The 71,436-nt window shown below is 35.3% G+C and overlaps 5 protein-coding genes across 10 annotated transcripts in view; 3 read left to right on the top strand and 2 right to left on the bottom strand.

Annotated features, from left to right (window-relative positions):
• LOC132056202 (uncharacterized) overlaps positions 1-6,479 on the top strand; it is a 7,490-nt gene extending 1,011 nt beyond the window's left edge. For 2 of the 3 annotated variants that reach the window (XM_059448294.1, XM_059448293.1), the window contains exons 2-6: positions 1-1,443; positions 1,633-1,875; positions 3,039-3,119; positions 5,305-5,640; positions 6,235-6,479. The exon at positions 1-1,443 is cut by the window's left edge and continues 139 nt beyond it. In XM_059448294.1, the coding sequence (XP_059304277.1) occupies positions 217-1,443; positions 1,633-1,875; positions 3,039-3,119; positions 5,305-5,640; positions 6,235-6,291 (1,944 nt within the window). In that variant the 5' untranslated portion in view covers positions 1-216 and the 3' untranslated portion in view covers positions 6,292-6,479. Of the gene's footprint in view, positions 1,444-1,632; positions 1,876-3,038; positions 3,120-4,993; positions 5,186-5,304; positions 5,641-6,234 lie in introns of those variants that run through there. The other variant, XM_059448295.1, reaches the window with a different exon arrangement.
• A 14,715-nt stretch (positions 6,480-21,194) lies between these two features.
• On the bottom strand, positions 21,195-37,507 carry LOC132056201 (MAP3K epsilon protein kinase 1-like). Of its 3 annotated transcripts, none has more exons than XM_059448290.1 (24): positions 37,415-37,507; positions 35,358-35,492; positions 34,574-34,594; positions 34,345-34,418; positions 34,158-34,248; positions 33,994-34,077; positions 33,337-33,438; positions 32,749-32,880; positions 32,488-32,559; positions 31,620-31,723; positions 31,221-31,311; positions 30,757-31,146; positions 29,598-29,924; positions 29,449-29,493; positions 28,524-28,703; positions 28,331-28,414; positions 27,904-27,995; positions 27,740-27,823; positions 24,821-25,656; positions 24,223-24,611; positions 23,987-24,121; positions 22,769-23,175; positions 22,082-22,196; positions 21,195-21,723 (listed from the first exon to the last, which is right to left on the bottom strand). In XM_059448290.1, exons 1-24 carry the CDS (start codon positions 37,472-37,474, stop codon positions 21,547-21,549), a joined length of 4,227 nt encoding a protein of 1,408 aa, XP_059304273.1. In that variant the 5' UTR covers positions 37,475-37,507; the 3' UTR covers positions 21,195-21,546. The 3 variants fall into 3 exon arrangements, with proteins under 3 accessions (XP_059304273.1, XP_059304274.1, XP_059304275.1); XM_059448291.1 differs by having other exon boundaries at positions 29,598-29,915; positions 37,415-37,500; XM_059448292.1 differs by lacking the exon at positions 37,415-37,507 and adding an exon at positions 37,049-37,065.
• Positions 37,508-44,004: 6,497 nt separating this feature from the next.
• Positions 44,005-45,279, top strand: LOC132056200 (small ribosomal subunit protein eS21-like). Its single transcript, XM_059448289.1, has 3 exons — positions 44,005-44,165; positions 44,281-44,413; positions 45,045-45,279. Exons 1-3 carry the CDS (start codon positions 44,116-44,118, stop codon positions 45,108-45,110), a joined length of 249 nt encoding a protein of 82 aa, XP_059304272.1. The 5' UTR covers positions 44,005-44,115; the 3' UTR covers positions 45,111-45,279.
• A 1,304-nt stretch (positions 45,280-46,583) lies between these two features.
• Positions 46,584-58,335, top strand: LOC132056199 (pseudouridine-5'-phosphate glycosidase-like). 2 transcript variants are annotated; one of them, XM_059448287.1, is made up of 13 exons: positions 46,584-46,938; positions 47,204-47,306; positions 48,377-48,487; positions 53,151-53,233; positions 53,992-54,051; positions 54,150-54,210; positions 55,222-55,328; positions 55,425-55,502; positions 57,286-57,331; positions 57,421-57,541; positions 57,657-57,742; positions 57,913-57,997; positions 58,138-58,335. In XM_059448287.1, exons 1-13 carry the CDS (start codon positions 46,867-46,869, stop codon positions 58,142-58,144), a joined length of 1,020 nt encoding a protein of 339 aa, XP_059304270.1. In that variant the 5' UTR covers positions 46,584-46,866; the 3' UTR covers positions 58,145-58,335. The 2 variants fall into 2 exon arrangements, with proteins under 2 accessions (XP_059304270.1, XP_059304271.1); XM_059448288.1 differs by lacking the exons at positions 46,584-46,938; positions 47,204-47,306 and adding an exon at positions 47,852-48,041.
• Positions 58,336-60,269: 1,934 nt separating this feature from the next.
• Positions 60,270-60,933, bottom strand: LOC132058244 (lignin-forming anionic peroxidase-like). The gene is made up of 2 exons (XM_059450797.1): positions 60,913-60,933; positions 60,270-60,820 (listed from the first exon to the last, which is right to left on the bottom strand). The coding sequence occupies exons 1-2, from the start codon at positions 60,926-60,928 to the stop codon at positions 60,432-60,434; spliced, it is 405 nt and encodes a 134-aa protein (XP_059306780.1). The 5' UTR covers positions 60,929-60,933; the 3' UTR covers positions 60,270-60,431.
• Between the last annotated feature and the right edge of the window lie 10,503 nt (positions 60,934-71,436).

The following is a 71,436-nucleotide window of genomic DNA, read 5'->3' as shown; positions in this document are numbered from 1 at the left end:
TTAGGAATCCCATTGATAGATAGGTAGTGTTTTCCAGTTTGATGATGATAGTAATGTTGTAGCGTTAACGTAGTTCTACGGTTTGTTCTGATGGTATGAGAATGAACTGCTGGGAATTTCATTAGACAGGTGATAGAGTTTAGGTAGTGTTAGTAGATTAGATAGATTTGACGTTTTGACGAGAAGTTTGTGGAGGTAACGAATTTAAGTTGGGATATGGGGTTGCCTCAGGTGCCCTCCAGCAATATTGCTGAAGAAGTGGCTACATCATTGAGTACATTTGTTCAAAGTCCTGTTAGATTTGCTGGTATGAGCAGCTGTGATATGAGTGGAATGCACATAAGTTCCTTTAGCAATCGGACATCAGCGGATTTTTCATTCGTCTCGTTGAGGGATGTTTCGAGGGATGCTGATATTCTTAGTATTCATAAAGACGGTATGACAAGCATGCATAAATTGAGGATTGATTCTGCGGAGAATCATGGATTCTTCACTCATAATGGTGGAAGGACTACTACCCAGAGTCCTGCATCAAGGATTGTTGGGTTCGAATCAAAAAGTGAAATAAATAGCCATGCTAATTTGTTCGAAGCAAATCCATCGGATAGTGTCAACTCATCTACAGGTTCATTAGTTAGGAAACGCTTGTTGTCACCTTTGAATGGCATGGTTCTTCCAGATAAATTTGCAGGTGAATCTTTGGATATTGGTGGTAGTACTGTTAGAAGTAACTCCAACTTCACGCTTGATAAATATGGTGCTCCCTCTCAAGAACATAAAAAGGCTCATATAGGCAACACAAACAACTTCAGTAATAAAAATTGGTTCATGCCATCTTTCCCTAGGGGGAACTGTTGTTCGCCGAATGAAACATGTGGAGAAGTCTCCCCTTTTGTGACAGATGGTCCTTTGTTCAATGACGAGGTTCCTGAATCTGAGATTCCTTTTACTCCTCCATCCCCTGGGTTAAATTTTTGTGCACATATGATAAAAACACAGTTGAAAGATGGGATAATGGACATACCCGTAGAAAGTAGGTTCTCGCCACCATTATCTCTTTCTCCTCTTGGACCAAAATCTCATATGAGGGTGGGACGTGCCGAAAGGTTTAGGAATTCCTGGGAGGATCATGATGACAACTACTTAACTTTGAAGGATGTGGAACACTCACTTGATCGAAGATTTTCAGACATTTTATCTCCCCGGAAGGAAGAGGTTCACAAAACAGGAAGTGAACTTTTCCAAGATGTTGAAGTTTTTGAGATGAACTTAGAACGTTTCACACCTGAAATTAGACGGTCCAAGGCACAAAATTCAGTTCCTACAAATCAATGTGCAAGATTTGGTAGAAGTCTTAGTGGACTGTCTGTCAAAAGGTCCTTAGTTGGTTCATTCGAGGAGTCACTCTTATCTGGTCGTTTGGCATCCGGTGTAGTGAGCCAGGTGGTTCTTAGTGCCCCAATTATCTCGAATGATGCTCTTTATATTCTTTCAGATGTCATCCATTTTATCCTTGGTCTTCATTTTGAGCATTAGTTTTCCTTGATCTCTTTGTTTAAGCATTCATGCCTTGATCTTAGAAATGGTTTGACAAATTGCTTTTTGTTGACAAATTATAATATACTTATGCAGAGAATTGATGGTTTTCTTGCGGTCCTTAGTATCACTGGTGGAAATTTCTCGCCACATCCTCAGAAACTTCCATTTGCTGTAACTAGTGTAGATGCTGATAACTTATTGCTGTACTACTCATCAATAGATCTTGGAAGACCAAGCAGTGGCAGTAAAGGCTCACGAATCGGGAATTCTAGCACTAATGGTTCACAAACAAACAAGGGCCGCCTACGTATACCGATGAAAGGGCGCATACAACTGGTATTCTGCTCCTTATGTCTTAAGATGCTTTACTCTAATGAGTGTAATTTTCATATAAAAGGAGATAGCCATAAAACATATCTCTGCTCTCAGGCAAAAGGAACCCATCCTTGGATTGCTAATTTGATATTGAAAAAATTGTCTGATAAACTGGTTTCAGTATGAGAGAGATTGGATTTTGGATATACTAGGTGATCAAATTGCACCAACTTGTCCATAAAAAGGAAATCAAATCTTTTTGAGGACAACTCTTAATTTGGTTGTTCATATTTCCTAAGCTAAGTAATTTTTTATGATCATCGAAAGCTTTTTATGATGTGAAGCTCATGATATGAAGCCTTTTGCAGTAGAACATGCTGGACTGATATCTCTAAAAGTAGGTTTTACAATTAACATCATTGTATAAGAAAAACCGAACTTTAGGGTTGATTGATTGACACCATACCGTAAGATGAAGAAACTTAGAAATTGGACGATACCTGAATCTATCATTGGTCTAAATCTCTTAGCATGTCATTCTCATGGGGAGAATAAAGAGACTGCGTGAATAGGTCTTTCCGCCTCGTTAATCACTTTGGTATGAGATACCTTCATAGTTGTTGCTTACTGTTGGAGAGTAGCTTGTTCGCTGCAAATCTGTTCTACTTTGTCTCTCTCTTGCTCTCGTTCATATAAGTACTCTCATCTTTCTGGTTTTCACTTGGCTTAAAGCAGGGGGTTAGATGACTGAGATTATTCAATAGCCATATCGTTTTGCCAGAGATCCTAAAGAATAATGATAGCTTATTTGTTTCAGAGAATAACAAATAGCTTTGGAGATCGATCATGAAATTGCAAGTTCGAGTCGGTCATCTAGTATTTCTCTTTGGTCATTACTTCCAGAGAAAATGAATATGATCGCAGTTCTAGAATTAACTATAGGCTATAAGTCTGAGATATGATATTTAAATGTAGAAATTTTCCTTTTGCGCTCAAGTTGGTCTGGACCATTATAAAAGAATATATATGTAGAAATTTTCCTTCTTTCTGAATGCTACAGCTCTTTGTGACATCTAGTTGTAGGAAATATACATTTTTTGGTAATTTGCTCTGATTTGAACATAAATGTAATCTTTGCAGAATTCATAATATAAAGTACAATTTTTTTTAATTGCAATTGGCAGGTTCTCAGCAATCCAGAGAGGACACCTATCCACACATTCCTTTGTAGCTATGATTTGACTGACATGCCAGCTGGTACGAAGGTAGGTTCAAGCTGTATTACTACTTTAAGGACATTTTTATTTTATTTTTAGGGTAACCTTGAGGTGGGGAAACTATGCAAATATAATTTGGTGAGCTTCTATTTGTTTGTCATAATGATGCACAATCTTTTCCTTATCGGAGAATATCTAGCATAGTCATCATTTTTATTCATTCAATTTTGTGATTGGAAAATGGTTCAAGAGGCAGTGAATCCCTGAAGCACCTGTGTATGCTGAATAAGTAATCCGTTCACGAGCTTTAAATTAAGTACGGAACCATTGGGCTTTGCACTGATTTTGTGCATGTTTGATGATGGATAATGGGAAACTGATTGGTTTATATAGTAGATAGGAGGTTGTTGAGTCAGACTCTTCTTTCATGGCTTTAAACTCTGCGACTGGCAGATAATCTGATATTCTGATGTTTGCCTAATTCTATGATTGTTTAATGATGAGGTGTCAAAGAAAAGAGTACTGCATCTCATGTTATATGCAGCGAAGGAATACTATGGCTCAGTGTTTTATGCAGTTAACTACGATTTGAACGTGGATGGTTAGCCATGGACAAACTTCGGTGATGACTGGGGAGGAAAAGCAAGTAATTGTAGTTTTAGGAATGTCAGCTAGAATTTCAAGGAATATTCATAAGGCTGCATTAAGAGTTAAAAGGCAGCCGAAATTCACAGTAAAACATAAAATCAACTTATGATTCTTTATTACCATGACTTTATCAGGACAAGCAACCTTCTTTGTTTTTTTGCGAAGAAGTCAGTGGATTCTGTCAAGATTTTTTTGGGTGGAGCTTTTTAATCTTTTGTCGGAGTGAAAGCTAGGCCTTAAAGGTCCTACGTATTCAGAAGATGAGTGTTATAAAAATGCAAATGTTAAGATTGACTGTGCTGTCACACTAGATTTTATGATTGATCACAGTAATGAAGGTGTAAGCAGCAACATAGAGAGTAAAAGGAGAGAATAGATAGTTTGACCATATCCTACATAAGCCTCCAAATGCACCAGTCTTTAAGTGTGCCACTACGATGATTGAAGGTGTGTTAAAGAGGACGAGGTAGACCTAAAAGCACAGGGATGAAAAGTTGTTTCAAAAGTTTTACGATCTCTCAAAATCCATGCCAAATTAGCGAGAATGGAAGTAAAATCCATATAAAGTTATAAACTATATCAACTAGTTGTACCTTTACATTAGGATTGGTGTTTGACAGGAGTTTTTATTATTACAGATTTGTATGACAGTGTTGGGGTAAGTGTGAGATTTTGTATATTTCTAATTTTAGTGAATTCTAATTTGTTTTAAAGTACAAATTATTGAGCATTGAAGTGAATGGAGTCACTATAGAGTTGAATGGATACAGAGGATTCATATAGCAAACCACGAGTAGTTTGGGATTGTTGGTGTGGTGGTGGTTGTTATTTTGATGCAAATTACTTGGCAGGGTCATGCTTTTGAAGAGTAAGGAGTAGGAAAGAATATGAGTTTCCCCTGAGTCTTGAAAATCCTTAATTTATGAGATCCATAATATCCTTCAAATGTTTTAAGCTTCCATGCCTTTTCTTTCTTTGACTCAAGGAAAGAAAAGACATGGAAGTTGAAACAAAATAATCGAGGATACGTAATCACACTCTTTTGGCTTAGTTTTATAGAAGAATGGATAGGTTATTACGGATCCTCGTTTCAGTATAGAGGCTCTTGTGAAACAGGAAGTTGAAAGAAAATAATTCTCTAAATATTATGCAGTTTTGCATAGCCTCATACATCTTTGTTTTCATCACTATTTGAGCTCCATTACATGAAGCATTGTTCTTCAAGCAAACTACTGCAAGATGGCATCACTAGCCTTGCAGTTGTTTGTCTGCAGTCCGATTGTAGCCTGTCGATTTCTTCGCTGGTCTGAATGATTAGATCGGCTGAACAATCTTTGCAAGCGGTGTTTCTGTTCACTGGACTTGAATATTTATTTTGCTGGGATTGGTATTGGATGATCTCTGCATATACATGTGTAACAGGAAAGTAGGTCCAATTATGTGCAGCTAACACGCTTTCATATATAATCTTAACACGCTTTCATATATAATCTTAGTGATTACATGGGGCATTATTAAAGTGATACTGGCATTTATGTAAATCCGCATCTGCAATGGTGATCTCACGCAAGTTATCTGATTGCAGACATTTTTACGTCAAAAGATAAATTTGTCTATGGATAAAGCTGGAAGCAAGAGTTTAGATAGAAAAATGGATAGCGGACCAGCTTCGGTTACTAATGTTGAGGATGACAGTTCAATCCTATATTCTACCAAACCTGCAAATAGCACTTCAAAGGTGAATGAGAGTAGTGCTAATTCTAGTGTTCTTCGTTATGCTCTACATCTCTGGTTCTTGTGCCCCTACCCTAAGAAGAGTGCAAGAAATGGCATGGACGTTGAAGAGGGGAGACGATTCTACTTGTATAATGATATGAGAGTAGTTTTCCCTCAGCGACATTCAGATTCTGATGAAGGCAAGGTATGTCTAATACTGTGTTATCTATCCTACTGCCTACTAAAGCATTTATATTTCTCTAAAAAAGTTCAGTGATGTTGGACTATATTGATCTGATTTGCACACTGTTCAGCCTGTTGCCTCAGTATGTCGAATGGATGTTATGCAAATGGGTTGAAATTTATTAATATGAAGAAAACTATGTTGTGATTACTAGATGAAACTTGTCCAACCATCCAACCTCTGGTTTCTTTCTCCGAAATGGAGAAGAAATCTGTGTTTTCTCCACTGGATTAAGTGGAGTTAAATCCTATGTCTTTGTGGGGTGACATGCTTATGGTCATTAATATGTGAACCAGAAATTTTTATCATTTGCTCGACTTCAATCATAGTACTACCCACAACTTAATAGTCGTGTTGTTCATCATTCATAAACACATGCGTATTCATCAAATCTGTTTTCTCTCGTGTTGTTTGCCAACTGTGAAGGAGATATTGTCCTTAGGATGCAGAGCTACATATTGTTTGGCACTGTAGAGGGCTGCCTTCATTTGTCATATCAGAGATGCTCAGTTAGTTCAATATGACTAATTAGAATCCATGTTTTTGAAACTGCAGTTGCATGTGGAACATCATTATCCCAGAGATCCCAAGTATTTTGACGTCAGCGACTGAGATGGTGAACTTATTCGATGTCTCACCGTCTTATTTCCTTTGTGCATAACCCCTACTTCACCTGTAAATTCTTTCCAATAAATAGTTCTATCATTGACCTGTACAGAATTGTACATAAGAATTTTCTACCATCAATGGAAAAAATAACATGGAAAGAAAAACTGATTTCTTTTCCCTTTCTACTGCTCTGAAGTGATTATGTAAATCCACTTGCGACATTGGACCTGGAAAAAATGGAAAAAATTCATTTTATAATCATTTTTCAAAACTAATCAAAATCCAGCCACTTTATAATCATTTTTTTTGTGCGGATTGCCCTGCAAATGCACTGGTCTTTAATTTTTGGCCCTCAAATTTGTGGTCTTTAATTTTTATCATTTGCTTAATACCATGAGGTTTGGGGTTCGAATCCCAGTTCAGTAAAAAAAAAAAAATTGCTAGACAGTTTCGTAGCAAAGTGAGGCCTGTTCGGGCAAAAGTTAGGTTTTAAAGTAGAGTTTTGTAAAATTTTAATTGAGTAAAAAAAAAAAAATTGTCTTAATTCAAACCTCTACCTTAAGGTAATGCAAACCTCTACCTTAAGGTAGAGTTTAGCCTTATGCCTAAAGCCAAAGCTTTGTTAAAACTCTGTCTAAAGATAGAGTTTGGCTTATGTCTGAAGGTAAAATTCTGTCTTAAGTAGAGTTTGTAGTCAAATTCTACCTGATCAGGCAGAATTTGAGTCAAAACTCTGCATTACGTATTCAAATTTTACCTTGCGATTTTTTTTAAAATTTTTGACTGAGCGGGGGTTCAAACTCAGAACCAAGAGGTTGTAATGAAAGGGCAAAAATTTAAAGAGCACTAATTTGAGGGACGAAAATTAAAGACCACCCCCGAATAGGCAATCGTGCAAATTGCCCATTATAATCAAGGGCCCTTCTTTTGGGGTGGTCTTTAAATTTTGCCCCTCATATTTGTAATCTTTAAATTTTTATGCCCTTGCTTAAACTAAGGTTGGTTGAACCCCCCCATTTCCGATCAAAAATTTTAAAAAAATTCACAATTGCGAGAGTTTAATTTTTATTTGCCCACGTAAAATTTTAGTTATGTTTAACCAAAGTCTCATGGGGGAGACTTGCCTAATGAGGCATATATTTTTTTTTTTTTACTTTTCAAGGTAAACTTTTAGTTATGCCTTAACTAAAAGTGTACCTCATAAGACATAACTAAAAGTATACCCCATAAAGCGAAATTTTTCCTTAAGAAATAACTAAAGTTATCTTGGGACTCGGCATCACTATAAGTTCCGCCTTATAAGGCAAAGTTTATGCCTTAAGGAAAAGTTCGCCTTAGGGCATCTTTTAGTTACGCTCATAAAAGTTCTTGCCCACAAGCGTAACTGTAAGTATCTTATAAGGCGTAACTTTTCCTTAAGGCACAACTAAAAGTTTTCCTTATAAGGCAAAGTCTATGTCTTAAGGAAAAGTTATGCCTTATGGGGCATACTTTCAGTGGATACTTTTAGAAACCTTGCATTTTCATTCCGGTTAATTTGAAGTATCTTATAGCCTTCAATACTTGTGTCGTATCCCAATCCGAAAACAGAATCCATTAGCCTCAATTTTGGACCGGGAAGTACTATTGATTCTCTTCTGGAGGGGTTCCACAGCAAAAGCCGTTCATCAGATCGATTAACAACTCCGATAAGCACCAACCCATTGCAAGAACAAAGCAGTCGGCAACGATACGGTTTGCACTTTGTAGGGCAATTCAGTTTTTCTACAACCTCAGCAGATGATAATAAAGAAAAACAAGAGAAGTTAAACATATCATCCTTGCCCCATAAGAGATGAAAAACAAAAAAAAATTGGGAATAAAGTCATTCTTGGCATGACTTGCATGCTTCATCTTAAAAAAGTAGGGGTTGGAGGTTAGGTCCCAAAATTTTGAAACACATTTGAATCGAAGAAGAGACGGCACGGGTAAAGCTGAGGATGTCCATCATTATTTCCTCTTGGAAGTGAACTCCCATGGCCTAGATCGATAGGACAAAGGCAGGGGCTTTAGTTAGTAGTTAACTGGATGAAGATGTTCTTTCACGATCACATATATGAAAATCAAGAACAAATATTAAAGAAGAAAGCTACAACAACTAGAGTAGTATTTGAACAAATTTTTTAGCCAGGGCAAATACATCTAGATATAAAAATAAATTAAAAATACTGTGATAAACTAATAAGAAGGCAAAGAGAACTGACATGAGGATCAACAATATCCATGTGCTCTGTAGTATTATTTGAGAGCTCCACAAGTCTCTTCCCTGCAATTTAATTTAAAAAAATTGTGGATAGGCTCATCCGTATTAGATCATAAAAAGCACAAGCAAAATAGAGGCCTTGGTCGGCAGAGTTTAGAATCCCGTTTTTGCATCAGCTTAATTATTAGCCTACGATTGAAGGCTGCACGTCACACCAGACAGTTAGCATTGAAATAGTGTAAATACTTGTATTAAAACTACTAGTATTCGTACCCGCGCGATGCGCAGCGCCTATCAAAAAGAAATAAGTAAAAAATTATTACATTATTTGTTTGATATAATAAGAAAAATCAATAAATTTGTGAAATATTAAAAATAACTATTCATAATATACTAAATTAAACGTCATAAATTACGTAAATATAGATAAAAAATATATCTTGAAAATCTAAATTTACACTTAATATCCTATCACAATTCAATTACTTTATACGTTCTGATATGAACACAAAATAATTTTTTATATTATATTCGATTGAGATGTTTTAAGAAAATAAAATTTTGATACTAAAAAATAATTATCTATATTGTAGCTGACTTATAAATTTATTTGTTTAATTTGTTGACATGGGAAATAGTTTTTTTTTATCTTTCAATTCAAGTTCAAAATAATTTTTCAATTCAAATTCCCAAATATAAAATATATTTTAAAAACTTAATCTTTCATCTACATTTCAAAAACTAACCATACTCAATCTTATTATATTGCCTATTAAGATTTTCAAAAAATTGTCATATGCATTTTCTCATTAGCTCGTAACTTGGCTAATATTCTTATTATACTCCACTTTTGATATTGGGAATGAGTCGTACTCTCCAATTTTACCTTCTTAATGCTAACCTCCTTTGTAGTTTGCGATATATTTATCTACCTTATTTTAAATTTTTTTTTATGACACTGGCCTTCTTGTTAGTATTTAAAGTTTTATATTAATTATTTGAATAATTTTAAATTTGTTTAGATAATAAGATAATATGTTTGGTTGAAACCTGGATTTATCTAATGAATGTATCTACATAGAGATTTAATATTTTAATATTATATGTCATCCAATAGATAAACAAACATAACTAAATTTGATAGGATTTAGGCTTTACCTATATTTCTATGGTAATATTTTGAACCTGATTTTGTATGATATTTTTAATTTTAAAACTTAATCTTTCATCTACAATTCAAAATTACCATACTCAATCTTATTATATTGCCTATTAAGATTGTCAAAAAATCATCATATCGCATTTTATTATTAGCTCGTAACTTGGCTAATATCCTTATAATACTCCACTTTTGATATTGCGAATGAGTTGTACTTTCCAATTTCACCTTCATAGTACTAACCTCCTTTGTAGTTTGCGATATGTTTATCTACCTTATTCTAATTGTTTTTATTACACTGATCTCCTTTTTAGTAGTCAAAGTTTTATATTAATTTTTGAATAATTTTAAAGTTGTTTAGATAATAAGATAATAAATTTGGTTGAAACCTGAATATATCTAATGAATGTATCTACATTGAGATTTAAAATTTGAATATTACATGTGATCCAATAGACAAACATAACAAAATTTGATAGAATTTAGGCTTTACCTATATTTCTATGTAATATTTTGAACCTGATTTTGTATGATATTTCTAATTTTAAAACTTAATCATTCATCTGCAATTCAAACTTACCATACTCAATCTTATTATATTGCCTATTAAGATTGTCAATTTTTTTTTTTTTTAATCATATCGCATTTTATCATTAGCTCGTAACTTGACATAATATCCTCATTATACGCCCCCCCCCCCCCGCCCCTTTTGATATTGGGAATAAGTCGTACTCTCTAATTTTACCTTTTCAAAATCTCCTTTGTCGTTTGAGTTATATTTATCTCACGTTTTTTTTTATGACACTGACCTCCTTTTTAGTATTGAAAGTTTTAAATAATTATTTGAATAATTTAAAATAGTTTAGATGACAAGATAATAAATTTGGTTAAAACCTGGATTTTTCTAATGAATTTATCTACATTGAGATTTAATAGTTGAATATTATATGTCATCCAATGGATAAACAAACATAGCTAAATTTGATAGAATTTAGGCTTTACGTATATTTCTATGGTAATTTGTTGAACCTGATTTGTATGATATCTTTCCTTTCATGTTCTCAAAATTAAAAAACTTTATTTTTTAAAAACAAAATATATATTTCTAATATCATAAAAATTATCTTTCAGTTCAAATTGAATATTGGTACATAATCTTAAAGTGCCACGTGAGAATTGCCATTCTAATATTATATGCGATAGACGATAAGCAATTAAATATTTCTTCTGTCTTATTTTCAATTGAATCTGATCTTATTTTTATTATTTTTCTTGGTAATTCGAAAATTTCCACATCCCTTCACACAATATACATGTTGGATTGACTTCTACACCCCACTTTATTAGTCCATTCTGTGTGTATAATCTGCATTGTGTCAAGTAAAGGACGAACGAAGATCCACATGAGATACCTTTATGAGAATTTTAATGTTATATTTTAAATACGTTTCTTAAACACTTTCATTGTTTAATCTTTTTTTCTTTTTGGATTTTATATATATATATATATATAAAGACTGTCATTTCATTTTTATCTGGTACTCAAATAATGACTTCATGTTTTTTTCCCCAGTTTTAATATTTGATATTTATCAATATGTGCATAAATCTCTCTTGTTTTAATTTAAAATATAAGATAAAAATGCTTTAGGTGATAGGAATCATCTATAATTTAAACTCAATGGGTTTAATTTTAAGATTATTAGTATTGAACCCATTATAGTTTCTAAGTTATGGATTTATATCTACTATTTGTTGCAATATTAGTAATTTTTTACAAATTAATTTTTGTTTAGCGTCGAAAGTTTGGGGTTCAATTGAGCCCATAACTAATATGCTACATACGCCTTGAAAAAATAACTTGATAATCACTTAAGAAATTATTATGGAATGTGTTATGTTGTTCAAAAGATGGAATCTTACATATTTTGCGCTTCATCATTGAAAATAGCTAGCAATGTCAACTTGCTGCAATTGTTTCTTGGATCAAGATTTATCTAGCATCTCCTACCACAAAGGTGAAACTTGTAACTAATTACGCAAATAGCAGTTGTAGTTTAGTTTTTTTTTTATTTTTATTTTTTTTATTTTTTTTTAAATCATTTATCATGAACGTGACTTTCTTTTGTTTGTACCAAAAGATTGGCCGAGCTAGTTTGAGCTTTATAACTTTGCATCAAGCAGTACTTTCAGTTACACGAAATATTGGTTCCGCACAATTGCTACTCATTCTGATGAAGATATCTTCCGTTGACATTCTGCAACTTACGAAAAATAAAAATTAACATAGACATTATGACTCTAGAATATAAGTATACAAAACACAACAAAATACAAAAATGTAAATAGAAGAAAGATAAAGAAAATGCTTGATAATGAGACCAGTCATGAGAAGAGGTTTCATCATTTTATAGAAGGTATTGGTAGAGCCGTATAGCAAGCTTAATAAACATGAGAAAGCTAACGAACTTTGTGTCGTAATTTTAGGAGATTTGTAACTAACTTATTATAGGTTATAGATATACAATCAAATATAAGTTGAATGTGGTGTTAGATTTCAAAATGGTCTATATCTGATATGATTTTTTAGGAATTCAAATCCAAATACAAATTTACCACATATCTCAAAACAGTTTGATCAATGTTATCCTCATCATCACTTATTTGGTTGATATCTTACGGGAGATTCAAATATAAATTCAGATATTTATCTTAATAGTTTAATGCAAATCCAAAAGACGTCATCTCTGTATTCATTATTTGTGTAATGTTTAGATTATTAATTGATTATTTTTAAATAAAGTTGTATATTTTTTTAAAAAAATAAAAAGTTTGTATATTTGTTGTTATACATTCGTATTTCTATTTTATTTTTTGTCTTTTCACAGGTTGATTATTGTCATAATATCTCAAAAGTTATTAGTTTGTGCTTTTACTGTAAGTGAATATTAGCCAAGTTCATATTTTCCTCATTATTTAATATTCATTAGTTAATATTTATTTTGAAATTCAATATCTAATGGGATAGGTTAGACAACAATAAGAGTTCAACTGGGACTCTTTAGCCGTGGACCATGGTAAATATTTTCCTAATTTAGCCTAATCATATCATTCCAAATCTTTTAAATACCTTTATATCTTCCAATTCAAATTTAAGAATTCAAAAAGTTTATTACAAAGCATATTTAACATTATCTTAAAATTGCCAAGTGGCTTATTATTAGTTTGTCACTTGGCTTAATCACGTTGCTTGTACCTCTCCTAATTTATATATATAGATTATTTAATATTCATTAGTTAATATTTATTTTTTATTTATATAGATATAGACTCTTTAGCCGTGGACCATGGTAAATATTTTCATATCATCATTCCAAATCTTTTAAATACCTTTATATCTTCCAATTCAAATTTAAGAATTCAAAAAGTTTATTACAAAGCATATTTAACATTATCTTAAAATTGCCAAGTGGCTTGCTTAATCACGTTGCTTGTACCTCTCCTATTTTATTTATATAGATATAGATTTAGCCTAATCATATCATTCCAAATCTTTTAAATACCTTTATATCTTCCAATTCAAATTTAAGAATTCAAAAAGTTTATTACAAAGCATATTTAACATTATCTTAAAATTGCCAAGTGGCTTGTTATTAATTTGCCACTTGGCTTAACCACGTTGCTTGTACCTCTCCTATTTTATATATATAGATACTAAGGCTTTTTTTTTTTTTTTCATACGAGAAATTAAGACTCTCAACTTGAAAGTAAAGGGGGGGGGGGGTATGCGGGGGAGGGCGGGGCGATGGTGGAACCAGAAATTTCGTTAAGGGTGTTCAAGATTTAATATATACATGAGAAAAGTAATTCTTAACCCATATTCTTTATATAATTTTCTATGCATACAATATAATTTTTCGAAGAAGGATGTTCATTTGACCACCCTTCATTGTACGTGGCTACGCCCCTGGGCGGGGCAGGTTTAAATCTCTGTGGGCTGCCATGCCTAGCAGAGTTAGGAGGTAGCATGTATCTGGTGGATAGTCGAGGTGAGTATAGCACCTTTAGAAACAGGGGGATGGATACCTTTGCATATCTGTACTGACTTCTTCTTCTTCTTCTCCTTCTTCTTCTCTTGGCATGTGGAAAGATTAAATTCTCTATTGCGATCGAAAAGATTTGCATTTTTCATAAATAGATGATTTTTTTTTTATATAAAATACAAAAGTTTGGGGTAGTGTTTAAAAGTTTGAAAAGGCTAAAATATAGATTTTGGCCCAAATTAAAATAGGTTTAAGCCAGAATTTGGCAATTTGAAGATTTGTTTTCAAAATCTGTCAAAATTTTATGGCCAAACAAAGACTTGAAAATAAATCTTCAAAATATGCTCCCAAAATCTATGGCCAAATGGGAGCAAAGAAAAGGATGAAAATTTGGGAGACGTTTTTTCTAGAACAATTCTTCTACTCATATTTAAAATAAATATTGATAACATCACCGATGAAAGAGAATGAACTTTGTTATTTTTGTCGAAAAAAGGTGCAATATTTACCGAAGAACTTCCATTTTTTTTAAAATAGTGGATCTAAGATGTTATTTTTGATTAGTTAGACAATATTGAGGTGTGTAGAAAAAAGCACAATTTTTTTATAGAAATAAAGACAAGAAAGACAGTCTTGTCTTAAAAGTAGAAGTATTTTAAGACCTTGAATTAAACTATTCAAATCTTCATATTAGTAAATAATTTTGTTCACAGTAATATCTAAGGTATGTATCGCTAACACATAGATATCATCTTATTAACTTGATTTTAACCTTACTAATATAAAAATAATTGTGAAGTTTCGAGAACAAATTTTGTCCCCTGTGGCATCTGCTTTTGCCAATTGAATCGCCCACGGAAACAGAGTCTGATAACCAGGAAAGAGCCGATGGGTAGAATCCAGAAACCGTAAGAGTTTTGGCTCCAACATCATTGAAGAGTCTTTCCTGATGCCCGTGAGTGCGTAATATGTGTAACAATCTAGAATGCATGGCAAGTTTATATTACTTAACGTAAAATATTATTAGAACATTACCTAAAAAAGAACCCGATGATTATTAGTTGCCAGAATATCAAGCCAATTGCCAACCTTAGCCAAAGAACAATAATAAATTCTGATTAATATATATTTAGATGACACAAGGTTTTTTTTTTTTTGGGAGAAAGGTTTTAGACGACAAAAAACGCAATATCATAAGTAAAGACTTACTTGTATTGGTGTTTATACCAACCCAATGAATACTACACATATTTATCACTTAACCATGACTACTTAATGTATATTTTGTACCCCCGAGGGGAGGGCTCAGCCTTACCATCCATAACATCGGTGGTGGTGGGAGTGGTATTTACCTGAAAAGCTGTGACGGTATTGTACATCACATGGAAGAAGAAGCGGTTATGGAGTCAAAAGTGTTATTGCTCTTCCAAACATCACTGGACCAATCTTGTCGACGATTCTTGAATTTTGTGACAAAAAGCAGAATTTTGAAGTAGAACGCCTTGAACCACACATCCTTTTCTTGCTCATCCCGGCTGCGGACCACCTAGAAATTGGTGGTCTTTTAACTCTCTGCATCGAGAGAGTTGCAGGCCTGATAAAAGGCAAGACCCGTGAGAGGTTTGTGCACATATTGGATATGCCTTCTTCCTTTTGTAAGGCCTCTTCTGCTATCATTAATTTGGAAGGCATTAGTGATGTGCCAGATTAACCACGAGCGAATAAAAAAGATAATCATCTCTACAAAATTATGCAGTGGGGAAACAAAGCATATCGTGACAACAGATGGGACGAGGCTTTCAGTTATTACACAAGAGCTAGCAACATTAAGCCGGATGATCCTATCATTCTTAGTAACAGATGTGCTTCATACCTCAGGTATAGCCAATTTCTGACAGAATGTAGGTCATTGAATAGGTTGGATCCTACAATATATGTTGCGCTTGCATTAATGAATGCTGAGAAGGTGATGCATCTGTAGAAAAAATCAGTTACCTCACATATTCTGAAGGCAAACTTGCTCATTTTGTTGGAAAACTATGAGCTCGACCAAGAGGTAATCCGTCAGGATCTCAAATGAATCCTCTGAGTGTGACATTGAACAACCTAATGCAAAAAACTTTTCCTGGGGAATATGCTGAAAGGGCTGAGAATGACAGTTTGATAAACGCCGAACATTTAAAAAAAAAAAAAAAAAACTAGGGATTGAAAGGGAAGATTGAAGTGTTAGGCGTGTGGACTATTTTGAAGGTTGTTTTTATGATTTTTTGGGCTCAAAATGATATGGATCTCTACTCCACTTACTTTTACGATTCTAATGTAAAGCTCACAATTTGTATATTGAGCTTTTATCAGATTTCAAAAAAAAAAAAATTAATGTATATTTTCATTTTCATTTTGGCTATTAATATTAATTTTTTTGATTTAGTGTAAACACCATGTGCGAATAAATATTTACCCATATGATGTGTATAACTTTGCAAAAAAATTATGAAATGCAAGCTCATGCATGTATATTAATGCACCAGAAAAGTTACCTTAAGTAAAATAATTTATTTATCACGTGACCATATGAAAACCATGCTCGAAGAACATGAAAATCACAATCCCATATGATGTATATATACATCTCACAGATCAACAAAACGAGGATATCACTATCAAATCATACCATAAAAAAAAAAAATTAAAAAATACAAAAAACAAACGGGAAAGACACAGAATATGAATGATATTAAAGTTATTAGTATTTAGTAAGATATTAAGAATTAACAGAAAAAATAATAGAAAGGAAATAGTGTGGATCACAAATAGTTTAAAGATTAGACGGCGCATATTATATGAATTTCTCGAAACTTCCCTTTATCACTTGATTTTGTCCATAAACTTTTATACGAAATCATAACAAGGTAATGTATCGTTAATTATAACTATAGTATTGTTCTAAAGCAAGTTCAGAGGCTTTTGGATGATAATGAGTCAAAGAGAGGTTCGTTGTCACACTTCCTTATACCTTCAAACCCCCTTGTTCTGGTTGATAGCAAATTTGTGGCTATTTTGGATACCAACAAGTGGTTTCTCGACGTTGGTCTTTGGTAAATTTGGCTTTTGTAGCGATGGGAAACTTTAAATTATATCATGAGTTGTCGTAAAAAGTAAAATTGGTAGGTGGAGGAGCAACTGAATTGTGTACCTGTGGTTTACAAAAGCTATTACATGCTTACATTTTCATATCCTCCATCTTATTGTGTTGTGGCTTTTTACCTATTAAGTTTTCATGTGAATGGTTAGTAGTAAGTCTAGATTAGTGAGATTTTGTAGTTTATTGGATTTTCTGTCTCTCTTCAGTTCTTTTGAGGAAGGAGTAAAAATTTTTCTGAAAAGGTTCGAAGTAATTTCGCCTCATTGGCTTGGCTAGAACTATTCTCGCAGTAAATCTTGGCCCCTAAAAAAGAAGCAAGTAAATGTATTAAATCATTATTGTGGTAAATTTGTTAGATGTTTCAAGCGTTGAGAAACTTCCAAGCATGAACAAGAGTACTAGATGTGCCGAATCCCTAAATATTGGCCATATGAGGAACCTGATTCTTTAGGTATGGGTTGCTAGTTTGAACTCAAGTTAAGAGGATTCTGGGTATGTATTTTGTGTCTGGAGAGTGAAAGTATATATAGTTTGATGTCCAGTCTTGCCTGCAGAACAGGCATTCTACCAAGATATATTCTTAATATGAAGTACTTTTCTGCTTCTCATGTGTGTAGTTACATGATTATTTCCTTTCGATGTAGTCAACAGTTGGATGCACTGTATTTTAAGGTTAACTTATCTGCTGTTTTTCTTTTTAGAAAGAAGGGCTCCCTTTTCCGCTTCTTTGAACTTCTGTCATTAGCTTCTTCTTTGTTCTTTTTTGCTTCCTTACTAGCTTAAAGCTTGCGAACTCCTGTAATAATTCTGTGAGCTAAATGTGATCGTGTTTTCCTGTTGAATGTAGTGGGACAAAAAGAGGAAGCAATTGAGTTTACAATTTCAACGCCTATACATTTGAAGCTCACAGTCGACTAAAAGAACTTCAAAAAGAAAGCTAATTATTCTCTCTTTGTTTTCCACTACTTCCCCTTTTAGGCGTGCTATGAATCCAATCTCTCCACAAGAGAAAAAGGAAAAGAGAAAGAAAGAAAAATAGACCTTAAAATTCAATCACGCAGATCTAACTTTTCTAGTTTTTGCATTCTTTTTGTGAAAAATAGAAGAGTTGGTTTTATTATTATCAGTTTTCCCTTTATGAAGCATTAGAGAATATCCTTATTAAAAGTATGAAACATTAGGGAATGTTGATGTATCCAGTCCTTTGCTAAATGGTGTTAATATGCTTGCTTCTGGCTGCTAGCTGAATTTTCCTTGTGTCTTTTCATCGAAATTGAGTTTTCTTCTTCATGCATCCTTATGTTGGAAAGCCAACATGGTCTTTCCCACAACAACAACAACATACCCAGTATAATCCTACAAAGTGGGGTCTGTGGAGGGTAGAGTGTGCGCCAACGTGGTCTTTCCACTAGATAGTATTTGGAATTCGAGATCTTAATGTGCTGAACTTTTCTATGTTTTATGATATCACTCTAATTCGCACCTCGGACAGAGGCGTAAATATAACCGCTGTAGTTAGGCTGTTGAGTGTGTCTTGACTACACTGATGTCTTTGCTCCGTGTTAACTGTAATTAATTTTGGGAATCTAAACAGAGTGGATTGACTATCTCAAAAACGTAATTTGACGTTGTAAACGTTGTAAGTTAGATGCCTTATGTTTGACAAGAGACTTGAAATGGAAAAATTATCTTTCTTGTTTGTAAAATCTTATTTTCATAAAGGTCTGTTTCAAATTTGGTTAGATTGAGATTCTATTTGGAGGGTCTAATGTGAATTTAGCTCTTGCTAAGCATTCTTGTCTGCATGAAAATTCATCTATCTATGTTGCATAATTAGGGAGCCACTGTATTTTTAGTTCTACATTCCATTTACTACAGCAACTTCTCCCAAGTCTGAAATGAACTCTTCCTTGAGTTTAAGCTTGACAGTCATCTCACATGGATTACATTCCTTTTCTCCAATGTTCCATCTCTTTCTCATTTGTTATTCACACTATTTATTGCAACTTTTGGTACGGCCTGCTCAACAATCAGTGGCCTAGAGCTAAAAGTTAATAAAATATTATAAATTTTTAAATCAAATTCATGTATTTTTTTTTCAAGATGCACTTTTTAATTTTCTTAGATGCAAAGCTATACATTTATACTTTTAGAGATTAATTCATTCAAATACTTTTTTTAATGGACAAACAAAAATATTTGAATTAGAAAATTGAGTTTGAAACGGAATATAAAATCGTCATAAACTGGAAAAAAAGAGAATAAATGTACGGGATGAAGGAAAAATCAGAACCACCGGAGTAAGTATATATACTAAAAAATGAGAGATAAAAACTTAACCTAATTTACGATCATTTGAAAAACCTAAACAAAAATCCAAAAAAATGAAGCATTTTATTTATGATAATTAGAAACATCATACATTTTACGAAAAAAGGTCGGATATACCCCTCTACTTTGTTTTATTATTGAACTTTGTACCCTGTTATACTTTTTAATTATATATACCCCACTGTCAGCCAAAGTTCTAAATATACCCTTACTTTGACGGAATCAACACATGGCACACTCTGAATAAAAGACTCAACTCACTACTTAAAAGAATCTCATACCCGACCCAAAACCCGTCCGACCCAATTGCAAATTAAAACAAAAAACCCCTTTGCTGTTGACAAGAAGGGAAGTACTAAGACTGGTTTTGCTGGTCGCATGGGGAATAAGATTTCGGCTCCAATATTGTTAGTAAATCCTCTTGATTCAATAACCCTCCAAGATTGCTCAATTTTGAAGATTTTGAGGAATTAGAGTGTAATTTTGGGGAAAATTAGAAGAAGAATTGTAAAGTTGCAGTAGAGGGGTTTTGTGTTTCCTTCGTCTTTTGATCATCGACGTTTTACTTCAATCTTGATGAGCATTGATTTGTTGGACATTTGCACAAGAGAGTGATAGGCACAATCACACATATAAACACTGAGATACGGGGGATTTATGTTTGGAATTGGATTGACATTGTAGTCTCATTATTGTGATTTAACCTTGTGGGGTGCAGGGTTTGTGAAGAGTGATGACATTAAAATTCTGAGAGACATAGAGCAGCACTACAGTACCCAGATTGGTATAAAAGGCTGGAGTACCCAATCTTCTGAACACGGCTGCGTTGGTTTGTCTTCTGAGTGGTTTGTAGGTACCAAGGGATTCAAGTTTGTGAAGATGTTCTATTTATTGGTACTATGTGACATATTGGCTTTCTTGTGCTGCATTTTGTTGCAAACTGTATTCTGGATGATCTCTTTTAGCATAGGCTTGATCAAATTTGTTACTCACGAGATTTGCTGAATTGGACACGGGTTGCGTTAATTTTGTTTCTTTAAGATGTACAATTGTGTCTGAATTTTGCAGGATTGCCCTTCGCTCGGGGTGGTCTTTAAATTTTGCAGAAATATTATTTCCATTTTTATTTTTTTATTTTTTATTGATGTTTTTTAACCCAAGTTGTAACATTTTATCTTGACCACCCCAAAAGGCAATCCGCGCAAAAAAAAAAAAAAAAAAAAAATTCTTGAAAGTGGGGGAACGATGTACATATTTTTTCCTAATATTTCAACGTCTATGGGATGAAGATTAGTAGTACAATAATATTTATCTTGTCGATCAGGTTAATCTAGTACTCTCAGGTTAACCTGATTTGGCACTAAGGTTTCACATTAAACCATATTATTTAATTATGGTTAAGTATATTGAAGAAAAAATTAGGTGCAAAGAACCAAACAGATTGTCCGAGCGAATAAATAGAAATAGCAATTGGACTAGCGAGTGCAATTGCATTATAATTATAAGGCCTTTAATTGAACAAATTAAGCAAAGCTTATAATTAAAGGCCTTTAATTGAACAAATTAAGCAAAGCTCGAATTGACATGACCTGGAACCTATCAGGCCAAAAGCTATTGCAGAGAGGACACTACTAAAGCCTCAATAAAGCCAAACGAGTTGCCCAGTTTCGTCTTTTCAAATTATTATGCCAGACGGTCTGGGAGCCCCATTTGCCTGGCATCCGATAAGTTTTCTTAAATGTACATTGAACAATCTGGCTAATTATTATGCCACATCCCGGCCTGAGAGCTCCGTTCGCCGAAGTTTTCATAATGCATATTGAACAATCATGATTAAGTGATAGAGGTGTATAAGAGATGTTCTCTCGCAAGTTTTATTGTAGTCAATATGTTTGTGTAACTCTTTAAAAAAGTACCCAGAAACATAAAATCGTTTTTGATAATTTATCAGCTTCAAGAAGAAAGAAAAAATGGATGCAATTCTAAAAATGGATGCAATTCTAACTCCTTATATATGATTCAGTATTTGTTAAGAAATGCACAATGTACAATCCAGTGAGGAAAGTGATTTTACTTTCTAGTACAGATAAAACTACCTGAATTAGTTCATAGTTCAGAAAGGAAAATCAAAGTGACTCACAAACTCAATTTATGCGTCTCACTTTGTATGACACTCGAAGAAGGATATAATTTACACTGGAAAGAGGATTGAGGGCTTAAAAAACAGCCGATGACCCAAGCACAACAAATAATGCAAAGTAAGAAAAAAGACATAATTACATGAAACCAAGAAAATATACAAGCTCGCAGACACTTAGCATGGAAGTAACAATCTGGTAATTTACAAAACTGTGTTTATGTGGAGTGCTTTAAGCAGAGAAGTCGCCATCTGTTTCACCAAAACTTGGCCACCCGAACTCTGTCCATCTCTGCGCTCTTCAATCAAATTCTGAAGCTTTTGAGGCAGATCATTTTCCACAATAAGTTGTTTTGGACGCGGATGGTGCTCATACACAGCCTGCCATCAAAAACATTGCGAGCAAATCATCAGCAATTGCTTTAACAAACACTAGATAGTAAATACCATTCAGGTTGCCCATTGCTAATGCTACACAAACTTCAATACAGAATTTTGGAAAGTTAAATCTTGAAAGGACAAATATCAAGTCGTTTGAAGGAGGTTGTCCAGTCACGGAGGGGATATCATCATGTCCCTTGTTGCTATTGCAACATATCCCCTCTGTAGAATAGAACTGATTGTGAGAGGCAGAATTAGTTACCAATGGGAAAAACAGTGAAGACCATTTAATCAACTGAGCCGCGCTAGAAAGTGGCAAATACCATTATAGAACCACCCAAAAACAATAATTTCTCACCTTTATCAACTTGAGCAAATTCAGTCGAGCTATAGCATCTCGATGGTCAAGTCTAGAGACAAGCAATGGTGTTAATCCATTGACAGCAAGAGTTGTATTTATTCGAGACGATTTCCTGCACAAAAGTTAACCAGAAATCAACAGAAGAATATCTTCATAGTAAAATACCAGGAAAAACTATTTAACAAAAGTCAATAAGGTAATTCAGCATGCAGGACTAGAGTGGAAAGTTCTGGTGTCCTAAGTGGGTTTATTAATTAATCATACACAGAGAGAGGGCAACAGGAATTCAAACACGTATTACCTATATTGAGATGAGTCAAAAAGAAGCACTAAGAGTATATTGCTCATCTAGTAGGATAGAGACCATTTAGAGACTACTCAAACACAGCCTCAAAGTCAAATAAGCTATGAAAAGACATATCAGCTCTACTACATAAGAGTGCATCTACCAAGATCTCGATAAATGTATCTAGCCAGAAGCACTTGCTCTCTTTTGACAGGTGAGTCTTGCCTGCTAATTACTACCAAGCCAAAAAAGGTCAAACTTACCACGTTCCAACCAACCACGTTTCCAGATGTCATTCAGTTGTAGGCAGATTCACTAACATAAGTTAAACAAAGACACACACACACAACATTTGCAAGCAGCAAGCAGGCAAAGTAAAAACTCCAAAAATGACATACGTGATAATTTTCAGGAAAGGCTCGAGTATGTGCAGAAAATGCTGTTCTGGACAGCTTTCGAAGAACTTGACCATTTTCTGTATGGCATCCTTTTTGAGCAAAGCTTGTTCCACTTTCCTGCTTTCGTTTTCATGTGCCAAACAAACAGCAATGGAATCTAATGCTGTGACAGACCAGAGTTCATCTTCAAGTAAGCTCAGGTATACATCAAGCCCACCATGAGCACGGAGCTGTTCTCTTGAATTACGTGATGCATGAGCCATATCACAAAGGAGAGGTAATGCATATTGTTTCAAAGGAGAACTGGTCATTACAAAATGCATCAAGTGTGGAATAATTCCATTTTCCGCAGCTTGCTCCTGTCTTCTCTTATTGATCTTGCAGAGGTTGAACAATGCATGGAGAACCTGAAGCAAGGAAGAAAGGCAAGAAACGATCCATGAGCATCGCACAAGCATAGACTTAGATATCATTATCACAACTAACAAGATAAGACAAAAAAAATAGACCAGGAAGACAGATCTTCCTCTATATCTAGATCAAAGTATGGTTCTGATTTATGAGTGATTTTACAAGCACTTGTAACTAAGAAAATAACAAAACGGCAACAGCAGGTCCGGCTATTGTTGAGTGGGGGCAGTTGTTCCCTCTGTTGACTTGTCCAAGAGCCACAGCTAAAGGCTTTCAAAACTTAACCCAGTCATGTAGTAAAAAGGTCATATAAGAAAGCAAGATAGACAGAAACTACTAACTAGCTTGGCCAATGTCAACAATGTTATCCTCACAGAGTCAAAAGCAAGCATTTCCTTGTTATCTGATATTTTCACCTCAAACTAAGCTATAATCTATGTTTCCTTTCATCTTCCTACCATGAGCATGTGGTATTTATTTCTCTTTCTTTCCTTTTGATACCCACAAATAAAAAATGTAATTATTTCTACTACCTTTTTTATAAGTGCAATTAATCTACTTTTATTATTGTTATTTTTAGTAATTTCGGATAAGATTAATAATAAACTAACGGTAGAAAGACAATTTTCTATTTTCTTCTTTTCATTTTCTCTACCTTGCTTGTTTATAATTGCGGACTGTTACCAGTAAATAAGTAACATACTGGGAAAATTACAATTTATCATGTACTTTATGTTCGGTTCCGCTGTAAAAACGTATGCATCACCAGGCACTCTGGATAACCCATGAATTAAATGCTTAGATTACCTCATGATGTATTTGGGACACAAGAGGACCCTCTTTGAGATCAAGATTGGGTATCAAATACTTTATTGCATCTGCTCGCTGGAGATTTTCTAAGCAGTGTGGGTCTGTTGAAAGGTGATTAATGCATTTCAATAGCTGAAAAATGGGAAAATAAAAGAAAGGAACCATCATGAGCATAATTATGTGATAATAGTAAAAACATTGAAGGACAGAAACTTTCACGAGAAATGAAGTACCTTAAGAAGAATAGGGGGCTCTATCTTGTTAAACATCTGAAAAAGACGGCTGAGCAAACTTTGGCTGCACATGAAGGATTTTACGGTTGTGTCTGCTGCAGCAAACTCAAGCAGAAGGTCTGCTACCTTTTCCAAGTATTCTCTTGCAACATCAGCATTCCAGGGGGGAACCATGTGTGAAAGTATTCCAGATGATGCTGCACTTCCTGCTCTAGCATTTAACACTCCAGAACCAGACAATACACCTGATGCAGTCTGTGATGCAAGTCCAGAAGTTGAAGCAATTCCATCAGTAGAAGCCACCCCTCCAACTTTCTTAGTGGCAGCTTTATGTGGACTTCTAGGCAATGACTCCAGGTTAGTATTTTCCCTTCCACGTCCAGAAACCTCTGTTCAGCCATTAATCGAGCATTTAGAGGAATCCTACTCACTAGAGAAAATAAAAACAAGAGTCTGCTTGATGGTGATCAAAAGACAATGCCTTGTAAGAAAGGAGTATCACAAAAATTTCAATTCTTTTCCAATTACAATGGGAGGCAGGGAGGTTTGCAGTTTCTACAGCAAAGGCAACAAATGAAACAAGCAGCTGAAGCATTACCTGCAAATTCAGCCATCAAAAAGTCCAAACCATTGGTTTTCTTTTCATTAGATGCATGTAGAAGAGGGAGTATACTTTCATGCTTCTCCAGTCCAGGAAGATTGTGATATTCAAGCTGACCCGAGAAATGGCGAGATGGGGGTTCCTTCTCCAACAAACTAAGAAGGGGCCGAACATTCTCTTGCTGAGTAGCTGCTGAAGCAGGAAACCCATATGATGCCCCTTCCATCTGTTTCGATGCCCTGTCAGTTGATATTCTACTTGTATTGCCACCTCTTTGCTGTCTAAGGTCAATCTCAGCTCGAGAGAGATCATTTTTGTATCTGTCTAGGCTTTCTCTTTCTTTTGTTACTAAATTTCCTGATTTATCAAAAGATGTTCCATCTGGCAATCTTGACAGACCTGAAGCTTCCATTGTAGCATTACTTGACCGAGGTCTCTCACCATCCTGTCGAACAAATGGAGAATCTGGTGAATGTGAAGCTGAAGTACGTGAAGGTTCCTGCATTCCAGATGGCAAAACACGGTCTCCGTTCTTAATTTTAAGCATATCTGACTGATCAGTTCCATAAGGGGCCATTTCAGTCTGCATAAATGAAGAATTGCCAGGGTCCAGTGGCCCAGACCGTGGTCGGGGAGCCAATCCATCAGCTGGGAACCCACCTCCACCAGATGCAGAAGTTAAACGAGCTGCTTCATTCAAGCTGTAGAGAGTGTTGATGAGCCGGAGCAGAATTCCATTTTTAGCCGCTATACGGCAAAAATCATTTCTAGGGGTAGACTTCTGAAGCTTAAACACCTGCCACATGCCATCTATAGCCATGTGAACCATTTCCCTGCATGTGTTTTGGGAGGGGGGACTTTAGCAAATATTATTTGCATAATAGATTAAATGAAGCTAGTTGATTTGAGATTCTAATTTATCACGTCAAGTAATTTAGGTCATCCTGTTTTCAATCTAAATTTAAAGAAAAAGTAAAGAGAGAGAATAGGGCCAAGTGGAAAAGGAGAAGATAAAATAGGTTCAGAGTTATCCATTACTTATAGCATTCCCAATCCTATCCACATCTGGATTGCCAAATTCTCTATATTTCTTAGGGGTCGTTTGGTTGGGAAACAAGTTATCCCAGGATTACTTACCCTGGGATTAGTTATTCCACCCTCCCACAGGGATAAAATAACACCACAATCCCGGGATAACGAATCCTGGGATCAGTTATACCGCGATTTTATCCTAACCAAACGTGGAATAAACTCACCTCAAATTTAATCCGGGGACTATTCATCCCTTATCCCTTGTACCAAACGAGCCCTTAGTGTCTATGTTAAGATATAAGATGTGAGGTTTAGGTACATTAGAACTTGGGAAAAAATTTGAATGCAAGTTTAGTTATTTCCCATTTGTGTACCAGCATACATAGTTGCAGGAAATCGGAGGCTTAGATACAGCAAAACTTGGGAAAAGAAATTGAATGCAAGTTTAGTTATTTCCCATTTGTGTACCAGCATACATAGTTGCAGGAAATCAGAGGTTTAGACACAGTAAAACTTGGGAAAAGAAACTGAATGCAAGTTTAGTTATTTCCCATTTGTGTACCAGCATACATAGTTGCACGAAATTGGAAGTAACTAGCTTTCAAATTTGTTTCTAATTTTTGGTTAACATAATATTAGAAATAGAGAGAATTCGGCAGTCCAAATATTTAAGCACAACCATTTATTTAAAAGGAAGACGTTTATGCACAGAAAGTGTCAATGACCGAAAGAACCATAAGATGCAATGAAGGTTAAAGTCGGCCTGATACAACAACTACTTCTAGGCCTCATTCCCAAGAAAATTGGACTCAGCTATGAATCCTCAGTGTCCATACTGCTCCATTACGCTCATAGCATAACAAAATTATCAAAGCCAGCTTGATATGGAAACAAAAAATTTGTAGCGGTCCCTCTTAAGCACTTCAATCCTTTATAAGAAGGATTCAGAAAAGACCCAAGTTAATCCCAGAAACTGAAGCGTGGCACTCAACAAACCTTTTGTGATCTCCAAAAGTGTGTTGCATCAGAAAAATGAGCGATGCTTCTGATTTCAAAAGTGTAGTTCTAGGCTAGTTCCATAAAGTCCGAGGTTAAAATGCACATAAAATGACTAAAGGTTCTTCTTTTACCCTATAGGAGCTCTACTTGAAGATTGTTAACATTCACTTGAAGATTGTTAACATACCTCTTTCAGAGCTTCTATCAGTCAAAAGCATGAACACACTTTGTCTAATTTTGAGTAATCTTTATCGGTTCATGACAAGGATAAGCAGGGGAAGGGGGGTGAAAAAGGAAAGGCATGAGTCTCCTTTAGTTTATTGATATTCACCCGAATCCCTGTACATAAAGCACCATCAGGCGCAAGTAACCTTCCTCTTTATCAGATTATTGGTTGTCAAAATCACCCCTCTAACCGCTATATGCCAACCACACTTAACTCGGGCTGACACTGCTATCTGAACCCAGGTCTTTTTCAATTACCGAGGACCCTGATTGAAAATATCCAGGTCATGACACTTCATAAAGAATTCCTTCTCTTTTTTTTTTTTCTTAATTAGTTTTGTGAAATCTCAGTAGTAATTTTGCACTTCTTGATGGTGACATACTAACCTCTCCGACACAATTATATCAGTGATCACCTGTTTTCACACTTCGGAGTTCAGATCAACTCCAAATTAATTTTTATTAACAAAAAAAATTTCCAACAATGAACAAAATCGAAATATAAATGGACACAAAAGACAAAGTTCCAATATAAACATTAGATAGCAACTCTTGCAGACCAAAATAATTATACAAGAGAAACTACATTCAGTTAAGGTCAAAAATGAAGAAGGCATGAGAGGTATGACATGCTCTAATCAAAAGATACAGAAGACAAACCTATATTTGGCATAGTCAGCTTCTAAAAATCCCACAAGAACAGGTATTCCACGGTTAGCAATAAACATTTGCAATGTCAAGGAACTGTAAAGAAAGCAATCATAAATTAAGGTTCACAACTTTTCATGTCAACAACACAACAACCCAAGCCATAATCTCTATACCTCGACTGACAAAGCTGCTGAAAGAAATAAGCTGCTTCCATACGAATTTCCCGGGGACGATCGGGGGCAGCAAAACTCATCACAACCGGGATCTACAAAACAATTAAACATAAAGACAAGTTCAGAAAAATGTTTTAGCCCCAGTATCAAGAAAAATATTGTTCACAGTATTAACTTTCCAGAATTACTGAACATTTATTTTATCATATTCAGAGTACAATCAGAAGTTTAAATGTAACACCTACTAGGCCAACAAGACGAGCATTTCCTTGGGAATATGTATTATCTTAACATAAAGTTGAGAAAAATGGTTTAGCCCCAGTATCAATAAAACTATATTTTGCAGTCTTTACTTTCTGAAATTACCCAACATTTATTTACCAACATTCAAAGTACAATCAGAAGAATAAATGCAAGAACTACTTACAAGGCCAACGAGACAAGCATTTTCTTGGGAATCTGTGTTATCTTGAACAATCAGATTCAGTACCTGCAGCACTGAACACATGACCTGAAAATTGAAAGCATATTAGACGAATTAACCAGAAAAAGAATCAACTACAGCTGTTGAATGTGCATAGAGACTGAAGCACCAATACGATCACCAGATAAAGACATACACGAGTTTTGGGAACCTCAAGTAACTCCATCAGAGGAAGCAACCCGTGCTGGGTGACAAAAACACGTTTCTGGTCTGGCCGTTGATGAAAAAAAGCAATTAACTTCTGACAAGCTGATACAATAACATCTTCTGATTCATCTGTTCTTAAAGATGATACTAACTTGCTGAATTCTACAGCCTGTCCACATGATAAGTTCCAACATGTCCATGAGTCAGGTTTTCATTTATCTTCTGTCTAGAAATTCATAACACTTAAATGACATCGAACTTTTTGTAAGTCAATGCAAACAAAACATATTAGAAAGGCACATAACTAGAGATTACAGGATTATCCATAGGAAATTATCTTACACTTCTCTGGCACAAGCTAGAAATCCCTATTACCGGCTATTGGTTACACCATTTTGAGCTTAAACACCCCCCCCCCTCCCCGGGTTTCTGCTACCATTAGGTCCAGTTCCTCCCTCTCCCTCAATCATTGCTTTTTTTCATTCTTTAAAATTTGAAACTTCCCAATAAAACCTTTTAGCAACCCACATATCCCTTTTTTCCATCGGAAAGAATAACTATCTACTCAAGATGATTCATTCTTTGCAAAAGAAGGAAATGATCCGTAACTCTATACATTAGCAAATCAGAAAACAAAATTTTCAAGAATGTGATATAATTTATTATATCTATCCTCTAAAATCGAGGGTGACTAGTACTGGTTTAGTACCGGTTTGTAAAACCTAAAACTTTAGCAACCAAAGAAAACCTTATTTGCAACCATTCTACATCTAACTAAGAGACCAAGCTGAGAAGGGAAATGAAGGAATTGGCATATGCTAAAGGAAGGATATTTTGCCGTGTCGAAAATATACTTATAAACACTACATTGCATTCGTCACAAAAATAAGTCAAGGAAACTAGTTGAATAGTACCTGAAGGTGAAAAAGATTTTCTGTCGGTAGTTTATCATCAAAGCCCTGAAAAGCATCCAAAAAAGAAAGAACTAAGAAAATGGGGGACAAAGACGGTCAGGCGTAAGAAAATATATATAAATCAAACAAACACGAATAAGCACACATACTAAACCGTCCATGTCTATTACATCCTCCTTCAACACACCCATCATGATACTGAGTAAATCGCCACCATTTGGTGGTCCTGATTCACTTTCCATTTGTTTCTTAGCAATTGTGGCCCTCAACTTTGTTGCCAAATCATTCTTTCCAGTTTCGGCAATTGCATTGCTTTGAGCGACTTGTGAAGATGATGCAGACTGCGAGACTTCAGCAGCGCGATTCTCCACGTTCTTCTCCAATGGATGAAACAGGTCGTCCAATGAAGCATCACCAGGGGGGTCACTGAATCTGCTCAATTCATTTCCTTGCGGAACTGCTGATGTCTTTACAGCCTTTACAAAATTCCAGGTAAGGAATAGTTAGAATATGATACAGCATGAAATGGCAACAAGTTATATAGACGGCATAAGAACATTGAGTAACGTTTGATGCAGTTGAAAAGACGTAAAGGAGAAGAGGAACTAAAGCAGAGTTGAGGTTCAAAATAGTTCAGAGATGACCTCAGGTGAAAAAACAATCTACAAATTGTAACAAGTATGAGGTGAACGTACATAATATAGATGAATTATAGAAACAAAATAAGTGAATACCCCGAAATCAGAGAAAAAAAGTTCTATTTAAGAATGAGAATCCTCATCTCAGGCAGGATATGGACTGGGATTCTCCTTGTATAAACTACTTTTCTTACACGAAAACTTGGATTAATTATCAACTTAGCCAGACCCACATTGGATACACCCATTAGACTTGATAACTGACATATTGTAATCATCCCATTTGCATAGATCAAACAGACAACAAAAAGGTCATAATCGGATTAAACTTATAACACGAGAGGTGTAAAAGTTATTATCTCCAGCTTATGACAGCTAAATATTAAAGACTGGTTTACTAATTTTCTTACTATGAAAAGAAGGATCTTGTTCAGTAAGCAGCAAGAAGAAAATAGGAATTATAAGCATATGTTTTACTACCTTTTTTCTCAAAGAATTAATGGAATTTATTGATATACATCCAATAGATGCAAATAAGTACATCTCACAAAAGAGTATATTTCATTTCAAGTAAAAAACATTAGGGCCCCGGTAGATGTTTCTCGGAAAGCCTAAAAACACACAATGAGCCTATAAAATCAAAAATAGGAATTATAAGCATGCACTTTACCTTTCTAGGACTATAATCTGGGTTCTTTTGTCCAGAACTGGATGATGCAGAATAAGCATTAACACCGTGTCCTTTTTCTCCAACCTTCCTACCTACAACGTTGCTGCCCTTGGATTCACTAGATTCAAGCTCACCATTTGCAAGAACATTATCAGGCTCACCCAAGTCTGTTGAACTTTGAAGAGTTGATTCTTTATTCACATCTAATCCATCAGCACTGCTTTGAATAAGAGACTTCTCATGAATTGCTAAAGTTGGAACTTGATCTGACGTAAATTGATCTTCAAACTGATCAGTTCTTCCTTCGATGTGAATACCACTTGAACCATCAACCTCTTCTGACTTGCTAGTCTCCGAGACTTCAGATGATGCCAATATTGGACCAGATTCCTGGATTGCGAGAGTATCACTATGTTGCTTAATTGATAATTTCATCACATTAAAGAAACTCCAAAGGAAAATACTTTTGCTTTGTCGGAAGAAGAGCTTCCAGCAGCGCCCTTGTCATCTTCATTTGATACCTCCGCGACAGACGATCCATCTTCTTCTATATTTCTAGAAAATAATAAATGCAAGAAAAATATGGTACATCAAAAAGTATACCCTCATAGAAAGGATTTTTAAGGGCAATCCTGAAGGAAACTAGACAAGATGTGTATTACAAGCCCCCGGGACTCGGGTCCAATGACACAGTCAGTGCAAATCATGGGTTCGAACCCTGTCGCGGACAAAGAACTGATATTTAAGTGGAGAAGGGTAGAAGGGCAGGCCCATTATCCACTGAGTTACAAACCGTGCCAACTGGCCCACGTTATTTTCTCAGTATGCAAAAAAAAAAACTAGGAGTAGATTACAAAATCTACCTTATTGTCCCACTATGACGGAGTGAGGACTGCAAAGCACGCCTTGAGTTTTGTATCCAAGGATGTGAAAGTAGTGTCTTAGCATCAGGCCTTTGTCTAGCATCCTGAAACATGATAATCTAAAGTTATCAAAAGCCATTGGAGTAATCAAGGGATTGACTCGCGAAAAGACAAAATCATAAAACCAGGCAAATGGGAGTTATAATCTCTGTGATGCCATAGATTAATTGGTGATTAAGGGCATAAACACTGCTTAATTCTCAGTACGCACCATTGTCATAGACCTATCACCAGGCATCCAGATTCAAACAACCCAATTAATATGCATAGAGCCTCGTCGAGGATCATTTTACTACAATGCCAAACTTCAAGGTATCTAATAGAAATATCAAATTTCAAGGTATCTAAAGCTTCACGTTTCCATTTAACAAACTGTTAGAATGTATTTCCAACTACATATAATTTCACAAAACGTAGTTGAAGAATCTCCTCAGTACTTTACAACTTCAACCATGCTCGCTAGATAGCCTCACGCTGTTCATCATGCCTGCCTCCAATTTCTGACAATATTATAGAACTACATTACTTTAAAAATGTTAATAATAGAGAAACTGGTCGGCTTGTAGTTTTATTGGATTCCACGTTCAACATCAGACATCATCATCCTTTGAGCAATATTTTTTTTCGAAACGGGTGACTTTATCCTTTGAGCATTATAAATGTGAGAGTAAACAACTAGGTCACGTCACCTAACTTCCCATATTCCTAATCTAAATGTGCAGCAGCACTCTCCCTTTGGCTTCATTTAGCTAATAAAGTATATCAAGTGCCAAATCTTAATTGATGCAGAAATAATAAATTATATTACCTTCTTAAAACACTGACGCAGAAAATCAGTGATAGCAGGAGAAAGGCTATCTGGAATTGGGGGATGATCATCCTGGAACAGACAAGGATTCATTAAATTGTTGAAGATGATCATATCATCAAAGCAGCCACTTAACCTCTCAAGTAGCGTTTGAATCAAGCAAGAGGAATAAAAAATATCATCGCTACCTAAACTCCAAAATATTATCCCCATCTTCCTCATACGTAAAAGACAAAACGACATAGCATAACTAAAACTCACCTGTACAATCCGAAAGAGAGCAGGCATGGGCTGAAGATCATAGTACGGAGGTACACAAGTAAGCAATTCTATAACTGTACAGCCAACACTCCAGATGTCAGATGCAGCACACACTCCGGACATTTCAATCACCTGAAACACTAGATAGCGTTAAAGTAGATCTTCTAGCTGCAAGTTTCTGCTACCACAATTACAACCCGCAGAATATTTCACCAAATCCCATTTTCTTCCAAGTAAACTGTCCATTCAAACTCTTTGCCCTTTGGTTGGTTTAGCATTCTTTTCCAGAAAGTCTACTTAAATTCTATTTGATTTGACATGCTAAATTATGCCTGTTGGAAGGTGGTTTCTTACATAGGTTAAATAAATCAAAGTTAAGATACTCTAACTTCTAGTCGTACTTGATTTCCTTATAGGGAACACAAAGTGCATGAGTTAATACGCAAGATAGAAATACCAGCTACGCAACAGCTAATCGGTAACTAATCAAAATAAAGTTCTCTGCCCTTTCAGAAGTTAATAGCAAGCCACAAGGAGAAACAAAACGTCAATCTAAATATAGACAGCAATGAACTGAGTTTGTTGTACCTCAGGTGCCATCCAATATGGTGTTCCAACAACTGAATGTGTATTAACATCTGCCTCTGTTAATTTCGTTGCAACACCAAAATCAGCAAGTTTCACCAAACCCTGCAAAAATAATTTATCAAAAACAAGTAGTTAGGAATGGCATATACAAACGTCAGCAGAAATTTACATGAGCTGAATATATAATCCAAATGATAATTGCTGGTAACAGTGAGACTGGAAATGCAAGTAAATAGCCATGCAGTTATACAACTCATGAAATCTCTTTCTCAAACAAGGCACAAAAGAAATCAGATATAACACGATGAGAAAATAACTAATTACTCCATTCGTCTGATCTATTTAGCAGGGACCGGAATACGAGGGCCAAATTGCTTAATTTTCTGTGCGAATTCGGATATAGATTCTTTGAGATTTTGAAGAAAGAATTTAGATATTTGGAAACTACGTAAAAAGTATTGTTTGTCCCTAAAGTTAATTAATAAAATATATTTTAAAAATTATTTAAGAAAATAGTGTTCAAAGAAACAAAGAAGCGTTACTTTGACTATCCAAATAGTAGAAGTGCCACAAAAAATGGAACAAAGGGAGTAGTAACTTCCCTTCCCTGCATGAATGTAGCAAAAACAAAAAAAGAAAAGGGAGTGCAATCAAAACCTCTTTAGTTGTCAATATATTTGCACCCTTGATATCCCTATGAATTACACCTTGCTCGTGTAGATAAACCAATCCTTCCAATACCTACGACAAACAGAGCCATCAAAAACCAAAACTTTCACATCTAACTCCACGATACCTAATTTGGCAAAAGGCTCTGAGACCTGAGAGATGTAAACAGCAACCAAAGACTCTGGAAAAGGCCCAAATTTGTTTGGCTTGACGATGTTGGCAAGTGAACCATTCTCCACGTACCTTTGAACAAGTATCAAAATTCAGCTAGTTAGTTTCCTTCAGAATTAAAGCGAAAAAAAAAAAAAAAAAGTGAAGATAAGTTTCAAGCTCACTCACTCGAGAATTATGAAAAGATGACTCTTTGTCTTTAAGGATCCAAGATACTTCACAATGTTTTTGTGGTTCAAATTCTGGAGAGCAAAACGACATAAGATCACACAGGTTTAGTTGTCCTTACTAAAAAGTATGCCTTCAGGTGCATTCTATTTTCTTTTTGTTTTTCTTTCTCACCCTTTGGGGAGTCAGGGATCCTATGATCAGGACAAAAGAGGAAAGATATTTTTACCTTAAGCAAATCAATCTCTTGCTGTGACATTAATGCATCCAGCCAAGTTTAGCATCATCAAAAGAAAAGAACAACTTGTAAGTCACATTAATTCGAGAACATAACATAATACATCAAATGACAGTATGCACAATGCACATAGCGGTAATTATCATATATTAGTTTAACACAACCAAATGTTAGGGATGATTTGTGGGAAAACATACTGGGGATACATGGCTTGGAATAAGGAAGACCAACACTTATTAGCTAAGTTGCTCGGACTCGGGTGCAGGTATCCCAGACGGGTATGGGTCCGAGTGTCGGATTCAGAAAAATCTAAATTCTAAGATTTGGGGGTGTGAATCCAGGTACGGGGATTCGGCTAATAAATTCAAAATTATAAAAATAGAGCAAATAAAGATATTCTAAATGTTGAGAGATATTCTATGAAAACTTACATGTATATTGTAGAATTCAATCTTTCATTCTTTTTTTTTTTGACAATAAAAAAAAATTAAAAAAAATGAAAGATTGAATTCTACAATCTTTCATTCTCCAAGATGGGTATTCCATTTCCCCTGTCTGAAACCTGTTTTATCTTTTATTTGAGAAATCAAAATCTCAATTTTCCCCCCAAATTTGTCCATGGACTCCAGTCAAAGTATCCGAAGTTGATTCCTATATATGCATGAAGCATATTTGCAGACACAATGTACGTATGCTAACATACAAAGTTGGAAAAAATCACGAATTCTATTTTTTTCCTTTTTAGTAGACAATTAGCCAAGACATGAAGATATACCATAATGATGTTGAGATCCTCCTGTGCAATATTCTCCAAAGAGACTTGCTTGATTGCAACAAAGTCTCCATTTTCCAAATCCAAGCCTTTATAGACTCGACCATAAGCTCCCTTACCGATCTCATCTCCAAGCATCTTCAATCCACAAAAACAAGTATCAGTCAATCAATCCATCAGCTATGCCTCAATCCCAAAAAGAGCAGCCAAATTTTCTTATGACTCAAATATAGACAAATATAGAAACACAGATAATATATCCAAAAGTGTACCAACTTCAATATATATTCATTCTACTTTGTTTGAACCTTCACAGAATTTGATACTTCAGCAGGAAAATTCCAAAACCCCGACAATCTCAAGACAAAAACGCAACAAATTTTACCCACTAAACATGTTCAACCCCTAATTTCACTTACTTAACTACAAAATCACAAGGAAACTTAAAAAGAATACACAATTACTTTTCATTTGTAGTTCCTAAGGAGCATACTAGAACTTAAAATCAATCAAAAGAATGAATAGAATACCATAAACACAGGAAAAAAACATATAGAACAGGGCAAATCTAATTCTTCAAACGGTTCTGATAACCGAGTATACATATGGAAAATATATATATATATGTATATAACCACTAACTCTAAATTCACAATATGTACGTCAATTAAGTAGGTAAAATGAATCATTACATACCAGAAAGTGTATCATCTTCAATATACATTCATTCTACTTTGTTTGAACCTACACAATTCTGATAGCTCAGCAGAAAAATCCCAAAACCCTTGCTCTCTCAAGACAAAAAGCAGCAAAATTTACCCACTAAACCTTTTCAACCCGTAATCTCACTTACTTAACTACAAAATTTAATTTTCAGTTCTAGTTAACAAGGAGCATACTAGAACTTAACATCAACCAAATAGATTACCATAAACATAGAGACAGGGAAAAAAACCATATAGAGCAGGGCAAATCTAGCCGAGCATACATATGAAGAGGAAAAATTAAAATATAACCACTATCTAAATCAATATTTATTAATTCTACTTTGTTTGAATGAAAAATTCTAAAACCCTGACACTCTCAAGACAAAAATTTAACAAAATTTTACCCGCTAAACATTTTCAACCCATAATTTCACTTACTTAACTACAAAACACAAGGAAAGTTAAACCTAAGGAGCATATTAGAACTTCAAATCAATCAAAAATATGAATAAGAATAACATAAACATAAACATAGAGACAGAAAAAACAAAAACACATAGAATAAAACAAACAAAATATATCTACATAACACTAACTCAAAAATTACCAATAAAAAGAACACTAACTCAAAATGTACATCAATTATGATAGGCAAAGTGAATTCACTACACATTTATTATCGAGCGTCTTTGATTTGTGAAAAACAGCATTCTATTCCATAATCTCACTTATTTAACTACAAAAACACAAGGAAACTTAAAACAATGAAAATTTAATTGTCATTTCTAGTTCTTTAAGGAGCATATTAGAACTTAAAGTCAATCAAACAAACAAACAACAACAACAACATACCCAGTGTAATCAAAAGAATGAATATAAGGACCATAAACATACAGAAAAACCATATCTAGCAGGACAAAAAAATAAAATTAACTCTAAATTCACAAAATGTACGTCAATTATGTATAGGTAGAGTGAAATCATTACATATTTATTATCGAGCGTCTTGGATTTGTGAAAAGCAGCATTTTGCCATTTTTGATACCTCAACAGACAAAAAAATCTAAAACCCTGACACTCTCAAGGCAAAAAATTACCCACTAAACATTTCTAAACCCACAATTTCACTAACTTAACTACAAACCACAAGGAAACTTTATAATAATTTTTAAAAAAAAAAACATTTAATTGCCATTTCCAGTACCTAAGGAGCATACTAGAACTTAAAATCAATCAAATAAAGTAATAAATATATCATAAACATACAGAAGGAAAAAAAATATCTAGCAGGACAAAAAATAAAATTAACTCAAAATGTACATCAATTACGTAGATGTAAAGTGAAATCATTACATATTTATTATCGAGGGTTTTGGATTTATGAAAAGCAGCATTTGCCATTTGCCTAGACATTCCTTCTCCAATTAATTTATCTCTTCCCCCTTTATGAATTAATTTGGGGGAATAGGTTCTAGAATAGTTTCATTGTTGAGGAAAAGAGATCGCCGGTGATGAACCGATCGGAAATTTTAGATACTTTAATGGGCCGGGCCGGGCTTTTGTAAGGCCCGAAAAAATGTACGTATGTTCTATTGACGGGCGAAGACTGGTAAAAAGTGTACAAGTTGATAGAGAGACTATAAATAGTATTTGCATTTTTGGAGGACAGTTATGTCTTAGTTGGAACTTTTGATCCTTTTCCTTTTATGGAATTTTTTAATATTTTATTACGGAAAAAAAATGATGCTTTTAGTCCTTGAATTATAGCTCTATTTCTTCTTTTTGTTAAGGAAAATAATGGTTTTGGTCCTCGAATTATGGCTTTATTTTTTCTGCTTCGATCTTTTTTACTATTATGTTGTTGATACAGGGTATGTTTTTGTAATTGATGTATTTCTGCTTTACTTGAGCCGAGAATCTATCGAAAACAACCTCTCTATCTATCGATCAGATTGTAATGACCCGCAAGGTCGTTTTGAGCGTTTTCACTATTTTACCCCTTTTGACCTCCCGTAGTTTTGTTAGAGTGCATTTGACTTGTTGGGATGGGTGGAACGGTGCTCGAGGTGATCGGATGAGTCTTGGTTGATTTTGAGGAATTTAGAAGTCTTTTTAAGTTGAATAAGTGAAAAATGATTGACCAAAAGTTGACTTTTGGGTAAACGTGCTGATAATCGAATTCTGACAATTCCATTAGGTCCGGAGAGTGATTTATGACTTAGTGGGGTCATTGGTTTGGTTCTCAAAGGGTTCGGGTGTGATTTGGGTCATTGGTTGAGAAACTAGTCAAGTTAAAGAATTAGAGTTGACCACGATCAACATCAAGTCAAGATGACCCCGTGTAGATGTTTTGAAAATTCCAACATGTTTGTATGATGATTTTGGACTTGTCCACAAATTTTCGTTAGATTCCGATGAGTTTTGGGTGAGTTTGGGTTGTATGACGGTTTCGATGTCGATTTGAGCAAAGGGTACCATATTGAGCAAACGACCTTTGATTTGTGCTTCAACTGAATCATTATATCCGTATTGTAATTACGAAGCCATAGCAAAAAGAATCGTCGAATTTAGACATCGTATGAGGGAGTTATGCCAATTTTAGTGTCGGGACAAGTTGCTAGTTCTGGTGCATCGCACCTACGTGACAGGTGGGACCGCAGCGGCGCGATTTTGGCCGCAGGGGCGGAAATCGTTGTATATTAAAAATCAGACTGCGTCCATTTAGCATTTTAAGCTTATCTTGAGTTCTAGAGCTCTGAATTGGGTGATTCAAAAGCCCAACTTAAGTGAAATTTCGCAAGAAATCTATTAGAGTTATCAAAAGTGAGTTTTGGGATCGTTTGACACCAAATCTGGCTCGAAAAGCTGGGCGTTTTTGTTCTTGTTATTTGCTTAGGGTTTCTCACAATCTTGAGAGCTTGGATTTAGAGAGTTCAAAGGTGTTCTTCAAGTTTCTTCATTGGGGTAAGATCTAAACCATAATCTAAGTATTTCTCCTTGATTCATTCCCTTGGTTTAGGCTTTAATCCATGATTTCTAAAGTAGGAAATTGGGGTTTTCCATGAAAAGTGGATTTAATGGTTTTGATGAAATTGACGGTTCAATTGAAGTTAGCTTTCAATGATTTTCTGGGTTTGGACTATCTAAGTTATAGGTAAACCGATTTTTAAGTAAAATTCCAGTTTTGCCCTTTTGAGTCCGGAATCCTAATTTTGGGTTTTATTTCAAAATTGGGTTTTATATAGCAATATGGATATCAATAGACTCGTGTACGAATGTATAACCCATATTTGATCAGTTTAGGATCGTTCAAAGGTTTTGAAGAATGAAGGAAGTCGCGTGGAGATCGTTGAGCTTGGGAATGCTATTTTCTAGGCATGTTGAGACCTTGCACTCTTTTTAGAACGTTGTGTGTGGTTAAAATGAACCCAAATAAGGGGAAATTAGGAGAATTAAGGGGGTTCCGATACTTGTGAGGTGATGAGCACTAGTATCGGATACCGGTGACCATTTTTGGGGTATTTGTGTTGTTTCAATTGTATAGTTAGTCTAAATGCCATGTCTGGGCACTAGTTGATAGAATAGTATGATTCTTTGGATCTGTGATTGGATCTGATGCCTGTACTTTATGTCTATTATATTTACTTGTCTTGCTTGTTTATGTGCATATCACTCATATATCCTTGTTGTAATGAAATAAGTAAAAAAGTGAAGCCTTTACGATGTTGAGAACATGCTTTTGATTATTTCCATGCTTACATTCTTATTCATGACTTGAAGCATGTCATATTCATGTTATATGCATTCATGCACGTGATTTGAAGATACGATGTGAGTCCGAGGGGATCTTGTTCCGGACTAGTGATGATATTGGTACTTGAGCCGATCAGCTACGCGACAGGTGATTGAGATATGATATGATTTGATATGATGTGGCCGTGATCCGAGGAAACTACTAGAGGGGCGATATATGGGCCTCGCGAGCCCCCCACGGGTCACGATTTCGTTAATATTCGAACGTGTGTATATTGGGATGTGGAAACAAAGGCCTTGTATTGCATTGCATGGCATTAGATTGCATTACATACATTCTTCATGCTTGATTTATGTTGATGACAGATATTGATTACTGATTTCGAATGTTGTTTATGGTTATTCAACCCTTATGATTATTATCATGTCTGACCCTTATACATGTATTCTATCATATATTTTTCATGACATTGTGATATAGTTCCAATAGAAAGATTGAGGGTAAGATATATGGAAAGGTTGATGGAAATCTGAGGTGTTTGCCGGATATGTGACTACCTTGATAGAAAGATTGATGTAGGGATTAGTGATAGAGATTGTGAAAACATATGATAAGAAAGTGAATGAAAGAAGCCAGCTCTAGGCTATGTGCGGAGTGGCAAATGTTGCATATCATATCATTCCATTGAATTATTGATTGTGAACTACTTGAATTGTTGTCTAATTTATGCTTAAGTGCTTAACTATGTTATTCGATGAACAAAAGAAGTTACATACTCATAGGCTAGCCGAGAAACTTATGGATTAGAAGCTCTCACTTAGGCTTATAACTTGAGAATAAGACGATTTACTCGATTATTAGTATTGTGGGCTAATGGTGGTTAAGCGTAGTGATGGCGGTTCGTAGGCTAGTTCTCGTCTCCGTTCTGCATCAAGTCGGTCGACGATCTTTGTTGAGTACCCATTGTTTTTGTACTCATGCTACACTTGCTGCACCTTTTTGTGTGCAGGTTTGGTATCCGTACTGACGGCCAGTGAGGATGCTCTACCGGTCGAGATGGAGACTGTTGCGGAGGATCGAGAGGAGCTACACGCAGATCTGTAGCACCGGATTCTCTCTTGTCTTTATTTCTGTCTTCCTATTTTGGACAGTGTATTTAAGTACCACTTTAGACTTGGATCAAATCCTAGAAGTTCTTGTACCAGTGACACCAGGTTTTGGGAGTTGTATTATATGGGAATTATGTCCTATAATTATAAAGGCTTACATTCGTTTATATCGACTTGTTTAATTGTTTCCGCACTTGATACTTACTTAAATTGTTCTAAATTGGGGTTGTGGATGGCTTCCTGACTCAGGGGAGTTAGTGCCTTTACGGCTTGTAAATTGGGTAGTGACAAGGATAGGGCCCCTCTCCAGACCCCATTTATGGGACTATACTGATGAGCTGCTGTTGTTGAATTTTAACTTTATTCTAATTTTTTGTCCTCGTAATATTCGATTTTGTGCACCTGATTTCAAAATTTGATATACTATTTGGAGATTTTCTCAAATGACGCTATGTTTATTAAATTGGTCTATTGTTTCAATTTAATAGTATAGTCTGGATTTTGGAGGACAGTTATGTCTCGGTTGGAACTTTTGATTTTTTTCGTTTTATGGAATTTTTTGCATAATAGCATTTTTGGTCCGTATATTTTGATTTTGGTCCTTGTGATATATGATAAAGCACATTTAACCTTCAATTAATCGAAATGTATATTTTTAGTCCTTTTATGTAAGAAGTATGTTGTATTTAAACTACTTTTAAAATTATATTCTTTGTCAAATATAGAGTAACAATAAAAGTTTAACATAACAAATGATTAAATTAAGTGGCAGAACAACTACCGACACCGGATGAAAAACAAACAAAAAAAAAAGAAGAAGTTAGTTTATACTCCTAACACGTTACTTTTGAAGGATAAAATGGCCAATAGCCACTTTTTGAACGCTAATTATGTTTCAATCAGCATTTAAAAATTATTTAAATTTTTTACTTTTTAAGTATAGAAAGATTATTTGGAGGATCATATTGCTAAATTAAAATATAGGAACTTTTCAAATTTTAGTGCCATGTGAAGTACAAGAACTCAAGCGAATGTCTTCGCGAAATAATTTTGAAGTTTGAAATATGCAGTTCAAACTCCAAAAATAATTTATGAAATTTCAATTTTATCAATTTAGGGATAATGTCTGCATACACTTTATCCTGCCCAGATTTCACATTGTGGATTTCACTGGGTACGTTGTTGTTGTAGTATCAATTCAAACTTCAAGAAAAATTCAAACTTGAAGAAATCTTTATAAAGTTTGAGTTTGTACTTATAAGTTCAAACTCCAAATTTTAACTAGATTCCGTGATATAGCTTTGAAGTTTCAATTCTATTAGTTGATAAGTTTGAACCCTAAGAGCACGCTGAAAGGTTACTATGCTAAAGTTTCACATTTAAAAGTATGAAGTTTCATAATTTCAACTCCAACAAAGTGTGATAAAATTTCACTTATATTTTTTTTTTTTTTTCACATTGACGAATGATTATATTTTAAATTAAATTTTCAGATAATAGCTAGTACGTTATTTTTTATTGATACTATAAAAAGGCGACTATTTGTCCATTTCTCCCAAATTCTTAACAATGAAATCACACGGTTTGCTCTTCAACTGGGCCGGTCTTTAATTTTTACCTTTCAAAATCGAGTACATACCTAGCGAGTCATTAACAACACGGAGCATGAGATATTATGATGGCAAAAATATAAACCCGTGAAAAATTGTTTATTATGAGGGGCAGCAATTAAAGACCAACACAAAATAGGGACAAAAGTTCAAATGACCCCTTCTTAAGGGAAAATAACACTATGTCTATTTGGAGAAAATATTTATCCTAAATGGTCCATATTTCTAATATTATCCGAAATGGCCCCTTTATGCATCATTATATAGGGTTATACATTATCTACAGTAATTCAATAAGTGTATAACATTGTATATAGTTTGTATAAACCCTGCTACAAAAAAAAAAATTGACTATGCGGATGTAAATAAAAAATACGGTTAAGTGCATGCAATATTTTATGTTGGATAATATATTATTGAAATTATCCATTCTTAACGGGTCTTTTTTAATTAACGTGGGCCGATGGGTCCAGGTTCGGTTTTGGTAATTACGCAAACGAATCAGGGTTATTTAAGTAAATTCATGCTGATTTAGGGTTTTAGCTTTAAGCAGCAGTCCCCTCTCTCCTGTTCTCCTTCATTACTTTCGTCTCTGTCAGATTTTCAGGTACTATTTCTCTCCCAATCCCATTTTTTCTTTAATTTTATGACTATATATTTAGTACAATTCTATTCCTTTTTGTATATTTGATCTTTTGGATATATATTGTGTGCTTTATGTTCATGTAAAACAAACTCTGTGGGTGGAATTCGAGTATGTATTTCGTATATAGCCTAATTGATTTAGGACCATAGCCTGGAGGACTCATATAAGGGTAGAAGGTTAGTAGGGAGTCCCACTTACCCTTTTGTACTAGTTGTCGTAGTTTTGCTCTTTAGTTTCTTGTCCTTTGATTTGTGCTACGATCCGTTGTTTCTTGTACTTCGAATATCTTATTTCAGACTGCTTTATCACGGCTTTCTCGCTTTCATTATTTTCATTTTCATACTGCTTTGAATTGCTTGTTCCTATCTGACCTTTTTTGCGAGCCGAGGGTCTTTCGGAAACAACCTTCCTACCTCCCAAGGTAGGGTTAAGATCTGCGTACACTTTAGCCTCCCCAGGCCCCACATTGTGGTATTCCACTAGATAGTTTAATGCACATACATGCTATGAAGCAAAACCTCGTGGGTTCCTGTGAACACAACTAGTTGGTGGTGTTGTTGTTTGTGAAGATAAATGATAGAGTTCCTCCTTCCATCCCAATATATGATCATGTATTATGCTCCGACAACTATAATATTTCCGTTTGTTGATCTCTCAAACTCCCAACGGTCAAACTTTTGAAATCTCGTAATATTTCATTTTATGTATCATGTGGAGTTGTATGGTCAAAGTTTAATTACTTTTACTTTTATGGATGCCTTCGCAATTGTTGGAATACTTCTGTATTATGTAAGGAAGAGTGGCCTAATGTAGGCTCACTACATATGAAACAAAAGGATACTGTTTTGTTAGTGCCTTGGTCTTTAATTTGCTTTCCCTCTTAAAATCAGGAGCTTTCCACTTCTAGATTATATTCGCGTAAAGCAATTGTCAAGATGCAGAACGATGAGGGACAAAACATGGACCTTTACATCCCCAGGAAGTGGTGTGTATTTCTTACTCCTACCCCTTTGGGTTAGATTCAGCTGGCCCCTGTTCATCTATGTAATGCAGATGTATATTACGCTATCCTAGATAATTAACGTGCTATTTGGATGCAGCTCTGCCACTAACAGGCTGATCACTTCCAAGGATCACGCATCTGTGCAGCTCAACGTTGGGCATTTGGATGAGTTTGGCCGATACACCGGCCAGTTCACCACTTATGCTCTCTGTGGATTTATTCGTGCCCAGGTATATGCTTTGTTACTTCTGAATACAAAGGAATTTTACCTTGGGATTGTTCTGAGTCGTGCCAAACAGTTAGCGTCCTTTTTTTCTTCTTCGAATTACTTGGGTTTTCTAAGAGTGAACTATTGATTGTGCCTCATGGACTTATAAAAAGCATGAAATATCTTTGTAAGTGGAGCATAAATGGTTGCCGATTACTCGCCTCACTAGCCCGAGTTTGTGAGTACTTATCATGGCAATGCATCTTTGGTCTGAGTTCCTTGTTGCATTCCATTTTAGGTATCTTGTTCTCCGTGGAAGGCTATTTTTCTTGTCCCGCTCTTCTTTCTGCCAAATGAAACTGAAAATTGAGCACTGATAATGTGTTTTTGTATACTTTAGCAGCAGTGTTTACTCTTTGCTTATGTTGGTGGGTGGCATTCAGCTAGTTTGTTATCCCCTGTCAAAAGCTCTTTAAAGAAAGATGCTTCTTTCACTTACATTTTTGGAGCTATGATTCGGGCATATTGTTTTCTGATTCTTCTTTGCTTGGAATTGTTGTCTTAGGATCTTGTCATGGGGTGGTTTATCTTGTTTGCTTTTGACAGTCGTCATTTTTGTGCCACTGCTATTGACATGAAAATTCTTTCTGCAGGGAGACGCCGATAGTGCTCTTGATAGGCTTTGGCAGAAGAAGAAAGCTGAAGTTGGACAACAATGAGAGTTTTCTATTTGCTTTTGTAGTTCCAGCAGTTCTTCGTCAGTGTTTGTGGCTTCGTTCTGTTTTATGTTTAAGGTCCATTATTAGACAAATGGAACTGCATACTTGATTTCCTACTGTTGAGAAAATTTTTGGAGTATGGTGAACAATATGAGCTCTTTGAATCATTTATCCTGCCTTGTCAGCATTTCTTTCAGTTGTTATTATACTTACAAGTTGGCACTAACAACAATCCCACAAGTGGGAGGGTAGAGAGTGTACGCAGTCCTTGCCCTTACCAGTCTAGAAAAAGACTAACGGAAGTGAAAAAAGCCATGGCGCTATGATAGTTAGCACTAAAAACAAAAACTACAATAATAAGATTGACTTACATAGGTACTTTAAAATGTCTAAACAATTGTAAAAACTTTAATTCTAATGTTAGTAGAAAGGAAAATTGTACGGGAATCACCTTTTCCTACTTGAAGTGTGGTAACACTACGTTCTAACTTTGATATGTACTGTAATTCCTTCACGGTAACCTTTCTGTTGATTGTTTGTTTGCCACGCTCCAACATGATCACCGATAGTTGGAAAAAATCATTATTAATCAGCATTGGCAATAATAATCAACAATTACTCCCTCTATCTCATATTAGTTGTTCTGTTTCACTTTTGAAGAGTCAAGTTGACAAATTTTTGAAATAAAATTGGATTAGGTCAATTTAATAATTTAAAATTATAATTTAGATATTCAAAAACTACATGAAAAGTACTACAAGTTGTAATTCTTCTCATACTAATATGGTGAAAAAATATATCTCAAAATATTGGTTAAAGATTATATAGTTTGATTTTTTTTTTTTTTTTTAAAAAAGTGGACAAGTAATATGGGACAGAGGGAGTATCTAATTCGACTATTTTGTTGTTATAATACAACAACTATGTCATTCCATATAGTTTTCCTAGACAATGTAGTATAAATCTTCAAACTCCGAGAGAGTGAGTTTGACTTTTAGGATGCGTTAGGATCCAGAATTTGAACTTCATGATATAGTTCAAAAATTTGAACCGTTGATTTCAACCCTTCAGACATAGAGTTTGAACTTCACGACACACAATTATTATAAACGTACTCTCCTCTACGTCGGAAATCTCACTTCTTTTACGTTATATTAGCGAACTACTCTTCCTGCATTATAATGACAAAAATATGCAATTTAATTCTCATTAATCAAATTAAACCGACCTTTTCCCGACTTTTAAAACCCATTTTCTCAAACTAGATATTGTAAGAGAAACCTCATAACCAAATAAAAAGTTACGGTAACTTATTAATTCTTGAAATGAAAAGAAACCACATCTTCTCTTTATATCACAATCAAAAATCCGCTTGGAGTATTTATGTATTTGAAAACGAGTAATATTATAGCACCCATGGGTGTGGTTTGGGCACGGATGAGATTGCCAGGGTCAATTATCCCGTGTATTTAGTTGAGTTGCGAGAGAGTTGGCCCAGAGTTGATAAATTTGTAAAAATTGTACATATAGTAGCCACTTTTCAGGCCGGTTTTTAAAAAGTAGCCAGTATTTCAAAATTCATTGAAAATTAGACACTTTTTAATTCAGGAGCACGGTATCAACGCAAGTTCACTTGTCAGCTTACTCGTCGGAGTTGAAGACACTGCTAGTACTCGACCATTTGCAAATCATAAATCTAGCCTGAAACTTATCGTATTGTACTATTTTTGCAAAAACCGAAGTTATTTAATCATTTATGGCTTCTTCACCTAATTCTAGATTAGCAATCCTTAGTAGACACTTTACTTCAGCAGCTTCTGCCTCTAAGGTACCACTAAACTCTCTCTTACTCCCGACGCTCTTTCCTGTCAAAAAAAAGACACTTTTCTATATACAATATATAACTTTAAACTTTCCATTTTTATACCTTCTTAAATTTCGTGCCCGGCCAAACTCACATAAATTGGGACGAGGGAATACTAGTGATTACCCTTTTTCCAAAGCAGGATTTTAGATTGCGGAGTACCAATGAAATTGCAAATGCCTTTTTTTATTTTTTATTTTTTTTTGACTTACATGTTCATCCTTTATAGGCTGGTCAAAATTTGGGGTGGATTAAGATATCTCCGGAGGTTTCCGAAGCATTAAAACATAGAAGCCCGATTGTCGCATTGGAATCAACGATAATATCTCATGGTATGGGAAGATTTTAACCTCCTTGCTCAATTATTATCGTTTGCTATGTGTTATTAGTAAAAAAAAAAAATGGAGGGAAATTATGTACTAGTAATTTGTACTAGTGGTAAGAGCGTAACTTGTGATGTTTGGGTTAGGGGTTTAAACTCCGGCGCGCGGGCAAAAGCCATATATTTAAGTGGAGAGGAGTAGAGGTGGGTCCATTATCTCTCGAGTTTCAAACTGTGCTATCGTAGAGAAGAGTAAAGGGGCAAACCCATTGTTCATTGAGTTTCATACTATGTGCACTAGGCATCGTGGAGAAGAGTGGAGGGGCGGGCCCATTATCCATTGAGTTTCAAACTGTGTACCACTGGCCATCAGGAATTCTTGGCTTATCAAAAAAAGAAAAAGTTATATGCTAATTATTATTACAATCTAAAGCATAATGTTGTACTTTACCAGGAAGTTGAAAAAAGAATGTAATGGAAATATGAATGAGAGGTGATGCTGTTAAGCTAAATTTTAGAAATAAAATTTACTTGATCTCCATGAGGGGCAGTTGTGGGATGAGATGTCAATGGTTTCGGAGTTCTAACTGGCTTGAGGAGCAAAGGTCCATGCATCCACTGCTCTGTTGAAGCAGTTCTCAGTTTTCTTAATATTTACCATCTTTTAATGGATCTTCACGTATATACATATATAAATTTGGAGCTGCAAGCTGTGGGTCTGGTGAACAGACTGTTTATGCACTAGGTGTGCCCCTGATCTCCATTCTTCCTCCCCGTACCCCGCTCTCCGAAATAAAATAGAGAAACAAAAGATGGAGAATTCTGCTTTACATTTATACAGCAAAAATAACGGGTTACTTGAATGATCAATGAGTTACCTCATCTATTGTGGGCGCTTATTGTACGTTGAACATACTGGCAGGCTGAGCAAAGACTTAACTTTGCGACAATGCATTTCAGTAGTTGGCCTTACTTAACCTTACATGTATCAAATTAGTTAGTCTTAAGGAGATGATATTACTTTCTTATGTTTGTTCTATTGATAGTAGTTCCAACTATGGCTTCTTTTGCTGTTTCCAGGAATGTCGTATCCTCAAAATTTTGAGACAGCGAAAGAGTTGGAGGTCATTGTGAGGGAGAATGGAGCTGTACCTGCCACTATTGCTATTCTCGATGGCGTACCATGCATAGGTGTTTATCTGAGACTTCTTTTCTTCTTTTTCCTTTATCCTAATCTTCTCTTTTCTCATTTCTTGGTTGGAGGTAGATTGCACGAAAGTGGGGTTGATTTCTAGAATTCTTAAGTTCATCACATCTCTCCTGAACTTGAAGTGTCCAAATACCTCATGGCACTCTGGTGGTGCTCGAGTAAGAGTAATCTGCAATAAATATCAACCTCTTTGTTCTTGGCTTCTTAATATGAAATCTTAACTATCAACAGAGACCAAGTTGTCTAGTTTTATCTGTTTATCAATTTTCCACAGCCATACTAACTTTCGACTTTTGGTAGCTAAATTAAATTGATGAGTGCTTTAACTCTAACATCTTTCTCTTACGGACGAAATGGACTATTTTACAAAGTACTAATGTTTCTTCAAAATATACACTGCTACTTTTATGTACATTGACTTCTATGCTCAATCATATTTCAGCACCGGCATATGGATGATGTATATTCCATGAGTGACTGACCGTTGTCTGAAAGTTTTGACCTTTTTTTTTTTTTTTTTGAAAATGTAACATTGGTATATATTGACTTGATCAGTGCATAGATTGCACTGGAACCATATTTACAGCAAAAGGGAGGAAGCTGATCCAAAACTCTGAAAATCTAACAAGAGCCTAGGATTTCAGTTATGGAATCAGTCTCTCCTCAAAGTAAATCTGCTTGCACCAAAAACAAAAAAGTTTGACACAATTTAGCTTGATCTTTTGTACATCACTACTACTGTCTTCAAAGCATCGTGAATTTCTCTCTTTCCATATTGTCCACCAAATGCAAGCTGGGACAATCCTCCATCTATCTCTGTCTGAGGCTTCTGTTCCTGCCTCCTCCCAAATATGGAGTAGATTAGTAATCCTATTTGGCATTACCCAGACAATGCCCCTGAGATTCACAAAGATCCTCCAAAGCTGTATTGTGATCCGACAATGTAAAAATAGATGGTTGACTGTCTCACCCTCTTCACCACATAAGTAACATCTGGAACAAAGAGAGAATTTTCTCTTTTTTAGGTTTTCTTGAGTCAGTACTGCTTCCCTTGCCAACAACCATGTGAAACATGCAACTTTGAATGGTACCTTCACTTTCCAAATGTGCTTCCAAGGCCAAAGTTGCACCTGCTGGTTACTCTGGTTCAAAAATTTGTATGCTGTGCTCACTTTGTAAATGCCTTTGCTGTCTTCTTTCCACCTCAATTTATCTGCACCTTCTTGTATGCCTTTAAACTCTTCTAGTAGCCTGAAAAACTCTGTCAGTGTGTTGATTTCCCAGTCATTGAAGTTTCTCCTGAACTGAAGGTTCCATCCATGATTGTCCCATACCTCAGCTACTTTCTTGTGTTGATTTACTGCCAGCCCATGAATGACAGGAAATAATTCCTTTAGACTAGTGTTTCCCAACCATTTGTCCTCCCAAAAAGAAGTTTTGTGGCCATTACTCACCTTAATGGTGGAATGGTTACACAGGAAAGGCCAAAGAGCTCTGATGGATCTCCACAAACTGACACCATAAGGGGTGTGCACCTCCTTGGTCATCCACTTATTTTCTTCCCCATATTTTGCTTTGATCATTCTTCCCCAGTATGGTTGAGGTGTATGTGAGTACCTCCATAACCATTTAAGTCTTAAAGCTTTGCTCTGCAGCTTTAAATTTCTGATACCTAGTCCTCCCTGCTTCTTCCCCAGTAGAACATTAGCCCACTTGACTAAATGGAAAACCTTTTTATCTTGATCACCCTTCCAGAGAAAGTCCCTCCTGATCTTGTCTAGTCTTTCAATCACTCCAACAGGGATGGGAAAAACATACATCATATAGGTAGGGAGTGCATCCAGAACTGAATTTATAAGTGTGACTCTGCCCCCTAGAGATATATATTGTGACTTCCACCTGGATAGCTTTTTCTCACATTTTTCAATCACAGGGTTCCAGATATTCAAGGACTTTGATTTGGCTCCTAAAGGCATGCCCAAGTAAGTAGTTGGCAGTTCCCCTACTTCTCCACCTAAAATCCTGGTCAATTCCTCCATATTATTCACATCATTAATTGGATATATGTGACTCTTTCTCCAATTAATGTGTAACCCAGAAATCCCTTCAAACAGTACCAGAATTACTCTCAAAATCCTCAGTTGCTCTTCTTCAGCATCACAAAAGATCAGGGTGTCATCTGCATACTGTAGATGAGTGATTTCCATGTTGGCATTTACATTTGCACTTGTGGCAACCTCAAAACCTTTGATCCAGTCATTTGTTCTTGCCACTTTTATCATGTTATTCAAGCCCTCCACGACCAGTATAAACAAAAAAGGAGACAAAGGATCCCCCTGTCTCAACCCTCTATGTGCAGGGAAAAAACCTTCAGGAGAGCCATTGATAAGAACTGAGAATCTGACAGTTGAAATGCAGAATCTAATCCAGATCCATTTTTCTCCAAACCCATACATGCGAGCACCTTCAGCAAAAATTCCCAGTTGACATGATCATATGCCTTTTCAATGTCTAATTTGCATAAGATTCCTGGCTTGCCTTGTTTGATTCTTGAGTCCACTGCTTCATTGGCAATTAGAATTGCATCCATTATTTGTCTATCTTTAATGAATGCCACTTGTTGAACATCCACCAGCTTGCCTATAACTCTTTTCAATCTTTCGTTAACACCTTAGAAATTAGTTTATAGACACTACCTATAAGACTGATGGGTCTGAAATCTCTCAACTCCTTGGCACCTGTTTTTTTTGGAATTAGGGCTATATAAGTTGCATTGTAGCTTTTCTCAAAAACTCCCTGAGAGTGAAAGTTGTTAAAAGTGGCCATGATATCTAGCTTCAGAATTTCCCAACATTTGATCAAAAAGCCCATTGTGTACCCATCAGGGCCAGGAGCTTTGTCCATGGCACACATTTTCAGACATGAGAACACCTCCTGTTCATCAAATTCTCCCTGTAAAGCAACTTTTTCTTCCTCATTGATCACTGGACAGTTGAAAGGATTGTATGAAGGTCTCCAACCAATTGATTCAGTGTACAACCTCTCATAGAAATCAATAATTTCCCCTTTAATTCTTTCTGGATCCTCCACAGTTTCTTCTTGAATCATCAATTGATCAATGTTGTTACTTCTCTTATGTGCATTGGCCACCTTATGAAAGAAGCTGGTGTTCCTATCCCCTTCTTTGAGCCAAAGAGCCCTTGATCTTTGCCTCCAAGCTATTTCCTCATTTTTTAAATACTCCTCATAATCCATCAACAGCGATGCTTTCAGTATTGATTCATCTTCTGTCAACACCCTATTCTCTAGGACAGCATCTAGAGTTGCTAGTTGACTCAAAATATGTGTTTTTTGTGATCCCAAGTTTCCCTGGCTTGTTCTACTCCATTCTTTCAGCTTGGCTTTTAAAGCTTTGAACTTGCAAGCCATAATGTAATCAGGTTTGCCTTCAAGACAAAAGAATTCCACCAATCCCTGATTCTTTCCACAAACCTTTCAGTGTTCAACCACCAGTTTTCAAATTTGAAGTAAGACTTGTTGTATCCCCACACTCCACACTGAAGTGAGACTGGAAAGTGATCAGATTCCAGTCTTTGCAACAGTGACTGCTTGATATTTCTGAACTTGTCATCCCATTCTTTAGAAATTAACACCCTATCAATTCTGGATGCTATTCTACAATTGTCACCCTTATACCATGTGTAACACCCTCCTTCCAGCTGGGGATCTACCAATTCCATATCTTCTATAAAATCTGAGAATTCTTCCATGGCAGGGGTTCTTCTTCTGCAATTCATTTTTTCAGAAGGAAATCTAAAATCACCACAAACAGCCCAAGGCCCCTCCATTAGACCCCGAACTGCCCCAATTTCATCCCACACATGTTCCCTCTCTGCTCTACTGTTTGGCGCATATACTCCAGTTATATAACATTCAAAATCTTGAAGGAGTGCCACAAACTTGCAAGATAAAGTATATGCACCAATCTCCAAAGTCTCCCCTTTCCACACTCTACTGTCCCATAACATTAAAATTCCCCCTCTAGTGCCACTAGCCTCTAGACAAGCAAATTTTACCCATCTACCTCCCCAAAGATCTTTGATAATCTCTTTAACCTCCCCTTCCAGTTTAGATTCTTGTAAACATATGATATCAGCATGCCAGTCTTGCCAGTTTCTGTTGTTCAATGTGAAGATGAGCAATTGAAATATTTTTGAAATGGAATGTGAAGATGAGCAATTTGGCATGGAAAGTAACCTTTTTCAGAGCATCTATGCTTCTCTGCTGTGAACCATTTCCATCTTGTTTAATTGATTCCATAACGTCATGTTCTATAGCAGCTTTGAATCTTTGATAAATTATTTGTTAAACTTACACTTCGTGACAAAATTCAAGAATGATAGCACGGGATCTCCAGAATGTTGACATCATTACTAACTAAAATGGACTGATCGTCATCTGCTTGTCAAGTTTTATCTGATACTCTAGTCAAATCTGTGAACCTCTGAAATGATAAAACTTGAAATACTTGCACGACCTTAGGTTTTTTCGGAATTGTCTTACTCATGTGTTAACTTTCTTTTAACTAGGGAAATTATAGTAGCATGTCAAATGTTTTAACATGAATTGTATTCTTTATGGTAGGCTTGACTACAGAAGAACTAGAGATTCTAGCACGTCTTGGGAGCAAAGCTCGAAAAACTGCTAGTAGAGACATTGCACTTGTTGTAAGTTAATTGCAAACTATGTTACTTAATCTGGGCAATTATATCTTATTTGCCTTTATCATATTTGTTAAAATATTTGTTTTGACTGCTGAAACTTAAATTTCACTAGCTCGAAGAATACATAAATATATGTGTGTGTGGATATTTCGAGATGTGACATGAAAAAGCTTCATGGACCTAGAGAAAATAGCATGCCCATAGCTTGTTTTGTAATGTATGCTGGCAGAATTATGTGCTTGATGACTATATAAGCTTACAAGTATACTCCTTCACAGCTTGCACTATCTTATGTTTATTTGTTTAACAAGCCCTTGTTACAGTTCCAAATATTTCTAGGAAGACAGTTTTTATTTTATAACAAAATGTGTTTTTTAATTGATTATTCATGCTTTTACCACAATTTTAAGTATTTTGAGGAAGTGTGACTTTTAAGTCTAATAAAGGTTTACTTTTAAAACATTTTTAGTTCTTTTGCATATCTGTTGAATGGTAAATATTTGCACATAAGTAACAGAATTTGGCATGCACTGTTGTATTTGGTTCTACCTTTTGTCTCTGACTGGCATCTGCTGTCATTCATGTGTTTTAAGCCATAGAAGGCTAGATATATGCTTCATCTTTAAGTTTCCCCCTTCAAAAGGTCCGAAGCATATGTTGGGATATCTACCAGGATCGTACCAAATATTCTTGGGAAGCTGCCACAAAGCTGTCAGATTAAGTTTTCTCTAAGTTATTTTTTCTTGTATTTTTTGTTCTAGATGGCAGGCAGGGAGAATGGGGCAACTACTGTCTCTGCAACAATGTATCTTGCTTCAATGGTGACAATTGCATTCAAATCGGATTTCTCTAGTAATTTGTTTGGTCTTTGTGATGTCATCCGGATCTTTTGCAACAAAAAATCTACTGTATCTTGCAGGTCGGTATTCCAGTATTTGTCACTGGTGGTGTTGGAGGAGTTCATAGACATGGAGAGAACAGTGAGTAAATCACTGCTTATATATGTGCTTTGGTGCTTTGTTTTCGTGGTGATGCTAGAAATATGCATTTTGCTTTGTAGCATCTGATTTTTTAATTAGAATGATAGCTTGCCAAATTGCTTTGAGATAGTTGGCAAACAAATATTTGATTTATAAATAAAATTAAGAATGGAGAACAAGATGCATGTCAAGGACATTCTAGTGTACAGACTGGTAAGTAGACAGTAGTGTCATCAATATGAATAAAGCATGAATGGCGCTAGGTTAGGGTGTTCATCTCCAACCTGTTACCAGGAGTAACGTAGAGTTTCTTCAGATGATTATCTTACTTATTAGTTCCAAATATTGGCTCAATAATGATTTTCAACTTCTGTAAATGGCAAAAGTGCTATATCCGCAGACCTGGTTAATATGAGGTGCTTAGAATGTCTCCATTACTATGGACTGTTTTCTTCTTAAATGATCTTGGGTAGGGCAGTCCTTACATTACGAGCTAGCTTTTCAAAGTTAGAATCAATGGCCATTTTCTTAACATGATATCAGAGTCAGTACCATCCCTATTCTTGGTTTACCTGTTATCCGCGGTCCAAATGTCCAGAATAGACGTGCAGAGGAGGGATGTAAGAAGTGTAGGTCCACATAGGTTGAGGGAATGAATGGTTACCTCCTTACAGGGTTATGTCAACTTTCACCGCATAAGCTACCTTTCGAGGTTGGTACCTGAGGTCCATTTTCTTAAGATTATTAATTTCAAGCCATGGAAACAGCCTCTTGCAGAAATGCAAGGTAAGGCTGCGTACAATAGACCCTTGTGGTCTTGCCCTTCCCCGGACCCCGCGCATAGCGGGCGCTTAGTGCACCGGGCTGCCCTTTTTTTTAATTAATTTCTCCTGTGTCTTTATTTCTCACATGGTATCAAAGTCTGGCACATTCCTATTCTTGGTTTATCCAATGTTGGCCCCCATATTATGTGGGAATAGAGTGTTCTTATGCATTTATTTTATTTTACAGCAATGGATATTTCTTCTGATCTTACTGAGCTTGGAAATACTCCTGTAGCTGTGATCTCCGCTGGTGTAAAATCGATACTAGATATTCCTCGAACGCTTGAATATTTGGTTTGTACCAACTTTCTTGTCTAACTTCAGATCTATTCAATATGATAACAGATGACTTGGAAATTCAACACTTCTTTTTCCTATCTTGACCTACAGGAAACTCAACGAGTTACTGTTGCAGCTTATAAAACCAATGAGTTCCCTGCTTTCTTCACACAACCCAGTGGCTGCAAGGTTCACATTTCTTCATTAATCCTATTTTTAACTCTTGTTATATGTTTCAATCATATAGATCCCCTTTCCAACTGCTGATCCACTCAAAGATAGAAAAGATGTTTTTACATTAGTACATCATTTGTTCCACAAGATGTAAAAGAGGACACGGATGCACTAAGTTCCAACTGTAGAGAGGAGCTTCAGAATGATTATTCTATGATACTCTGTTGAAACCATTTGACTTTTTAAAATTGGAGCAACAGTTTTACATCCCTCTTCTGGCATCCGTTCTTTAGTATTTCAGGCTAAAACCTGGAAACCAAATTGCCTACACTTACAAAAGGTTTAAAGAATGGAGGATACATAGCAATGTTTAGGGAAAATGTCGTCACGTTCTCAAACCTAAAAGCCTATTTATGGCTTTGATTGTGGAAATTAAAATTTCAAAGAACGGATATGCCAGAATGTGTTATGTTCTGTCTTGGCTAAGGATAAATGAGGAGACGTAGAAAGAGTAAAGTGAGAGAGCCATATAGCTTATAATAGTATCTGGAGTATGGTTTATCGCTCAATGTTTCAAGAGTTGCCTTGTCAGGCTCTTGATAAGTAGATCTTTATATACTCACTTTAAAATGCGAGCAATCGCGATAGTAGCGTTGTTTACAAGTTTCATTGAACAAAGAAAGTGGACTATTAAAACAGTCACAGAAACCCTCCCAATATATGAACAGTAGACCAACTTATGCTGGTGATGGAATTATCTTAACTTATGGTTTCTTATGTAGTACTCCCTCTTTTCATTATATGCCACACATTTCTTTTTGGTATGTTCGAAAAAGAATGAAACATTTGTATATTGGAACTCTTTAATTTTAAACTTCTCATTTTACCCTAATGACATACTCTTAGAGCGATAGGAATGTCATGGCATTTTAAGACCACAAGTTCTAAGACTACCTTTGGTATGGTCTGTATATTCAGTTTATGTGTCAAAAGTCTTCCGTTCTTTTTATGTGTCAAAAGTCTTCCGTTCTTTCTTAAACACGTTGCCCAGTGACACTGCCATATAAAATGAAATGGAGGGAGTAAATTGCTATACTGTACTGTGAAAGAGTGAGGTATAGAAAAAGGGATCAAACTTTGTTACATGTTGAAATGTGATGGCCGTCAACCAGTGTTATCAAAGGCGAAAAGCGCAAAAAAGCTCTAAGGTCTGTTGGGGCTTTTAGTGCAAATAGGGCTTTAATGAAGCAAGGTGCAAATGGAGAAAAACAAAATTCAGATATGTATGTGTCGTCCAAGACTAATAATTATTATGAATAACAAATATATGGACGAAGAAAGAGAAAATTAATTACGATAAAATGAAATATCAATTATAGTGTTGCCTCTTAAGAATTACGCAAATTGGCAAGAAAAAAAATGCTTTAGAGCCTTGATACGACACTGAAGCGCCCGCTAGCCGAAGCGCTCAACATGTTTTGCGCTTCGCTTCAGGGCATAAGCGCGCCTTTGACAACATTGCCATCAACACCAGACCAGACACTGACATGGTCTCTTTTTCTTTTTCAAAAATTTTCATTCCCTTGACTATTTGGAATGATGTACGGTTTAGAAGAAAGTGATTTCATACTAGTTAGTGTAGGTGAATAGATTACTTCTGTTCTTTTGGAATGTTTGGATAACTTGTGAGCAGTCTCATATAATTTCAATTAACACGAGATCTTATTTTTCTTAATTATATTTATAATGAACGTTACATCATGTTTTCTAATTGGTTATCTTTTGCCATAAAACTTAGGCACCTGCTCGAGTAGAATCACCAGAACATTGTGCTCGAGTTATTGGCAAGCAGCCCTGAACCTACTTGATCCTTCATTCATTTACTCGTTAAATACTTACAGTTTCACTTGTATTCTCTACCTTTTGACTTTAGATGCGAACATAAGACTTGGGCGGAAGAGTGGAATGTTGATAGCAGTCCCCATTCCAAGGGAGCATTCTGCTTCTGGAAGTTTGATTGAGTCGGCAATACAGCAAGCACTCCAAGAAGCACGGTAAGTATTCTGCTGAATCCTCTTATTTGTGGAAGCACATGGTTCTTTGCAACTTGATTGCTGATTTTCCAAATACTTCTAACATATTAATGTTGGGGTGGAAATGCAAACCCAGAGAGAAGAAGATTACCGGCAATGCTGAAACTCCATTCTTGCTTGCAAGGGTTAATCAACTCACCGGTGGAGCATCTCTAGCGTCAAGTATCCTTTGTTGCTATATGATGTTTAGTTGTCAGATCATTCATTGAAGAAGTCTGGATGGAGAAAAAGAAATTTCACAACAAATTATTATGTCATTTCCACATTGCCACCTGAATTAATTCATTGCCTTCAGTTTATTCCATCTTTCGAGTTCTTTAATGAAGTTTCAGACATTGCACTCGTGAAAAATAATGCCAGCGTCGGTGCTAAAATTGCTGTTTCGCTAGCCCAGCTTCAAAAGCATAGTGATAAAAGGTTGGTGCACTCTGTCTGTTCTCATTTATTCGTCTTCCTTTTCTTTGAATTTTATTTATTTTCATAATGGGTTTGTTAGAACCTTGATTGGTTTCAAGTTCAGTGATGTGCTAAGAAAATCGGGTGTCATTACTTCTCAGGTTGTAATACTGTTACATTTCGCCGTCCTCCATATCAACTCAGGTAAGCATTTTAAGCTCTTTGCGTCTGAAGGAAGCAGTGGGCTCGGCAGTCAGTAAACATAGTACTGCATATGGAGCAAAAACAGTGTTCAAAAGTACTTATGCAACCACCAGAAAGTTTGATGCAACATCTTTCCTTTATAATCCATTATTCTAGTGGTGTGAGTAAGATAATTTCAATTTATGTGGTACTCAACGTGCGCTGAATAGAGTCGAATATATACATATAGAGGATTCATATTGTTGACTGTAACTAGTTTGTGATTGAGGCGAAGTAAACACAAAGTAGACATCAGAGACGGAGACACAAAGTAGATAATTTTTTTCCTTCTTTTATTATATAAGTTTTGTACTTCTTTTTACAATCATTCAATATTGTCTAAGAAAAATAAAATCATAAAATTCATCCGTAAAAATTTTGGGGCCTCAAAAGTTTGGGGGACTAAAGCAAAGGTTTTACTAGCTTCACTCTTGAGCCACTCCCGATAACAACCATCAAACTAACGAACAAGTATCAGTATTTAATATATTTTGAAAATCTAATTTTGGGTTTGTCTTTGTGAAAGAAAACGATGAAAAAGAATGGTAGCAGCAAGTATCGGGAGAATTCGGTTTGCTTTTTGCTTATTGATTTGTCAATTTTATATTTTGTTTTTAAAATATAAAATGTTAAAAGAAATTCCGTATAATAGCAAAAAGAGAAGCACTGGTGGGGTTTCGAACCCACATCTCTGGAAAGAGAGAGCTTCTCTAGCCTCTGCATTACCACTGAATCGTCCGCTTATTTGTGTGTATGGATTCACAAGTAAATAATAGTAGCTACCTTTATTGTTTTTCTATAGTAAAAATATAGGGTCTACTCAAAAGCTACTGGGTTCGGCCGAATTCCCCTTTAACATTGTAGCTTTGCCCCTGGTCGACATACTCAACGGTTCCCACAACTAGATTGTATTCTTAGAAGTCCATACAAGGTGGATTTTTTTCATTGCACTACTTTCTACATCACCATAGTTAAGGCAAGCTTAAATAAATGCAAAAGTTTGTGGAATTTATACATATGAGTTTTATAATTTATAGTGTCTATGACAATTTTTGCACGTATCAACTAATTCGTCAGGTAAGCGCAAGTATAGAAAAAGTAAAATCGACCACCAATATTTAGCCAGATGAAAAGAATTTACGAAGTACCAAGAGATGGTAGGACGTTTACCATGTAGAGCATGAAATAAATATGATCTTGTAATTTAACTTCGTATTACTATTTTGTCTTCTGGTTTTTGCTCTATTATTGTATGAACAAGATTTTCAGTTCATCATCTTATATTTTTTTTCAATTGCATACAAATCTTTTTAATGAAATAACGAATAAAGTTAAATTACACGCTTATAACACTCCATAATAAGCCGAGAAACTTTAAAAATCGACATGAAAATACGGAAGATAAAAAGATAACAACCTAAACAATAGTTTATTGAGACTAAAATAATCGTTTAATCAAAGAATTATTATGTCAGAACCCAAAAATCAAAAAGCAATGCTTATACAAAAGATATTTTTCCAGCTAGCCAGCATATTGTAGAATTAATTAGATTGCGAATAAAAAAAACAAACTATCCATATCCCATCACCCAAAATTGTACTATCATATTAACCAAACTAAAAGGAAACAACCATGAGGAGAAAATGCAAGGAAAAACTTATGCATTACCAATGTATAAAAGAAGCTTAGTTTAAGGATGTCTAAAAGAAACTTGTAGGCAAATTGAAGTTTGATTTAAATGTGATATGCCCTCTGAGCTCAATAAATTTCTTTCATCTAATTGATGGACAATATTTGAATCTTTTTCATGCAGGCAAAGATTAGTATTATTTTATTACATAATGAATATTATGTAAATGAATATTATGTAATAAATGGACAATCATAATCTCAAATTTTGAGGGTCTGACTTTATGATTGTCAAAGCTTAGACTACTCCATTATTTTAGAGAAATAAGTACACAGATCGATTAGTAGAGATGTATAAGAAAGGTAAAGGTTAAAAAAGAGGAAGTAAATGAAGCATTGCACCAAACATGACACAACTTTTTATTTGCACAAGAAAAAGTACATCAGTCTTACATAACAAAGAAAAGAATAAAAGAGATTACACTTCGATACATCAAACATACAAATATGTAGTTGTATAATAATACAAAATCCAACATATTCTTTTAGAACAATTAAGGGAGATAATAATACATGGAAGAACTAATTCACACTGCCACAAACTTTTCTTATGATTCCATTTTGACCAGTCAGGGGACTGATATCTCCCATTTTGATCATAGCAGCAGCAAAGACGGATGAAAAAGCTCGAGGACTATTACTGTATTCAGAAACAATGCTATCTGTTGAACCTCCACTAAAAAGAACTTGGTCTGATTGAAGAAGACCTTTCTTATCGATGAGGTTCTTGAAGTAGTTGTTATCTAATTGATTTGGTGTAACTAGATCAAGAGGTGCAAGATTTCCGTTCTCTCCTTCTTGAGGACATTGACGTTTTCTAGTGCTTGCAAAACTGACATCAATGTCTGTTCCATTGCCATAAATCCGATCACGGAATAGAAAACACTGTGCTTGGCCTATTGTGTGAGCCCCTGGAGATCAAAGAGCAGATTAATTTCCTATAAAATTTTATGTTACTGTTTGAATTTTGAATGATAAACATAAATGTTAATATTTGGATCACCTGACAAGGCGACCATGTCTCTTGTGTCGATAAAATTTGCTGAAAATGATAGGATAATTTTCTGTGTGTTTTATTCATGTACCTTTGATGTATATATACAAACCATGTGAAGAGAAAACAGTAAATAAAATTTACATGGGCCCTTGTACACCTGTCCTAAATCTATTGGATAGTACATAACAAATTTGTCTACAAATCACGTGACCTTCCTAGATATTTCCATTTTGGAGTGTTCAATGATCCAACGGTTTTAATCCATCAAATAACTATTGGAAGGTGGATGTGCTCTACACGTGTTCCATTCTAGAAAAGATGGAAAAACACAGCTTTAGTTTCAGCTTCGGGAAAAGCAATTACTTTGTGTTGTCCGAATAAAAACTCTTCTCTTTCTTGACTCTTCTTTCTTTCTCGATTTAAAATCATCTCGGAAAATTTGTGTCGGAAAATTTATTGTTGTCAACATGTGTCAAGTCCGTTGCTGTAAGCTAGAAATAAGTCTATCCAGAGTGTCAAAAGGATTTGGAAGATCTGTTTCTGCAATTCTCTTACTTGCCGAGGTTAAATCTCTCCTTCCAAGTTTTACTGTCCATGACGGGCCTCCCACTGATATTGTTTTTTGCATAGGATTACTAATTCATTTTTATAGTATAATACTATATACGCCTTAATTTAACCGGTGATCGGTGTAATGGTTTATTTATTGTGGTCTAGAAAAATATTGGGAAACAAATTATGTAAACGTACAGCAGCTGATGCATCTCGAGCTGCGACGACAAGTATGTCAGCACAAGAAACCACCTCGGGACAAAGCTTTTCCACTTCTCTCTTTGCATCTTCTATGATTCCATAAACTCTTGCTGAACCAAGATTTGGCAAGGCAGTCTTCTCACTCTCGATTGAAGGGGTCTCATCAAGTAAGATGGAAGCATCACAACCCTAAATCGAATAACACCATTTAAAGCATTAATTAATTGGAAAACAAACCAACTGATCAAGGAAATCAGAGGATCATGTTGATATACAGACAAATTCAAGTAGTATGCGTACATGATAAGCATGAAGGAAGAAAACATAACTACATACTCCACTGGACAAATAGTCGGAACAATGGGCAAACAAACTGGATCACCAAATACATCAAATCAAAATTTTATAAATATAAAAAAAAATTATAAATATTTAGACACATATGGCTCTTCCTTCTTGCTTCTGATTCAACATATATAATGATGATATAGTCTCTTCATTTGCTTGAAACTGTAGAGTATATGAACCTCACTTAAGTGCATTTAAGTACTTTCAATTTCTTGATTTGGAGAGTATTATAGGTAATGAAAGGGCTCAATATTGCATTTAGTATATGATTTTTATTTCTTGTGAATTAATTTTGTTACATTGTACATTAATGATAAAGAAAAGTAATTTGTTTAAGCATGACATAAATATTTATTTCAACTATGTACTTAACTTTTACAAAAACTTCTTGCAAAAAAAAAAAGCCGACAGTGACAATGAATAGACACAATATATAATTACTGGCGAGAGCAACTCCCAATACGAATAATGACACTGTAGTACGTGCTTGAGATATAAGAACTTCACGCTAATGACTTTTCATTCAATCATTTATTTAGTCTATTTACTAGGTCAATTTACTATTTGGTAATATAAAAATATTATAGAAATAATGTTTAGATGAGGGGTAAAAATGTCATTCAATTTTATATGAACATTTTGGTAATTCAACTTTTCACTTGGGAGAGCGTGAAAATAGGATCTTCCCACTTTTATAATAATATGATTAATACCATTTCCAAGTTTTTTGATATAATATTTTTTTTACTTGTCTGGCGACATAGTAATGCATTAAAGTTTCTTTCCATATTATCAAGCTTTAATTTCGATATTCCAAGTTACAATTAATTTTAATTCTTCGGTAAGATTCATCTTACAACCACTAAATAATACTATATATATCACAAAGTTAAAATTAATTTTTAGAAAAGTTCATTATTTCCTTATATAATCAGGACATCAGGAATGTAGTAAATTTTATTTTCAAATTTTTAAGTGTTTAGTTAAATGATAGTAGAACTTTGAATTAAACTACTTAAATTTTCGTATCACCAATAATATTCTTCACAACAAGAATCAAGGTATTGTATTGCAACAAATGACTAATATTTTATTAATTTGAAAAACTTTTCTCAAGTTATATAATAAGACAACGATACTGACTTTTTGCATACAAAGCTATAAACTATAAGCATGTATCAATGACTAGTTATATAATAATAGCAAAATTTTAGGAGCCTTTAACTCTTGGTGGGCTAAAACAAATGCTTTAGTGGTCTTAACCTTGAGCCACCGATGAGGCCTTTTCTGGTTCGTTTGATTTATAATGTTGTAGTATTGATGACACTACCTAATGATACAGTGACGATACATGAACTCTATGGTAATCGATACCCATGGGTGGGTTTTGAAGGGAATCCTGGAGATCCCAACAATCTAAATGTTAAGTACGTAATAAGTTCAACCAATAATAGAGGTGAAAGGCAATCAAGAATCGTGGGCGAGGGAAAATGGAATAAAAAAGGCAGTCCAATTACGATTCTTGGTTTATTATAATTGGGGGATGTATCGTTGGAGACCCAAATTCACATCGGTGGTCTGTTTGTCTTATTTCATTTTAATTACTGGAACATTATTAATAAGATACAATACTTTTTACTATAAAAAATTATAGGAGTAGTGTTTACGAATTGAATGGCAAAATGATCACTCAATTTTTAATGAATAATTTAATAATTCAACTTTTAATGGACATTTGTCCAAGAGTGAGTATGATATAGAGAAGCCGGTTTTGAAGGGAGCTACTCAGATAACTACAAGAGCTAGAGCTGCTTCTCGGAAGAGTACATATGTGGATGATTGATATTTGGCACAAATATCAATCTTTAGCATCACTTTACCTCTCATTCTTAGGACTTCAATCGCATTTTCTATGATAGAATTGTTGTATTCCTGCTTATGTTGGTATGTTTTGTGTATGTACAATGAGGACAAATGATGAGAAACGAGTGCGGTCGATCGAGGTTGGGACAAAACGATGAGAGATGAAGAAAAGCACCGAAAAAACAGGAATTGACACCTAGGCATCGAGGTTGAGAATGAAGAACCAAGTGTGCACGTGAAGAGATGAAGAAATTTTAGCAGAAAATAACGTTTTATGAGTTGTAAATGACGTCTTTGGATTTTGTTAAGACTTGCGTCGCCCCCTTTTCAACCTAGATTATTCATGAATTCTTGTTCTTCGTCTAGAATCGAGTAGCCAAATTTTTTACAAAGGGTTGTGGCGAAAGACATGATAGTTGGAAGCACAATTTCTATGGATTAAATTTCCTTATTTTGGGTTGCTTATTTATTCTTGACTTTAATTATTTGATTATTTGGCCAATAGTTTAACACTATTTGTGGCTTGTGAATGTCACGCCCCGAACCATGGCCTAGGCGTAACACGGCACTCGGTGCCTTACTGCATGTGACCGAGCGAACCACATAACTTGCTGAGTCTACATGGGACATGAACTTATGCGGAATATAAAGTAAACATGCATGAATTGTGAAAACATGAAATTCAATAATCATAAGTCTGAAAATATTATTATTATTATTATTATTATTATTATTATTATTATTATTATTATTATTATTATTATTATTATATCATGAATGCGGAATTATGGTAATGTAGCCATGAGTTGCGACTAGTCTATGAAACCTCTAACATGAATCTGTTAAACTGTTCGCGGGACAAGATACTGCATTTGACATAAATAAGTAAAGACACAACCCCGAATGAGATGGGGCTCACCAAAAGCGATACGAGCAATGTCCTAACGAGCAAATCCGTCGTCAATCAATACTGCATCGTGAAGTACTCTCTAAAAGGGGACGTAGCACATTGAATGTCTTGGTATGTAAAGGCGGAAATCTGGGATATGGAATAACATTCGGACATGAACATAAGCATGAGCGCCTAGATTATTCATGAATTCTGAGTGGATACATATATATAACTAGTAAAACATGAGTAGGAGAACATTTCATAATGATATCACCACGTGGATACGTTAAGGGTTGTAAGGTGGAAACGTGCACGATGGATAGTGTGAAATTAAGGAATTTGGCGACAATTATCCGAGCCTTCCTATGCAACTCCCAAAAACATGAACATTATAATTGGCTCCATGATTTTTATTAACTTGTACTTGTCTTGTAATCATGATTTCACGAAATAACTTGTAAACATGGTTTCATGAAATTATTTGATATATCTTGAGTCATGGCATGAACATAGTATATAACATTGCATGAAAACTTTTGATATTCATGAAATAAGCATTTTTATTTAAAAACATGCATGCAAGAACCCATGGAATACGGGATATGAGTTTTCATGGATTAATAAGACTAAATAGATTAATGATGGAATTATAACAATTCATACATAATATAATCATGGACATGGACCTAGGGTTATCATGAACATGGTATAGAAACCCCTAGTTTTAGTAGAGAATCATAATTTATGGATTATGAGGCGTGGGAAGAAACGATGATGTTTCCACACGTAGATAGTAGCTCTACATACCTTAATCGCTCCAAAACTTGAAGAAAAGTCAGAATCTTTGAAGAAGAATTCCAAAATCTTGAATCTTGAACCTTGAGATGGGTTTTCTTGAAAACCCTAGTTTAGGAATGATGATTTCTTGTTTAGATTATTAGAGTATATGTTAGAATTGAGATGAAATAATTAGATAGGCTTACCTTGGTGTTCTTGATGATGGAGGAGGGTATCGTTACAGGGCTTGAAGGAATGAAAAATAATGATTTGATATGGACGAATACTCGAAAAATACTTTCATTTTGAAAAGTATTTTGAAATAATTACCCGCCTCTTGAGTAAAATTGTAACTCTTTGCAGACGTATGTCCGTTTAACCCCATTATATACCGTTGAAAGCTTTACAACTTTAGAAGTTTTCAAATTCCAAATACGTTTTGAAATACGGGTCATATTTTGAAATACGGTCCGTATTTAACGGTGTAACCTCTAAGTGTCAAATTCCGGAATGCTCGAAATCTTTGGTACCGGTTTCGACTTCTACTCATTCATGGCGTATAAATCTTACATTCTTTATACGGTTTTCTAAGTCTAGGATCAGTCGAAAGCTTAGGTTAAGGTATGGGTATTACGGTGAATTGGACTAGGGATAGGGAATTTGCATGCGTAATAAGACTAAATAGGGCTTGTTCAATAATCGATTCGCTTAGGATAGGAATATCGAGCCTTGTTTAGTTGAATACAAGTAAACACTTTCGTTACCTCGACGACCATAGGGATATAGGCGTTATAGATAGCTTGTGAGCAACTCGGAAAATACTCATAAAGTTATAATTAACCCGTCAACTAGTAACCTAGGAGATAAGATAGGTAGAATTGCCAAAACATCAACTGGATTGTCGAAAGCCATGACCCTGGAACTTTCTCTCATCTGATAAATCTTACATTCTTCGTTACAAGTTCTCTGTCACAAAAACACTCATATTCAATTGTTTACTTTCAGTTTTAGTTTAGTCACAACAAACACTTTGATTGCTACTTTCGTAGATAGTTACAACGAAGTTTGAATTAGTTGAACAGTATAAAATCTAAGTCTCTGTAGATATGATATCTGGACTTAAACATCCTATATTACTTGTATGATCACGTATACTTGCGTGTGCATTTGGGAGCAAAAATGATCATGTGGATGTTTCAGAGGAAGATGATGGTACAAGGATCCGTGGAACCAAAAAACCTACTGCCCGTGGTGCTAGAAATAGATCAAGAAGAAGTACAAGAAAAAGCACATGGACTGGTTATGGCAATATTTGATCGCAGTGAATTTTATACACATACTTAAAAAATAATAATTTCAAGTTATATTCTGAGGAAGAGAAAACAACATAGTGATTGTTTAATATTAAAAATTATGAATACTTGTAATCAATTCTTGATCTATTTTTCTTCCTTTTGTCTAATGTTAAAATTTTATTAATGTATCAAATAAGCTAATAATCTTATAATTAAAATAAGGTTAAAATATTATGTTCTTTCTATATAGTTGCTTCTCGTGCTCCTCGGAAGGTACATATTAAACACATATGTTTCTCTCGCTGTCCACTTCCAAGAGAGTCTGTTTTTGATTGAATGTTTATAGGATGATCATGTGATGCTCCAATCTCGGAGAGAGGTGCAGGTACAATGATCCACGGAACTAAACAACCTACAGCCCCTAATATGCAAAATTCCTTTGGTAGATGGTCTGGTGGATCATCAAGGTCGTGTTGAGGACAAAGCTTCTGAAAAAGAGGACATTGCTTCTGAAAATGAGGACATTGCTTTTATAGATGAGCAGGTAGGCAAAGACGCATAGTAAACGCACCTCTCTCTCTATCCACTTCCAAGAGAGTCTGATTTTTTAATTTGAATGTTTGCAGGATCGTGATGTGCCTAGTGCTCCTAAAAGACGTTGCGACTCCTGTAGGTGCCAACTGCCAAGATGACTCGCGTCTCTGCTCGAGTGTCCAAACTTTTTGACTGTCCAAACCTTCATTTTCATACATGAGACTCTCGGAATTAACTGGATAGTTGCTAAATCTTTTCAATAACGCTGCAGCTTTAATTAAAGAAACATGTGAAACAAGTTGGAATTTCTGCTTAATTGTTGCACTGATTGTTCTCTGTGGTTTGAGCATTGCTGTTCTTCAGGTTTGACGTAGATGTTTAGATTATATATACCTTTATGATAGCAAAGATATCGTCCTTTAATGTCAGACTTTAGGGTGAATTTTTGGTTTTCTTCCCAATGGACTTTGAATGACATGTTTTCAACAATGAGCAGAAATATGCGTCGAGCAAGGTTGAGTACAAGAACCTTTTGCTCAGGTTCAACAGCGTCAGAGGAGTCAGCCTTAGATCTTGAAAAATACTGTTGCAGTTATTCTAATCTTCCATTCTTCCTACACTTAGTCCACCAACACTTCACCCTTAAGCATCGACTGGACAACACTAGCACCGTGTGGCAAGAGTTCATGATTTCAACCCACCTCGCATGAACCCTCCCTGCCCCACCCTGCTAGCAAAAATTATTCTTTTTTTTTTTTTTTTTTTGCCTGCGTAAACTCGTCCATTATAATTGATTTGCTTACTGTGGTCACAAAATTTGATTTTTTGAAGTCTCTGTGCTTGTTAGCTTTTAAATAACATTCTGAACATAAGAAAGAAATTAACATTTTATTATAAGTTTTCATGATGAAATCATACATCAATATTTTGCAATGAGCAAATCTTGTTGGGCCTACGGATGCTCAGGAGACGAGGCCTAGTTCACTTTCTATTCTGTAGTGTTGTTTTTCTTTGGACTGTAAATTTTAGTTTTAGGCCCAAGTCAGTTTATGATCCGAGTGCAGTTTGTAATATGTATATAATCGAATCTTAACTGAAGAAAGAAACCCTAATAGGGCGATCAAGAGAGAGATCTAAGAAGCTTTTGTAATAGTTAATTTATTTTAAGGAGTTTGCTATTGTTTACATAAACTCTCTAGCAACATCCGATTAACAACCCTTCTTCAAATGTGTCAAGATCTAAGTATGTATCCGGACTAATTACGAGATAATAATCGAATTGACAGTTTTTCTGGGACAATTTTCTATTATATAACTGAAAAAATAGAACTCAAATACAATAGAAAAACTAACTGAATAATATGAAACTAAACTAAGATAGAGAAGTCTCCACAACCACCATTGATCTGCAGAAGAGGAAGAAAGAAGAGATTTAGAAGGAGAAGAGAGAATAGAGAGATGAAGAAGACTGAAGAAGAAGAAATGAAGAGGAAAGAGAAGAATACCAATTGTTCGTTGCTTGTCTCTTTCCTCATCAGTGGTTTTATAACAAACTCCGCCACGCGGCTTGATCTTGGCCTTTCGTGTTCATTAACTCTAATTTAATCATCGCCGTTAATTGAGAAATTAGTTATTTCCTTTATTTTGCTCCACCCGACTTTGAACCCGGCTAAATACTAATACTATTTAATAATACCACTTAATAAGCAAGGTCATGACATACCCTTCCACTGCAAAACATCCTTGACCTCAAGGATGAGAATCAAAATCAGGAAATTTGGATTTGAGGAACTGATAATCCTCCCAAGTTGCATCTTCAGGTGGAAAATTCGACCACTGTACCAACACCTTAACCATTGCTACATTGTTCTTCTTGATCATCTGTCTTTGAAGAATGGCTACTGGTTTAATCAAAAATTGTCCTTCATCATTGGTAATAGGCAAGTTAGTCTGAACTACAACTCAGTTACCCACCTTCTTCTTGAGAAGAGAAACATGAAAAACAGGATGCACCTTGGAGGTTAGTGGTAATTCCAACCTGTAAGCTACTGTCCCAACTTCTCTAACACCTTATAGGGCCTATAGTACTTGGATATCAGCTTCAAATTATTTCTCAAGGCAAGTGAGGACTGCCTATAAGGTTGCAGTTTCAAATAGACCATATCATCAACTTGAAACGCTTTTTTACTCCTCTTTTTATCAGCATAGTGCTTCATTCTTTCCTAAGCCTTAATTAAGTTATCCTTTAACAATTGTTGCATCTGTTGTCTAGTCATAATTGCATCCTCAACAGCAAGTATAAAAAAAGTGTCTAGTAAGGGGCCAATAGATAAGTGTGGTGGAGAGTGACCATATAGAGCTTCAAAGGGTGTGCACTGTAAGCTGGTGGAAATTAGTGTTGTACAACCACTCTGCAGCAGTGAGCCAATGCTTCCAGTGAGTAGGCGTGCTAGCAGCATGTATCTAAGATAATTCTCTAAGCACCTGTTGACTCTTTCAGTTTGGCCATCACTCTGAGGATGGTAAGCTGTGCTATAGTGCAGTTTTGTACCGAGAAGTTTAAACAAAGCTTGCCAAAAGTTGCTAAGAAAATTCCTATCTTTATCAGTGATAATAGACTCAGGAGTTCCATGAAGACAATGCACTCTTTTCCAGAATAACTCAGCTACTGTAGCAGCAGTATAGAAGTGTGAGAGGGTTATGAAATGAGCATATTTTGTCATTCTATCAACAACTACTAAAATAACCTCTTTGCTTCTAGATTTTGGCAACGCCTCAGTGAAGTCAATGCTAATATGACTCCAAGCTTGGTTAGGAATAGGGAGGGGTTGTAATACACCAGGTTTAGCTACATTCTCATCTTTATTTCTCAAACACACATCACAACTGGATACAAATTCTATAACCATCTGCTTCATACCAGGCCAGTAGAATTGTTGAGATAACCTCTTAAGAGTGCCAAATTGACCAGAGTGATCTCCCAATGGTGACTCATGGAAGGTGGTAATCAATTGAATTCTAGGGCCGCCAACAGATCCAATAAAAACCTTGCCTTTCCTTTTGAGAATGCCAGAAGAATAATGCCGTAAACTAGGCCCTTGTAAGTTTGTTGTAAGTTATGTGATTAGTTCCATTGCTTGAGGATCCCCATTATAACAGGATGTTACTTCTTGTATCTAAGAAGGAATAGAAACACTAATAGTCGTTAGTTGACCATTATGAGTGTCAGACTTGCTATCCAAACCTTTAGTTTATCTGGATAGAGCATCAACAACTCTATTTTCAGCACCCCTCTTGTATTGCACTTCATAGTCTAAACTAAGTAGTTTAGTCAACCCCTTTTGTTGTATTGCTGAAGTCACCTTTTGCTCCAATACATATTTCAAACTGTGATGGTCAGTTCTGACCACAAAGTTTTTGAACTGTAAATAATGCCTCCATTTGTCCCTTTGTATTCAATAAGGCCATGTATTATTTCTCATATATGGAATTACCCCTGTATTTTTGTGCCAAAACTTTACTAAAATAAACTACTGGTCTTCCATCTTGCATCAAAATAGCACCAATACCATTTTGACCTGCATCAGTTTCTACAATAAATTCTTTGGAGTAATCAGGCAGTAGCAAAATAGGAGTAGAAGTCATAGCAGACTTAAGGGCTGAGAATGCTATGTCAGCTTCTTCATTCCGTTTAAATGAATCTTTCTTAAGAAGATCAGTAAGAGGCCTGCAGATAGATCCATAGTTGGCTACATATTTTCTATAGTAACCAGTTAAGTCCAAGAACCATCTAAATGCTCTAAGGGAGCTTGGTTTAGGCCAATTCACCATGGCTTGAACCTTAGATGGATACGTTGCAACCCCATTAGCAGTGATTATGTGTCCCAAGCACTCCATTTTAGACTGGCCAAATGAGCATTTTCACTTCTTGGCAACTAGTGAGTTTTATCTTAACATGTCAAATACTGCAATTAAGTGTTTAATATGCTTCTCTAGTGACACGCTATATATGAGTATATCATAAAAAAAATACCAGAACAAATTTCTTAGAAAAGGTTGAAAAACATG

The sequence above is a fragment of the Lycium ferocissimum genome, chromosome 5 (assembly GCF_029784015.1).
Source record: "Lycium ferocissimum isolate CSIRO_LF1 chromosome 5, AGI_CSIRO_Lferr_CH_V1, whole genome shotgun sequence".
NCBI lineage: Eukaryota > Viridiplantae > Streptophyta > Magnoliopsida > Solanales > Solanaceae > Lycium > Lycium ferocissimum.
This window is presented reverse-complemented; position numbering and strand designations above follow the sequence as displayed.

What these genes read in the sequence shown, in the direction of transcription:
- LOC132056201 (XM_059448290.1), bottom strand. Translation starts at nt 37,474, where the DNA reads ATGTCTAGGCAAATGGCAAATGCTGCTTTTCATAAATCCAAAACCCTC. An exon ending in AAAATCTTTTTCACCTTCAG is followed by an intron (nt 28,704 to 29,448) that starts GTACTATTCAAC and finishes TCATGTGGACAG; the next exon opens with GCTGTAGAATTCAGCAAGTT. An exon ending in GCTGACTATGCCAAATATAG is followed by an intron (nt 25,657 to 27,739) that starts GTTTGTCTTCTG and finishes AAACACATGCAG; the next exon opens with GGAAATGGTTCACATGGCTA.
- LOC132056200 (XM_059448289.1), top strand. Translation starts at nt 44,116, where the DNA reads ATGCAGAACGATGAGGGACAAAACATGGACCTTTACATCCCCAGGAAG. An exon ending in CTTTACATCCCCAGGAAGTG is followed by an intron (nt 44,166 to 44,280) that starts GTGTGTATTTCT and finishes ATTTGGATGCAG; the next exon opens with CTCTGCCACTAACAGGCTGA. An exon ending in GTGGATTTATTCGTGCCCAG is followed by an intron (nt 44,414 to 45,044) that starts GTATATGCTTTG and finishes TTCTTTCTGCAG; the next exon opens with GGAGACGCCGATAGTGCTCT.
- LOC132056199 (XM_059448287.1), top strand. Translation starts at nt 46,867, where the DNA reads ATGGCTTCTTCACCTAATTCTAGATTAGCAATCCTTAGTAGACACTTT. An exon ending in CACAACCCAGTGGCTGCAAG is followed by an intron (nt 55,503 to 57,285) that starts GTTCACATTTCT and finishes CATAAAACTTAG; the next exon opens with GCACCTGCTCGAGTAGAATC. An exon ending in ACATTGTGCTCGAGTTATTG is followed by an intron (nt 57,332 to 57,420) that starts GCAAGCAGCCCT and finishes TTTTGACTTTAG; the next exon opens with ATGCGAACATAAGACTTGGG.